At 40.7% G+C, this 72,089-nt stretch overlaps 3 protein-coding genes across 5 annotated transcripts; all 3 read left to right on the top strand.

Annotated features, from left to right (window-relative positions):
- Positions 1–19,001: 19,001 nt before the first annotated feature.
- On the top strand, positions 19,002–21,028 carry atp5mc3a (ATP synthase membrane subunit c locus 3a). Its single transcript, XM_085764995.1, has 4 exons — positions 19,002–19,096; positions 19,917–19,991; positions 20,386–20,576; positions 20,709–21,028. The coding sequence occupies exons 1-4, from the start codon at positions 19,058–19,060 to the stop codon at positions 20,821–20,823; spliced, it is 420 nt and encodes a 139-aa protein (XP_085621121.1). The 5' UTR covers positions 19,002–19,057; the 3' UTR covers positions 20,824–21,028.
- A 1,389-nt stretch (positions 21,029–22,417) lies between these two features.
- Positions 22,418–40,120, top strand: atf2 (activating transcription factor 2). Of its 3 annotated transcripts, none has more exons than XM_085764177.1 (12): positions 22,418–22,458; positions 23,131–23,203; positions 24,744–24,840; positions 24,929–25,047; positions 25,166–25,294; positions 26,113–26,291; positions 26,904–27,018; positions 28,788–28,886; positions 31,527–31,775; positions 32,440–32,646; positions 35,309–35,414; positions 38,060–40,120. In XM_085764177.1, exons 2-12 carry the CDS (start codon positions 23,156–23,158, stop codon positions 38,314–38,316), a joined length of 1,605 nt encoding a protein of 534 aa, XP_085620303.1. In that variant the 5' UTR covers positions 22,418–22,458; positions 23,131–23,155; the 3' UTR covers positions 38,317–40,120. The 3 variants fall into 3 exon arrangements, with proteins under 3 accessions (XP_085620303.1, XP_085620302.1, XP_085620304.1); XM_085764176.1 differs by having other exon boundaries at positions 24,929–25,071; XM_085764178.1 differs by lacking the exons at positions 22,418–22,458; positions 24,929–25,047 and having other exon boundaries at positions 23,125–23,203.
- Positions 40,121–58,784: 18,664 nt separating this feature from the next.
- On the top strand, positions 58,785–71,845 carry chn1 (chimerin 1). The gene is made up of 7 exons (XM_085764384.1): positions 58,785–62,981; positions 64,267–64,351; positions 67,362–67,535; positions 69,058–69,135; positions 69,867–70,004; positions 70,505–70,610; positions 71,002–71,845. Exons 1-7 carry the CDS (start codon positions 62,730–62,732, stop codon positions 71,171–71,173), a joined length of 1,005 nt encoding a protein of 334 aa, XP_085620510.1. The 5' UTR covers positions 58,785–62,729; the 3' UTR covers positions 71,174–71,845.
- The last annotated feature ends 244 nt before the right edge of the window (positions 71,846–72,089 follow it).

Genomic DNA, 72,089 nt, shown 5'->3' with positions numbered 1-72,089 from the left:
CCATGAGTCCCAATTACACCTAATGATGGCGAAAGGATGGAGCACATGCAGATTGTGCCGCAGTTCCTTTGTCACGACAGGCACACAAGGCACGATCATTTATCACACCAGTCATATCCTGCGCTCCTCCCTGAGCACAGACAATGAATCCCAGCACATCATCCATGCTGTTATTTGTGTTTAACTGCCAGGAAAAGGAAAATAAAAGCCCAGTTACAAGGCGATGCAAGAGCACGGCTGTTTCCTGTAAGCAAACGTGAGAGTCTTCACCTTCAGGGAGGAAATGTTGCCATCCTCCAGTCCTTAGCAAAGATCTGTCCTGACAAAGTCTACACACACACACACACACACACACACACACACACACACACACACACGACCAACCGCCTTTACCCCTTGTGTTTGGATGATTCAATTTGTAATCAATTTTGTCTTTGAAATCCAAATGAGATGACTGTAAGGTCTGTGTGTTACATGTGTAGAGGCGGGGGAGAGCTTAGTGTGAGATTTGGGAGGTGCTGTGCGAATGCGTGTGCTGCTGCAGCAGAGAGGCGGCTCGGCGCTTGTCAGTGGCTTTCTCCTAATCCTGGCCTGATCTTTGTGTTTGATCCGCAGCATGGTCCTGAGACAGCATGAGCAGCAGCTATTGCTGTAATTTAAAGTCAATATTGTACTCATGATCCCTCTCCCCGGGCTAACCGAACAGCCTCTCACCGCGATGGAGAAAGTCGTCTCTGCTGCTTAGAGGGAATCCTCAGCTTGAGTAGTTCTCTTCTGTCGGATTCGCAAAAGAAACCTGGCCAGTGAGTTGTGTTTGCTCCTGCAAAAAAAAAGAGAGAGAAAGATTTGGGATTATATTTGCTGTTTTCCTCTTTGCTGGTATCTCATCTCTCTCCTGACTGCTGACATGCCATCTAAACCTTGTGCTATGAATTGTCCAACTCCTCAAAAACAGAAAAAGATACTGAACTGGACCTGAATCACTTCAGCATTTCACATTTCATAGCTTTACTTACTGCATGAATTAAAAAGAATAACATGTAAATACAAATAGCATACATTCACTTTATATATATTTTTCAATAGATGATATTACAATTGTTCATAAAAAGTTAGTGTTTGTGACCATTCCTACAAACCCCATCAGAAATTGTTATTGACTCCAGGATTCAGCTAACAAGCCCACAGTGACATCAATAGCTTTGATGATTCATTCAGAAGCACTTTAATAGATCTAAGATTAGAAATGGAGGCCTCATCCACAAATCTCTTCCCATGTTATTACACCAAGAGCTAAGATATTTATCCTGTGTGAATGACAACAGATATATAAGAGTGGCTCAAGGGCCCATTAAATCCATACATGTCATGATCTGCAGTGTGTTACACTAAAACTTTCGACAAAACGCGCTGCTGACAAACACTTTGATTGAGGTTGCACAGAGCTGTAAATTTAAAAGCCAGGGTCACTGAACTCTCTGTAGATAGAGGTGAAATGTCAAAAATTGATTCCTTTAGCGGCCACAATTTGTTTTGATATAGTGTGAACCTTTTATTATGGTACAATCGCACCGTTTAGTGCAGTATTTCTGCAGTGGGTTTTGGTTTCAACAGAGACAGCTGCTGACTTCACTGATTACCATGTGCAACCAGAAGAGAGGAAGTTACCAATCATGTTTTGGTTTTTGTGGCAGTCTGCATTTATTTTAGTGAGGTCAAAGGGCCTCGTCCTGTAGGAATACACCGACTTGTTGGGAGATGGGTTCGTTGATGAGACCGTGCGTTCTTGTGCTACGTGATAACACATTAGCTTACACTGTGGCGGGTAACAGTGACTAGCATTAGCTGGAAATGCAGCCCTAAGGTTAAATATTGACCACAGTTGGCAGCATTAGCACTCTTGACTTTATTGCCTTGAGTTTAGAAGATATATATATATATATATGAATTCTTATCTCATTAACAACACAAACCTTTTGAAAACCAGACTATTGTGCTACCCATGAGAGTTAGCATGGAGCAAACCCTGGAAAGAGGTGGACAATTCTCATGTCTTTGTTCCCATCATTCACACAAGTTCGATTTAACACAACCCCAAGCCTGTTGTGTTGCTTTACTAAGCTAATTTTCATATGCATGCTAGTGTGTAGTGTAATAACGTCGAGTCATTTAAACATCCAGAAGGACTAACAAAAGAAAAATGCACAAATGCCAAAATAATGAAAATGTTTCCGTGAATAGAAACGAGAGCAAAATCAACCAAAGCTTTTAAGTCAATTCTCTGACATTATTTTGCATCTACCAACATGACAATCATTATTTAAATACTGCTCAACTAGTCAGACTGTACAAATTACACAATGAGCTACCAGGTAGTTTTGAAGCAGTGTTGGTAGTTTCTGTTTCTGATCTTGTATCATGGCATTTACATTCAATGACTACACATGGAGCATCTTGAGCTAACACCGCTGACACCCTTGGGTACACACAATCCCGCAAAATATCCTCATACTCCCCTATGAAACCCTACAGAGTATTGTCAGTGTTGATGACACATGCAAAATGTCTGCAAAACTTGGGTGTGTTAAAAAAAAAGCGGGGTAACACTGTGCAGCAGTTTATACTTCAAAATGTTTCTGTCACTGACCTGACATTCAACACTTTATATCATGATTTCTGAGATCAGTTCCTTTGCTCTTTTATCGTATATGGACAGTTTCAATTATTTTGTCCAGCTTCAGCACAAGAGTAACCTTTAACTCGCCCTCAGTGGTGATTAAGCTTTGTCCCCTACGGAGCATATCCTTCTACCTCACATTAAATTATTTAAATCAACACCAGGCTAAATCTAGGACCGTGTGCCTGTGAAAACCGAGCCGAGTTACTGCACCACAAAGCGTAATCCATATCTGTGATCGCAGACGTACGCCAGTGGCCCACTTATAACTTAAATGACTAGTTTAGTTAACCTTCCTGTTTAAGTCTAACATATTGTTATGACAGCGATAGTGCACTGCATAATTTCCGTGGCATTAGCATCAGTCATGGGCCCGCCTGCTATAAATACACCTGACAGCAGAACAGTTTCAGAAGTGTTGTTCGCGGGATAGTGCACAGGACTCCAGAGGTGAGGTACTTTGATAGTACAGCTCATGAAATATTTGCTGACTTCTATCACCTATGGGACTACTGTTCTGATGGAGCCAATGATATGTGCCCCTATTAGTCTCTAAGGAGTTTTCCTAGCCCACTTTCACCCGATCCGTGCCAATTAAGCAGCAGAATTATGTATATTAGTTGGAGTCACTTGCACTTCCATGCAAAGGAATGCATATAGGGAAGGATGACAGAGGGGTACCGTTGAATAATTAGAGTGGATTTTCAGAGCCCAGGAAACTCAATCATATGCTGCCATATGCTAACTATTTTTAACCTATTCTTTCCTCCTCTTTTCCTCCTCTTTTTCTTCATATATTCCACTGCAGAAACGAAGAACAAACGCGGTCCTCACTGCTGCAACTTTGCCCGAAATCATCGTTTAATGTCCGCTGGTGGGGTGTGAGAGCAGTCACTCCAACAAACCCCCTCCCACATTGAAATTAAAAAGAAATCATTGTGCTAAACTTCCTTTACATGAGCTTGTTTGGATGATTTGTGGGTTATGAAAACAACTTTCCTTCTCATGTCTAATTCTCATTTTCCCCCCATCAATGATAAACAAGTAAATGGATCCCAAAAGCTACGCATGAAAAAACATTAATTGAGCTCCTCAGAGTTTCTGTAAACTCATTACGTCATGCTTGGCTTGTCATCCATACAATGCTCACAGCAATTGCTCTTTAGTCTTCTTTATGGTGCCGGCTGGTTTGTGGAAATATGGAGTGTCGCAGGCAGACCTCTCATCCTCACAGACACTTCCCACAGTCATCAGTATTCTAATGACTCACCACCGCCGTCCCAGGATGTTTATTTTTAGAGATAGGGAGATTGATGAGATGCTCATATCATCCTTAACCACCAACTAATTAACTAATTAGGACATTCAAATGAAGACTTGCTCTGGATAATGCAGCGTGGCTTTGGCATGGGCAAACAGCTCTTGATTCTAACTGCTTGACTCAGCTGAGACGAGGTTCAGCATCATGGCGTCTCGCTCATGGTTCATGTTTGGCCCATTGGTGCCAAACTGTTCTGTTGCGCTGTTGATGAGCGCAAGGTATTGATTAGACAAAATGACGTCGCATCAGGTGACAACGGCAAAGCCTGATGGGATCGATTTCATATTCATGTATTCATGCACTAATCATAGCATGTGTTTCTTTTTACCATTTCTCACACTTATGTAGATCAATGAGGTGTTGTCAAACCCGGGCCACACAAATTCTCCTCCCCCTTCGTTGTCCGAAAAACACTCTTGTTTTTCATGATCTTCAACGATTTTCAATCACACTCCACTTAGGCTGACTTTGAACTCTGAACTCACCTGCAGCAGAGGTGAAAGGCCTTGATGTCTCGCCATGGTGAACATCTCACTCTCTGTATCATAATTAGTTTTTTTTTTTTTACCATTGACTCATTCACCCCTTCACCTTGTTTTCACCATATTTAGACTCTCTCTGGCCAGAGCTGCATCATTATCCATCTATTTGCACTGATTGTTATCCCAGCAGGTACAAGTCGTCAGCATTCTGCAGACTTTAATTGGAAGGAGATATGGATAATGGCTTATTGCTGTTGTAAGACAGCTCCTTGTAAAAGCTAACATATATTGCAGCCTTATGAGCCATCTGACCAGCCATAGAGTCTCCTGATTGTGGTGGAAATGCATCTCGTTCTCAGCTTGTTTTGGATAAAAATGCATTTGACACTAACATTCAAGGGTTTAATCCCACATGGCTCGATTTTAAAGGTTAATAATCCCTTTAATTAAAGGATAAGTCTGGTATTGAACACAAAATGTAATCACCAAAGGATTACCAGAGAGATGAATATAGCCACAGCAATTAGTTCAATAATTAAGGTTTTAGTGCTGGACAGAGATGAGAGAGCTCTGGTGAGGTGTCATAAAATTCATAGAGTTGTTAGGACGCTGTGAAAATGTTGGTTGCAGCTTTACAGCAGCGCGCCTGCATGTGCGCTCAGGGTGGTGGTGAAACATGGCGTCCCAGTGGACGGAGCTGCAACAGCTGTTCTTGCCTGGGCCTGGTGTTTCGCACAATATGATCGCTCCATCAGCAAGCCCGCTCTCCAAACAGCCGCATCTGCATTCATCAAACACACTTATCAATAAACGGGGCCGCGCAACAATAAATGATCTCTGAGAGGGAACAAAACAGCGAGCCGGGAAAAAAATGTCAGCCGTTCACTTTAATCACTGATGTTGTTAATCAATAAAACAGCTTCATATCTTTTAATTAAAGTTTTATTTGCAGCAAATGTTTGCCGAATCTGTCTGCAAGTCTTTTGATTTTTTTTGTTTTGTTTTCATTAATGGAGCCGGTTGGAGCTTGGGAATGGAGGTGGCAGCTGCTGATGACCAGTCACGATGGGGCACTTGTGTTTGTAATTGCATTTTGTCACCTACAGAGGGTGTTAAGAATCCTTGTTAAAAGCTGGGGGAAATCTCACAGTAACAATTATTGTAGAGCAAATTACCAGGTAGGCAATATCTAAGCTGTCAGGAAAGGTTAGGAGAAATGAGGGGAAGAAGATGGACTATTCAGACATTCATCATGGCCATAGTTGCCACTTCCAAATTGAAAATTGGAGGAAATGCATCCTTCATTTTCTCAAAATTTGAATGAGTTACTTCTGATTATTGCTGTGATTGACAGAAAGGCCCGGATAAATAAATGGGATGGTAATTCTCTGCTTGTGGCTTAGATCCTTCCCCACATGCAACTTCACAGTGTTTTGTCGTTAACAATAAATGATGAACGAGATGTGGCCGCGCGTGGATCAGGATCCGACGGGTTCACACGGACGTGGATGTGAACGGACACGTGGTAGATGCACATGAACGTGTATTAATAGATCTAATCTGGCCTCGGGATGGTGTTGGGAGGATTTCTTCTTTGGCACTGGCTGCAGTGGTACCATCGCACAGTGTTGCCACATGAGACTTTCACTCTACCATCTGTCTCTTTTAACTCTGTATATTACATTTACACCACGCGCTTGGAAATGTAGCTTCCTCGTTTTAATGGGAATGTGAGGCAACCGTAAAATAAATATTCTCTCTTTCCTCTGGCAACCGGGGTGATGCCGGAGCCAAAAGCGGTGTCTGTGTTCATTTGCAACAGCATTGTCCTTTGAATTCCATTCATGGCGAGCTATAAATTGAATTATTGAAAAGCTATTGTTTGTTGCATGAAATCAGTGGAGCAGTAAAGGGGTTAAAGTCAAAGAGTCATAAAAACAATAAGCAAGGGTGTGAAAAAAATCTACTCCAATCAGGATTGGGTCAATATTTAGCCCCTCACCATATCACAGGATTTAATAGGACATGCTCCATGTGTATTTATAGATTGCAGACATCTGCTGAAAATGGGCTTAGGTTTAGGCAGTATTGATTCTGGATTTGAAAAGTTTTGTTCAGTAACACATAGGTAACTTTAAGTTTTGGGGGTGATATATTTTTGGGACATGATCTAGTTTGGTTGAAAAAGTAGGCCTGAGTCTGAAAACAACTTCTGCTAGTCCTGTGGGTGCAGTGGACAGGCCGAGTTTTACCTGCTGCATGTCACCTTGAAGTGCAACTTATTACATGCCTTTCTCAGTTTTTTTTAAAACACATTTTTATCATATTGTTTTAAATACAGAATGTACTACATAATAAGGCTGAAATGATTAGTTGCATGACAGAAGATTAATGGGCAACTACTTTAATGAGCATTAAGCCAAGGTAACACTTAGAGTAGTTACTGAGGAACTAATGTGGAACTGAAAAGGAACTAATGAGGAACAAATGAGTAGTTACTGAGGAACTAAGGTACTGTACATAAAATTAGAGTAGTCACTGAGGAACTAATGATGAACTAACTGTTAGTTAATGGTCAGTTCTTCAGTAACTCCTCATCAGATTACCGAGGAGGAACTAACTATTACTTAATCATTAGTTACCCTTTTTGTGTACCCTAAAGTAAAGTGAGACATCAAAATGAGTAACTAATTTTGTCCACCTTAGTTCCTCAGTAACTACTCACTTATTCCTTATTAGTTCCTTATTGGTTCCTCAGTAACTACTCTAATATTGTGTGCCTCAGTTCCTCACTAAGTACTCATTGGTTCTTCATTAGTTCCTCCGTAACTACTCTAATTGTGTGTACTTTATTTCCAAGTGTTACCTTAAGCCAAGAATTATCAGGTTTTCAATCATGAATATCTGCATGTTTTCTTTGTCTTCTGTGATACTGATACCGATTTGGCGATCAGACAAAACAGGAAATTTGGGCTTTTAGAAACTTTATAGATTTTTCATTTTATGAACCAAATTATTAACTGATTTATTGAGAAAATAATCACCAGGGTAATTGACAATGAAACTAATAGATAGTTGCAGGACTGGCACAGTAGAGTACATTCATATCTCAAGCTGCTAAGGAACATGTCACATTGGCTGCACTGTCGCTGCTCCTATCACACTCTCTGTTTAGCCATTTGCAAGCTGTGACCATTGTTGATTCAAGGTGAGACCTGATATTATTGCCATATAGGCTTGTATTTTTATTGTTGTTATTTTCAAGAATGGGCCCATTTTGTCATTTAATTGAGGCTCATGGGCTTGGCTGTGAAACGGCACTCAGGGGAATAAGACGTCAAGCGGCTGAATTTCCACAGCCATTAACTGTTCCACACTCAATTAGAATGCATAGGATCCTGACATTTCATAACTTATGGGTCTCCAGGCTGATATAACCCGGCGCTATAAAAGAAGCCACGTTCTTAAGACACAGAGCCAGATACTTACATCCTCTTGAAGATTTAAGCGATCGCTTTGTGATTTTTTTTTCTTTTTTTTGCAGTGCAAAATTAAGGCTGGACAAAAGAACATGCATGATGTGATGTGATGAAACCCTTCCAGGGGCTCTGTGTTATTGCTACACTTTCTACGGTGGTACTGTATGGTGTAAATGTATCGTGCTGCTCTGCACGGAGGATGATACGGATACTACCATGCTACGTCTTCTCTAACTATCAATTAAATTCGGCTTGTTGGCAGAATTCTCATATTTCCATGTCTAATAAATCATGGTGCACGGCAGAAATAACAGCAATGTGAAATACATGTATGACGCTGTTGGAATGCAACATAAATATGAAATATGAAGAGCAGCAAATTGAGCCACTTAATAAAAACTAGGATTTGTTGTGCTGTTATGAGCCATCCTGGGAAAGGTGATCCTGACAATCAGAATTATGATGATAGAAATGTACTTTGATTGCTGTTTAATTTTCTTTGGTGATCTCTCGCCACCACTATAATTCAGTTTCAAAACAGACAGGTCCTATTTGCCAGGTAATTAATAACAGGCCGCTGAGGCAAGATTTAGCTATTATTCCTAATATGTTGTGTGATTGTGAAAAGCACCTTTTCCAACAGTACGATTGCATTCATTTATATCTTGTTATTTTGTAAATGCTTTTCCAGAGCTTTAATTTATACAAAGTGAAGGCGAATTTTCAGCAACAACCATCAGCAATCTAATTTAAAGAGAGCCTGCTGCTATCTGAAGGGTTACCAATTAATTCAGATTGATTCCTTGTATAATTTGGTATATTACAAAGAGTAGTATTAAGCTTTCATTATGCTGTGCATGACTGTTGGCTCCTTTTGAGTTTTTCATCTTATTTTTCATCATAACACTTTTAAATAAGAAGTCTAGTCTGATGCTTAATCACTCAAATCACGAATACTAAAATGCAGCGTGGAGGTGATGAGTTTTAAGAGAGTCACTCCTAATCATGGAGTAGCTAACATGGATTAGGAACAGAGCAGAGAAATTGAAGTCAGAGGTTGGGCAATAGATCACACTTTCTTTGGGTTCTCCGTTGGTGGCAAACCAATAAACTTAAAATAGGTGAGGCCCTCTGCCATGAACAACAAAGCACCATCAGCCGTGCCTCCAAGGTGGAGCCTCCTATGGGTCACTGCTGCTGTGACTCTCGACAATATGACAGATTAACGACAACAGGTTGAGCCCTGCACTTTCGGCCGCCCACAATCTCACTTATGTCTGTCGTAATGTACACTGAACAGCCACAATCGCAGGGCCATGGACAGGGTAAACACACTTGCAGGAAGCAGACTAGTGACAGGATAATAAAGTGCCATGATTGATTCAGCTTGCTGTATGCCAGATCGGTTTATTGTGTGGGAGGAGTGGTACCAGATTGTGTAGGTTTCTGTGGTGAACTATCTGTTGTCTTGGTTCAAGACAAGCTGAGACTGAGGGAATTACTCTATGTAAATGATCTGGCTTCCTATAACTGTTGTGTTGTACTGTGTGTGTGATGTGTCTCTATTATTCTTTCACAAGATTTATATGTATAAATACTCCTTTGTATTTTAAGATACATATCATTCCAATGGTATACAGTCTCCTTTAAGTAATTATTCAAAAGAAAAAAATATATATAAATGTTATGTTGTTATACAGTTTGGTTAAATTAGCGATTTTGAACATTTTTTGATGCACTTTTTGTTCTATGCCTTTGGATCCTTGTTCTCATTCAGTTGTCAGATCATAATGAGAATAATAATCAATAATTTAACTTATTTAAGTTGAAGGTCTTTAGTTTGGCACGTAAAGCAGACTGCAAGGACTTTTGCTAGACTAGCTCAAGTTTGTTTTTAGCCTGGTAGCTAGTCTAACTGCTCAATTTCTGCTCTTTTTGTTTACTGGGGTTAAGGGTATCAAGAAGTAGGCTAATCAGCAGAAAGCAACGTAGAAAATTGCTACCTCTGAGATTTATAGTTTCAAATGTCAAATCATTGTATTACGTATTATTTTTTAGGCACTATGTATAAAAAGCATTTTTCTATTGCAGCTGGTTAAGATGTTGCTAGTTTTATTTACAGGCTGTTAGGTGGTTTAATCTGTGACTGTTCATCATATTTTGCATGATCATCATATTTTGTTTAAACAAAACCTTGATTTGCAATACAACTTATCACTATAGCTAGCCACTGTGGCTGCAGCTAACAATCATTTCCACTGATGATTAATCGCCTGAATATTTTCTTGACCTTTTAATCTACGACATGTCAAATTAAAAGAAAGGAAACATGCTCATCACAATTCAGATGTGTTTTGATGGTTTACGTCTTAAACCACCAAGTAGGGCAGTTCTTGATTACATTCTACCACTACATGTCTGTGATTGTATTTCCATTCTGTTTTTTTTTTTTCTACAGTAAATGTTTATGATGCCAACATTATTTACTTTCTACAAAGGGTTAAAAAAGAATGTCAGTGTTACCTGGCTGATGTGTCGGCAGCAGCGACTGTTTGTCTGTGCCCGTACATTGGAAAGAGAGTTAATGCATATTAATGGGGCCTATAAAAGCAACTAATTGAGCATTCCGGATCTTGCTGAGTTGGGCATCTGTGAGTGACATTGTGCAGCTCCAGGACCTCCACCAGACTGCCTCTCTGAACTGGGATGTAGGTCAGGCCATTAAAAACAGGAAGGGCTCTTTCACTAAACATGGTTGTGACAGCCTCATATATGACACCCCGCTCTGCGAGCAGCGCTTAGGAGACGTTTGCAGCAGCCGCACAACAAACAGCTCTAAGTAAGAAAAAGTGATATAATTGATTGCCGCTCCAAAAAGTTAATCCTAGTTTAAAGCGATTTAATTGAGCACAATAAAATGCAGCCATATGCGTCCCATAAAAATCAACAGCGTTCCATATGAGTGCTAAATAAACATGCCTTGAATATCAGCTTATGTGTAACAAGTCCCATATCCAGTGGTGGTAATGTAATTTTGCTAACCTGCACTCATTATTTGCTTATATGGTGCTTTTTGGGGATATTCACATTATTTCAAAGGTGACATGTTGATGGTAAACAAGTTCAGAGGGTAAGGATTATGTAGCCATCATTATTTTAAGATATACATTTGTTTTAACTGAAGAACAAAGCTTTGACAGTCTCCATATTTAGGCGTACACCTATTCAGCACTTAAATAGTCTTTAAATCAAAACTCACTCATTAAATTTCAGCGCGACGACTGAAATAAACTAAACACGACAGAACACCACACTAAATCACCATCTAAAACAGTAAGTAGCAGGGCAATAATATTTCAATAGGGGGCAGCACACTGCCATTACAGATTGGCCTTTAAATCATATTTAATTGCTCTTTTGTGTAGTAGACTGTAACTGCAGTTTGACTGGAGCTTGAAACGCACCATTCTTCTAATCTACTATACTGTGTGCACCATACAGTATACTGTCTGTCTATCAAACCCTTTCTCCATATGCCATCCTTAAGAACCTTCTGTCTGCTAAAACTAACGTGCATATCTTTGTTTGGTGTTGTAATAAAAGCAGACAACAGCACATCTCAGTAATGGAGCACAGCGTGAGGTCAAGCAGATCCCCCTAAAGTGGCCGACTCCTTTTCTTTTTCCTGTCATCAGCTGTGGGTGGCTTTTACTAAAGTGTCATAAGCCATTTGATTGTAAATCTTAGTGACCTTGAAGTCACTAGAGAAAGCACAGATCCGTAAACCAATCATCGCACGGCTGCCCCTGTCAGCCACGCTCCTGTTCACACAGTCACTGCCTGAATTTCCTGATGTTAAACAGAGGAAGGAATAAAGCTCAGTTCACGCCCGTGTCTGTGAGAACCCAATGTCAGTTTTAAACTTTATTGAAAATCCAGCCTATATCGGCATTATGGTATTTCTGTTAAGGAATTATTTAATAAAATCTCTCTGTTCAGTTGAACACTCGTAAGCACGGGGCATCTGGTGGATATAGAGGTGTTACAGACTTCAGTCAGGATAAAGACTGATACTGCCAGCCTCAGCATTTCTTACACCACTTTCCAACTGCTCTGCTCACCAGCTGCACAAAGATCAGTGTTATTATGGATTCGTTGAAAAATCAATTTTGCAAATGCTAATGTCCTTTAAATCTTTCAGAGATGAAGAGTGCGTTTCTGTGGGATGATTTCCAGTGGTATCAGAGATTTTGCCCGTGTGCTCCTACTGTGGATTATTGGACCAGCTGCTTGAAGGCTGTCTGCACTCTCAGTGAAAACAGTTATCAGCTTCTCTGCGTGACCTACACAGGTTAAAGAATCTTGTTCGTCAAAGCCGAGACTTTGCCAAGCTGTGGTTTTTCAGGAGGGTCTTTGAAAACATGTGACCTGGATTCAGTTTCCACCCGATTTTCCACCTGTTCTCCTCCAGTTTGCTCTGGGAATAAAACTACAAGCACCATCACGGTGTATGATCATCACTGCTGTAATTATAAACTGTCCCACCCAGGAGATGTGGCAGCATCGTACTATATCTTTACAGCACCGCTGGTTATTTAGAAAAGCTTCCTTGTGATCATTTAATTATCACCTCAACTGAATCTACTCCTCCTGCTACATGCTGCTTACCTGGCTTGTTTCAACCTACCTCTGTGTCTGAAAATCTTGAATTTGTCCAATAATGTAGAAGCAGAATATGTAACACAACTTATCATACAGCAGCAAAAAGGAAAACAAGTTCCTCTCAAACTGTAAAGACTGAAACTCTTTCAGGGATGTCGTCTTTATGCCATTTAAGAAAGTGATGCAAATTGCACCGACAGTTTTCTAAACCTTAGATTTTGGGCCCTTTCTGATCAGAGTCAGTCTTGCATTAAACAGCAGTGTACCTGTTCATGCTTCCATGCACCAAACCCTACAGAGCGTACTGGTACGTACCCTCTGATTCTGTTTTAGTATTTCTTTTTATTGTTTGGGGTCAGACCTTTGACTCCTCGTGTGTCTGTGTGAACTACCACCAGTTCAACAGACAAGTCTTTCTTGTGTTTACCATCCATGAAACAAAATGTCACAGATCTCTGGAGACACAGAAATCGGACTGTACCAAGTTCAAACCAGTCGTTTTACTTCTCTGAACTGGGGACAACTGGTGTCGACATTTGTGCAGCTCACTACAGTGATAACTAACTGCAACATCTCAACTTTTCACAAGCTGATGAAAGCAGTCGTTTTCAGACAGCTTCATGATAGTATGTTATGATGATTTCTCAAGACCAGGGATGACTTCCTTTTCATCACTTCATCTAGGTAGATAGGTAGATACATGGTTTTCTTGGGACAGTGTGCATGTAGTTTGTCCTGTGGTTTGATCTCAGATGAACCTGAGTAAATAAACCTGGAGTCGTGAGTGCAGATAGATGTTCAGTGTATTTCCTGTGGCTTATATCAGTCAGCAGCACGCTGATCTCATCTTGCCATCTAACCCTAACCCATAGACTCTTCTCTGCTTTTTATCCTCAAACATATTCAGGAAGGTCCGAATACCTTTTGCTTGCGATTAAATCCAAGCCAGATGTTTCCTTAAGAGGCAGTCTGGTTTAATCTCTTCTTGGGTCTGGTCAGTTACTTCTAAAGGAATAAACCGCCTCAGTTAATGTAGCAGAGAGTAAGAAATCAGAGGTAGAACATGCGGGCGAACTGCAGCTGCACAGGCTACAGTATGTATCCTTGGTCTTGACAAAGGAGCCTCCATAGTTCTGTGCGGCGGCATCCAGAGATGGAGATTAGCATGGAGCCATCAGCAGCGCTGCAGTCCCTCCCTACCCTGCTTCTGCTGTCAGACCGCCTCCTCCCTGCTTGTCAGGAGCTCCGACGAGGAGCTGTAAAAACCTTTTCCCCTCTCCTTAACAACTGCAAAACAACACGCACACACCCCGGCTGAGGTGCCTGCTTTTCTGAGGCCTCTGACAGGACGTGCTGCAGGCACAAATTGTAATTCATAAAGGTTAAGGGGGTCAATGCCTTTTATTACCAGTCTGAGTGCATCCAGCTTGATGGGGCGGGCATGCAAATGGAATGTCTCAGAGTGTTCTATGCAAGAAGTCAGACAGCGAGTGCGTGCGTGCCGCTGAATGGGAGGAAGTAAAAGGTGGGTAAAGGGTGTCGGGAAGGGGTGGGGTGTGTGTGTGTGTGTGGGGTGGGTGGGTGCGTGAGATCGGCTGCTCTCTCCACCTTCCACAGCCATGTAGGACCACACAGCCGCTGCCCGGTTAATTAGACAGTATGACATTGACCTCAGGTAGTTAACGGCCACTTTGATATGTGCTGTCTTGCAATTAATATATTGTAAATCTTCATGTTTTATCATAGGGTTTGCTCCGACCTATAAGTGACTCCATTACACTCGGGCCCCTATGATACATTCTTACATTTTACATTTGCATTAACAGAAATACAATATGAGCAGTGTGAAGTGAAAGATATGTCATGTTGTATTTTTTTTCCTGAAAGCTCTCTCTCTCTCTCTGCTCTGTCGTCATTACTGAGGGTGATGAAGAAATTAAAACCAAACCTGGTAGAGTGTCAGATATGGGATTAAATCTATGTGATATTTTAGTAAGGCCTGGGTAGTTAGATCATTTAGGTGCATACAAAGCACATAAAAAATATACTGTTTGGATTCATCCTTGATTGTAGAGCAGTGTTGAAAAGCAAAATCTGTTTCTCTTCCCTTTTGTGCCGCCACCATGACCCCCCACCCCACCCCCCACCCCCCTGCAACAAAGGCTATGATCACATTAGACCCTATTGCACCCTCTGCTGGACCTTTGTAAGAATGACCTTGTTGTTGGTTTGTCATGATCCCGCTCCTCAGTCTCAGGCTGCACTCTGCATGTAATAGTGCATTAACGGTGACAGTGAGAATAACCGCACACAACAAACAGCTTTACCACATTAGAGTTTGTTTATTTTATGAAATTTGGTTTGTTCAAAACATTTATTATCATTTAGACATGATGATAAATGCAGTCATTCAAAATAGCCTTTTGAAACATAACTAACTGCAATTCTGAACAAGTGGATAAACTCAAAATAAACATATATTACTACAGAAAGGAACTGAATATAATTGTAAAAGAGAAAAGTAACAAAATAGAAATTAAAAGAAGAGAAATAATGGTAAATAAACCAGAATAAATTGGACCAGAACAGAATAGTCTGCACTGTTTTATGTCAATATCATCTGTTGTGAAACAGAATGAACTAGTCTCTAAAGATCAGAGTAGAGTACAGCCGAACAGAGCACATACAGTATGATCTACTGACTGTTTCTAGTCAGTGCTCACGAGGTCAGGAATCTGTGGCTTCATATTCGCTGTAAAACTGAAAAGATCATACCTGAGGAGCCATCGGGACATTCCTCCCTTGAAGCCAACATTCAGCAAAGGCAGACTCCCTGTGCTCATTACCTTTCCATCACAGACCAGCTGCTGTGGAGTCATTCATCACGATTACAAATCCACCCGGTGCTGGTAGCCTACAGCTCCACCAGCAGCCTATGAGATGCACAGACAGGGCCCCGAGCCGTCGGTCCCTCTGGGCAGAGTGTTACATTCACACCACAACAGGTGATAGAAGTGGACAGCAGCAGGCACGTTTTGTTTTCAGAGAAAAAATAATGTTGAAATACTATTTGAATTCTGCCTTGTCTGAACCGGCAGCCAGAAGATGAAGATAATGAGTCAAAAATAGGGTCTGTTATGTCAGATTGTCACTGAAAACAAGAACATCTTCTTTTTCCAGCTACATTTTTGATCCATCTGTTAATAAATTCTAACGACAACTGCATCACTGTCTGTGTAAGGAAATCTCCAGGAAAGGGAAGTGTATGGTCTTCAAGAATCCAGTGAGAACCAGGCTAATTTCATCTAAATTGTCATTTCCTGGCTTGATGGGACCCACAGGATTGAAACAGTCAAAAACGTCCAGCCTTGGAACTGACTCTTGTTCCCACAGTTAAGCCAAGGCCAAAAGTTGGTGTGTCACAATACTTTAGAATAGGTATGGAACATACATCCCAAAAGAAAAAAAAACCTAAATATATAGAATGACATATTCTTAGTTAAAAATGTTCGGTTATATGTACTTGTCATGGTGAACGCAGCTTTAAATAAATCAAATAACCTCTTAAAATACTCGATAAATTGGAGGAGTTATTTTAGTCACACAATGATATGGTCCTCATCACTGCACTCTATATTGCAGCCATATGTTTGTATAAGATATAAATATAAGACTACATGTTTTTATTAATGCACCATTACATTAAATTTAAAAAAAAGATGGAAATCCTTTTTTCTTTTTTTAATAAAGTTTTCCGACATCATCCCAACATCTGAGATGGGAAACACGGGGGATGGAGTTTCTGTTCCCAATTTAGTCATGAGACATTTTAACTCAGTGGAGCCAGAAAAGTTGATGCATGTCAATGCACTGTTTATTTAAAACACAGCAGCAGCATCAGTGGAAGGGCTTAAACCTGAGAGGACAACTTAAACTTTATTGAGCATTACTAACACATTCATTATTTAGTCAGATTCCTCAGTGGATGATAAAGCTGGAATCCTAATGTTTGTTGGATTGAAATTTTGAAAATATTTATTCAGCTGTAACCTGATGGAGACAAAGTGCTGCTGGCAACAGAAGATGAAATAAAATAAACCAAAAATTTAAAGTATGTATTATATGTGAAAGTCTTTCTGCATTTAATGACAATATTTCAACATGCTGTAAATTCAAACAGCAGATGCTTTTAGACCTTAGAAAGTCTGATAGAGTCTGATAATAAAAAACTAGTTTTTAAAATTACTTTTAGTTCAGTTTAGTCTGAAAGGAGTAGTCACACAATATCCAATATGAGGTATGTATAATAAGAAATGGATGTGCCATCAGTGCAACCAGTAACAACAAGCTCCATTATTATATTTATGGATGTCACCATTGTATGGCTCATTGTCTATTCTAAATCATTATGTAGAGTGATCACTAAAGTATTGTGTGTTAATTAAATGGAAGGACCGATTGGTCATAAGAGATGTCCTGATAGTGAAAGTTAGACCATGGGAAACAACAATCTCCTCCGAATGTAAACCTCTGTAAATATACGCACCCTTATATAATTTGACATCAACTGTATGACTGAGAAAATGAAGTGACATGACAGACAGCTCCCTCAGACCCACCAGGAGGAAACAGACAGAGAGTCTGAGTTTATTTAAGAGAAGCTGTCAGCAAACAGGTGAGGTTCACAGTGCAAGTAACTAAAGTAACTGACTCAGAGTTTAAAGATTGCTCTTTCTGGATCTGCAGACTCCGTGGTTCCCTCAGCACGGGGTGAACAAATGAAGCCTGATTTCTGGAGCACATACCTCAGGCAAAGTGAGCAGCAAAGTGAGCAGCTGCCCCAGAGCCCCAGACCTTTACAGACCCAACCAGTCCCAGATCCAGTGTGTCTGTATTTAGAAATATGCACCATGAAAACACAATGTCAGATACAATGATTGTGGTCTTAAAGACGGGGAATGGGGATTTTATATATTTTTGCTATCACCAAAGGACACAAATGTATATTGTCATTCAAAAATAACACTTTCCTAAAACTACTGGGACCATCTATTTCAGCAAATGTTAAGTCCAACTGGGGAAAATGGTGTAGCTACTGTAGTTTGCAGAGACTATTTTCAGCTCTAGTGAGTATGTATGGCAGCAGGATGGTGTTTATGGGATGAGTGACTTAAAATAAAGTACAACAAAGTTTTTGTTGATAAAGCCTATTTTAAACTGGGTCCACAGACCCTCAGAGGAATCATTTTATCAAGCTTTGGTTGCATGGTATACTTAGTAGGTTGAATTCACTGTTGATTTGGGGCTTTTTATGCAATTGGTTGACAATAAGAAAATACCTCCAGACTTCTTTAAGGGTTGGTCCTGTATTTTTTACCTGTCCTGTCCACATTTGTTAAAATCTACATTATCCATTTTCTTACAAAAAAGAAAGAAGAAGAAAAGCTTCAACTTTAATTTCTGTATTTGATGATATAAGTAGGCTATTCTGTGCAAATACCCTATGTTGTATCATTACTTAAAAGCTAAATCCTGTTGACCTTACTATATGCTTTATCGCTAATGACAAATTTTTAAAATGAATAACGTAAAGATTAAATCCGTTTTTGCATATTACCCCACATTTCTTTTGAAATGCAAATCTTGTAAGTACAGTAGGCTACAAACTTCTGCAGCTATAGGCTACTATGTATCCTTATTGACCCTCTAACATTGGCAAAACGTCCTGTAGGTACATTGCACTTTTTAAATAGAATGAACTGCAAAGTCATACTCTTTTTTGTACTTTTACAGTTTATGATACTTTTTTATGACACCTGTGATTGCATTAATTCGTCGTTTCTCATTTATTTATTAATTGCGTGTCTAATGATGAATTAATCTTTCTCTTTTTCACATCTCTCTGTGTCATTGATTAAGTTAATAATATTAAATAAAATACCTTTTGTCAGCATTACAAGCTCAAGCTGTCGATTTAAATCAGTATAGCTGTACATTTTTTTTTAACCACGGCTCAACGCCCTGTCTTTGTGAATGAACATTGCTGCTGTGTTCATGTGTAAATAAAGTTTCTATGAAATGACCTTCCACTGTCATCATCCGGGTCTCCTACATACTTCACACCGCGCATGCGCACTCTCCCACTGTGGTTCGACCTCTGCAGTCGGTAAGTGTGATGGCACTTTGAATGAGAAGGAAATCTGTGACAAATCCCTCTTCATCCTCTCTCCTAACTCCCCATTGCAGCGCGAAAGTGAGGATATCGTGGAGAACGGGCGTGAATGTGCATATGCGTGTGTTTATTTCGTCCGTGGGTTGTTTTTTCATCTATTTGACCTTACTTCTCTTCTCCTGCTCCTCCTTTCCCTCCACAGAGAGACCCGGGCTTCAACCAGATTTCAACCAGAACCGGTTAAAGAACAACCCAAATTAGAAAATGTACGCCTGTGCAAAGTTCGTCTCCACGCCGGCACTGGTGAGTTCGAGTCCGTCCGTGTCTTGTCCGGTGCTGTGAGTGTGTCGGTAATGTCCCCGTTAAATCCGGCAGGGCCTCCGGATGAACTTGACTGCAGCTAGCTGGCAAGGGTATCTGCAGACTAGGCCGGCTAGGAGGCTAAAGCTAAAGCTCAGAGAGACACACAGACATTTAACACCGGTGGCTTTATAACTATGACTTGTATGGACAGTGTGCATGTGTGTGTGTGTGTTGGCTTCCCCAAACTGTGTGTGTATGTGTGTGTTACTGCTGGAGCTGCTGGCGGACATGTTCAATCATGGCTGTATGTGTAGCTAAGGTCATTATGAGCCTGTGTTAGCTGCGTTTAGTGTCAGAGTCCAGCTGAAAAATCAAACACAACCCGGTGCACAAATGTTCATTTTGTGCATTTGGATATTGTCTGCTTTAAAACGTCTGTATCTGCGGCTATTAAGTCAGTCTCCAAGGTCATATTTCATGTTACTAGTTGAAAATACAAGAGGTTATGCTTGTGAGTAAGTTCACTCTGCAGGATTTATGGTGGTTTTACATCAGTGCAGGTTCATAATAGTCATAATACTCACCACAAGTGACTCTGATAGCCGATATTTATCATATTCACAAAGCCAATACTGTGCTACAGGTCATACGCTGTGTTCACTGCACTGAATGACAATGACACTAAAAGTGACACTCAAGGTGCCTTCCACCTGCTCGTGTGCTTGACAGTGAAAGCAACAATGTGCATTGTGCCTTTTTGATTTTATGTGTTTTGTGCAACTGAACTCATTATGTTTTTGTGTCGGTGCTGTTGCTGCAGGTCCGCGCTGGTTCCCGGGCTCTTTACAGACCCCTGTCTGCCTCTGTCCTGTCCAGGCCTGAGACCATGTCAGAGGTAAGAAGGAAATGCAGCTGTCCTTGAATGTTACAACTAATCTGATGGGTTGATTTTGGTCTTTTACTCAAAATATGTCAGTGATTATGCCAAATACTCCAAGACAACTTGAAATTAGTTCGACCTACAACCAAAGACCTCAAACGTGTTAAACGTGTGTTTTTCATAGCACAGTGTTCTCAATCTGAAACGAAGAAGAGTGTCAAACCAATTGCATTGTGGATGTTAAACATGACCATGGCTGAGTTTTGATACAAGACAAAGGGATCAAAGATTTCTTGTTAGCTGGAATTTAGTTTTCTTTTTACACTAAGACTGATTTTAGGACAGATGTCTTCCATTCATTTATTCTTCTGAGGTGAAGGTTTACAGTTTTTGACTTCTCTTCCTCCAGAGCAATGTTGCTGTGATGCCACAGAGCCCCCTCACCCAGGTCTCACTGAGGAGCATCCAGACCAGCGCCGTCAGCAGGGACATTGACACCGCTGCCAAGTTTATTGGTGCTGGAGCTGCCACAGTCGGAGTAGCTGGATCTGGTGCTGGAATTGGGACAGTCTTCGGCAGTCTCATCATCGGCTATGCTAGGTTTGTTTCAATTTTCCCCACAATATACGAAAATATCCATAGAAAAGAAGATTAAAATTGGCTTTGATTTATAGATTTCTGGTGTTTTTTGTTTGTTTTATGGATCCACTGACAGTTTGTTCTTCTTTACAGGAACCCATCTCTGAAGCAGCAGCTGTTCTCATATGCCATCCTGGGATTTGCCCTGTCTGAAGCTATGGGACTGTTCTGTTTGATGGTCGCTTTCCTTATCCTGTTTGCTATGTAAAAAAAAAAAAAAAAGATCTGCTGTCATATGACACTTTCATTACAGATGTGACTACATATTTTATTGTGGCTACCAAAATTGTTCCGTGTTGGTGTCATGGAAATGTACATTTTCAAGTCTTTCAGACACTGTCAAAATAAGCAAAACATGTATTGTACGAATGTAAGAAATTACGTGATTAAAATACATGTTTTTGACTATTTAACGATGGCAGTAACTTTTATGCCTGGAATATCATGTTAGCACAACACATGGTCTGCTTTCATGAATGTCATCTTCTCTGAAGCAGCTTAGACTTGCCATGCATCAGCCTTGTTTTTCTCAGCATCACATGCAAAGCTTTTTGGGGTCCACCTTAATGAGTACTTGGTTCAGCTGAAGTTAAATAGTTATGTAATTAGGCAGCAAGTGAGTGCTTGCTTTTGTAAATGGCATTTAATAAATCTAGACAGTTAAGTTAAATAACGGGTTTTGACTTTTTTGAATGTCATGAATGAAAGTCCTTGCTTGGGTAGTTTCAAAAACTGACACTTAGACATTTAAGCTGATTGGACTGAGCTTAGTTTCAACCTGAATTGGTTGAGTTGATCGATTTAAGATGTCAGTTCAAGGCATTTACTGTATCAAGCACAAAAAATCCTAACCTTTATGGTTCCAGTTTCTCTAAAGTATTTAATTTCTCCTTTTTCTATAGTGAAATTGAATATCTGTAAGGTTAAAGATCTTAAGACTTTATCTTGTTAATTGGGAACTGATAATTGGCTTATTATATTATCTTAGTTTATACTTATGATGAAAATTTGTGGTTTTGGCCCTGAACTTTACTTTTACGTCATTTCTGCACTTCCTGGAAGTTCTTGGATACTAATTCGAACTTGAAAGCAAACATTTATACACTTGTACACATTTAAATGGTAAATGCATGTTAGTCTTGTCGAACAAACCCTTATATTAAACACTTGTATCACTAACAGCTGCTTATAAATCACCCTGAACCAAGCTGATACTCAAAGTAAACACAGGTTAATGCAATGCAAATCTCCAAATAAAGCAGATATTCAGCAGCTTCATGCTACAACAACCAAATTATCAGTCAACATATTTTGAAATTTACTGAATAAAATGAGGAACATTTCCCAGCAAAAATATTTTTGTTATCTTTAACTGAATTTTATGAGAGTACATTTTCCCCCCTAATGATTAGGGGATATGATATACAATTGGTGACCTGAGGAATAACCTGTCATAATGAAAACATGTCATTTATGCCCTTACTTTGTGGTTAATTGTCATAAATTATATCAAAAAGTCATTTTTAATTGGGCAAAACAAATATCAAAATGTTTAACCTTTATGAGTGAGATTAACATTGAAGCAGAAAGAGTTAATGTTTCATTTCAATGTAGTTGAGTCTGTCAACACAGGTAAGAAAGACTAATTTTGTATCATTTCAATCGCTCGGGTCAATCCCAGCTGTAAATAAAAAAAAAAAACAACTGTAACAAGGGTCTTTCGTGACGACATCGCGGCGGGAGCGCGTGCTGTGACGTTTACGGAAAAACCTGGAGCAAGCGGTTCTCGCGGTGTTTTGACAACAGACGTGGGATTTTGGAAGTCGAGGGTTGTGGCTGAGGGGTAAGTGACCACAGAAAGTGACAGCGACTCTTCACAAAGCTGCCGATAAACACTGAATTTCTTCCAACCGAGCGGGACTCGAGCTCCGGTACAACGAAACGTGCTGGAAATAGCCGCTGACAGCTGCTGTGTTTACTCTGCTGTTTAGGTCCAAACATGGCGACGGGCTGTATGTTAACGCAGGGCTCAGGCTATTTCATGGAAGCGACTGGAACAGATGATCGCTCCTCTCTGTAATAATAACAATATTATTACAGGGGTTTCCGTGTGTTGTCTTTTAGTCATGTTAATGACACAGAAAACGCTACGACAGGTCCATTACGTCCTCCTCTGTCGCGTATTCGGACCAAAAAATAAACAACCCGAGAATTGAACGTCTTTTGTGGAGACACTGAGGTGTAAACAACCAAAGCAGCCGCCCTTCATCCCCAGGCTTTGTCCGTATTTCTCAGCACCTTGAGCCGCTTAGTGCAGCAGAAATGCTCCGTTAGTCACACGTGGTCTGATATCAGCCCTGTGTATCTGATTAAATTAATTTTAACCTTTCCCACGGCGTTTAGCTACCTGACATGCTGAAGAAGCCAAAACCTTATATGTGACACAACTTAACGCACATCTTTCTGATATACCGCTCTACTCTGTTTTTCCTCTTCTTGTCTTTCTTATTTTCAGGCTAATATAACAGGAACTCCTTAATATGAGTGATGATAAACCTTTTCAATGTACTGCTCCTGGGTGTGGACAGGTAAGTCATCTCTGTTATATCTGTGTATAGAGAGGCCTGTGGTTTGATTTAAACTTTGTTTAAGGTGCATGCTACCCACAATGTTCACATCAAATCCACAGCATCTGACATAACTATACATAGCATCTTTATTACACTGTGTACAGCATATAGACTACCTGGCACAAGGTTATCTGTCTGTGTGTAAAGTGTTATGGAAATTGCTGAGTGGATTAAACAACTTTATTATAAAAAATGCAACATGAAGGGTGTCCAGTGGCAAATTGTAAATGTGCATGCCACATATCTGCATATCGTTTTTCTCTGCCCTTGTTTTCTAACTAACATTAAAAGGGGGGGGGGGGGGCAGTTTGAATAGAAATAATATAGGTGGACAGGAAGTTGATGTAAAAAACAAAACAAAACAAACAAACATTAAAATCCTGAACCCAGTTGATTTTGCACTTGACAAACAAATTTGCAAGTGATCATATTACTACAGAGTAATCCTGTGGCTGTTGAGGCTCATGGAAGTGCAGTGGGCTCTCAGATACTGTAGTTGCTTGCAAGGTCATTCAACTTACACAGTAGCCAGCTTTCAATATCCCAAAGTCCCAAGTCCAGCAGCCACCACTGAACCCTCCTTAAAAAGATAGGAAAGATATCTCTGAAATATAATGTATTTAATATGTCTACGTCAAAGGAATAAAATAAACAAAGATGGAGCATGAAACCCTTTTTTGTACCTGGATGTCATGTTTTTTTGTTCTGTGAAGTTGGATTTTTCAACATAGGAGTTGATCAGGGTCGACTCACTTTTGAAGCCAGACAGAAGCTGCCAAGTGCAGTTTTTTACTCTCCAGTGTTGCCTTCATTTTCTAGCCTCAGGAGGTTGCTGCTTGGTAGTAGTTCAACAGTTTTATTAAATTTTGTACAGCATTTTTTTCTTTATATCATTTTAAAACCTCTGTATATCCAAGAATATGGTTTCATATTCATATATTATTAATTGTATAATTTTCTTGGGCAGGAAGCTTTAAATGAAAGCATGGAGAAGCTTAAATGTGTTGGTACAGATGTAATTTGTACCAACTATTTGTACCAGACGTAGTACTTTTTTTTTTCTCGTTGTTTGTTTGTACTCTCCATTGTTGCATATTGTCAATTACCCTGTATTGTACTGTTTTCTAACTGCCTGGTGCTAATTATCCACAACATGGACAATGAAGGTCCTAACTAACCAACTAAAACTGCACATCAGCACATCATCCCCAAAGCCCCAGAAAAAAAACAAAAAAACACGGAGGACATGACCTCTGTGCTGCCGACGATAACAACAGACCTGCAACTGAAATTCTGCATTCATGAAAATTAAAATGTTAATTTTGTTGAATCTGTTTTAGAGGAGTTTTGACTCAATGTAATTAGAGGCTACAGTTTGTTGCGATGTGGTTTTGGATTTTGTTGAACTGGCAAAGAGTTTTCACCAATATATATATAACGACAGTGTCTTTATTTCTGCTCTTTTACATTTCATTTTCATTTTTCAACCTCACCATAGAGATTTACAAATGAAGACCACTTGGCTGTCCACAAACACAAACATGAGATGACCCTGAAGTTCGGCCCAGCAAGGAATGACAGTGTCATTATTGCTGGTGAGTCCTTTTCTTTTTTTTACATTGATATATTCTGATGTCACTGATCGTGTAACAACAGTGTACTGACAGTCGTCCTCCGCTGCAGACCAAACCCCTACACCCACTCGCTTCCTGAAGAACTGCGAGGAGGTCGGGCTCTTCAATGAGCTTGCAAGTCCATTTGACCATGACTTCAAAAAAGCCGCTGAAGATGACATTAAAAAGGTTGTTGTCATGCAGCAGATTACGGTACACACGTTTGTTTTCTACCCTTCGTATTTCCCAATTTTTGCCGTGTGTCAAAAGGCTGACCTGCTCCTCTGTGCCTCTCGCTCCTCTGTAGCTGCCACTGGATTTGTCACCCCTGGCGACGCCCATCATCCGCAACAACAAAATAGAGGAACCCACAGCAATGGAGGCACATCGAGACAGCCCTCTGCCTCACCCCGAGTCCACAACAAGCGATGACAAGGTAAGGACCTTCGCTGAGAGGCCTCTGGAAAAAGTTGAAGAATGTTATGTAGGATGTTCTTGTAATTTTGTGATCAGTAATTTATTCTGGAATTTGCAGATCCACCGGTATGACCGTTCATCTAATAAATGTTTGGACCTTTTGGTAATCTTTAATTTAAAGAGACCCCGAGGAGTTTGCTTTTGGTTATAAAAGAGTCTCATATTAATGTGGATGAATCTAAGTTACCCACACATGTTAATGGGTCCATTTTCAATAAATATATCATTTTGTCTTTATAGTTATTTTGATATTATTATTTAGTGGTCGACTCGCCCAGCATTTCCTAGTTTCTGTTTCCCGGATGCTGCCCGCTGATCGCTAGTTGGCATCGTTTATGGTCGGATCTAGGAGGGTATCCGATCGTTGTCGAACCTCCTACTTTCATTCTTGATTAATGAAAACATTCTTGGCAAATGTTTTCGCTTTTGTCCGTCTTTCACCGTGCGCGCAGAGGCTCATGGGAAATGTAGTGTGAAAACACTTCAGAAACTCCTCGTAGTCCCTTTAACTTTAACCTGACTAAAGTAATCCTCGTGTCGTATACTGTTGTGTAAACACTGAAAAAACACAGTGCTTCTCAAAAGATTATTCACGAAAAAAACCATGGGCATTATTATTAGGTGGATTTGAACAACTGGTTCTGATTTTACTCCTCACATTTATTTACCTATTTGTTTTATTCCTAAAATATCAGCGTCATATAAAAGGAGCTAATTAAAACAATCTGGTTTTCATGAAACACTTCCTGCAGCTAAGGTGTTGTATGATGTTTCCAGGACTTATCTTTGCAGCCAGCCTCACTGCCAACATCCACTATAGTCCATCCTGCATCCCTCCAAGTTCCCAATGTACTTCTAGCAACCTCAGAGGCTAATGTTGTAATACAGCAAGCTCTCCCATCGCCAACATCTAGCTCTGTTATTACCCAAGTCCCATCCACTAATAGGCCTATAGTGTAAGTAACACAAAACGTCAATTTTTAAGAATCATAGTTTTTTTTTTTTAATTATCATTAATTCATCCTTTTTTTTAAATAGTTTTTGTGCAGTTTTGTCTTGGTGAGCTCATATTTCATGAGGCATGTGCTTGTTTGTTTTCGATTCATTTGCAGGAATGTTTGTTTGTTTTTTTCTGCTGTAGACTTTATAAGGTCCCGTCTTCATCAGTGATGCTCAGATATTGACAAACAGCTTCACTTTAATCTCTGAGTAGTGGAGAAGAAAATAACAGGGTTTTCACATAATCATCACTGTCACAGGTGTTTTCATTCTTTGGCCTGACACCGATGATTTGGTTGAAAATCTGTTGTTTTTTTTAAAGACAGCAAAACCAAAACCAAAGTCCATATATGGGCAGAACTGATGTAACCTACTGGATCTAATGTGGCAGTGAAACCAGGTGTATTATTCACTTTTAAGTCTTTGAGTTGGATTGTGTGTTTAGTTTGATTTTCTTTCCCATCAGTTGTTGCCTGAATATGACTTCATGTTAGTATGTTAGTAGCTGCTCTGCTGTTTGATTTGCTCTGTGTTTTCCTCACTAGGCTTTGCTCTCTCTCCTCCCTCAGCCCGGTGTCTGGCACCTTCCCTGTGCTCTTACAGCTGCCTAACGGCCAGACCATGCCAGTCGCTATACCTGCGTCTATTACAAACTCAAGTGTACATATCCCAACTACAATCCCTGTGAGTGTGCCCTTGGTTAAATTATGTCATGACTGTGTCACAGTGTGTGTTTAAAACTGAATTTCCGTGCACTGCGAAATGTAAAACTATTTAATTGAAATGAATTAAGACTGCATGCACTAACCTGAACTTATGAAATCCACAGTGATGTCACTAACAAAAAAAATTGTGACCAAACATTTACTAACCAAACATTACCACCAACTGTGCTGGAGCTCTTGGTCATATCACATGATGATCGGTGGATACAGAGTTCACCCATTTGTTACCGACTGCAAATGTTTGTTATGTGTTGTTTTGTTCAGTGAGCACTTTAAGGACATTTAAGTTTGGGTTCCTTCTTGTCCTTGGACATCAGTAGTTGTTGAAATATTCACCTCGGTCTCCATTTAGTAGCGTTCATGAGCTTTCCATCGTATCACAGAGCTCCAGAACTACGTCTAGATCTGTTAGGGATGAGACTGTTGTTGTTGACGGCTGTTTCCCAGGAACTATGAACAAACTAATGAACTAAAGCATTTGTTTTCTCCAGCCACGTAACTTTGGGTTATTATTGTGGTCCAGTGCGTAGACGAACAAAATCACTGGACTGTGTCGAATAACACGCTTTGCTGGGCACAAGTTTGCTTGTGAAACGCTGTCTTTGTGCGCCAAGGAGATTTAACGTAAAACACATCAATCACACCGGAATAAAATTACTGCTGTTTATTACTCACATTTTAAATTGGAAACTGTGCACAGGCAGTTGTTTACATCAGCAGAAACTGAAGTCCTTGTCAGATGACATTCAAATTAGACTTTTCACCGTGGCGGTGCTTTAACACCACATATCTCCTTTTTGCTCTACTTGGAGTATTTACAGCTTTGGCACCTCAGATTTGGCAGTCAATTCAAAGCAATTGAGGTTGAGTGAAATAATGGACTTAAGCGCACAACTGTGCATCACTGTGGCAAAGACATGGGAATTGGCTGAGGCACAGCAGGCGCCAGTCCAGGATACTTCACTATTTGTCCTTGTACAATTAGAATCAGCGCTCTTGATTCCTGGCAGAGCAGATAGATGATGCTGCTAATGCGTTTTGCAAACCAATTATAACTGCAACCCGTGACAGTGTCTCATATAGCAAAATTTGTTGCAAATAAAGGTCTTGTTGGTGTTTCTTTTCTTTTTCTTTTTTTTTTAACTCCCTCATGTGGAAGCTTGTCTTGTTCACTGTAGTCCTGATTGTCTGTGTGGAACACTGAGCAGCAGATGATTATCTCCTGATAGCGGCACAGCAGGGAAAAAACCTGTATCTTTCCAGTCTGTGGGGACTGGGAAAGCCGTTGACAAGCAAAGGAGGGCAAAAGTAAATGGAGAACATGAGCCACCAGTGGGCCTCCCTTTCACTCGATCATCCCACCCCCCAGCCCCCCTCTTATTTCTTCCCGTCTCCAGCTCTCCCCACCTCCCTCTGTCTCATTGTCAGCGGCTGTGAGCGGAGGCCTGGCGCTGCCCTTCCGCCTCGCGTCTCTCCATCCTCCCTTCAGCTTCCCTGTCCATATGCTCTCACGCAGGCAGGCAGAGGTTCATTAGCGTGCACACTGCATCTCCATGTGGCGCTGCCTCCACAAAATAACAGGCCATCCAACCTAATGAGGCTGAGATATGAGGAAACTCTGAGAGCCTGCCGCGACTGCATGTGTGTTTGTGTTGTGGGGCAGCGCCGCCTGCCTTTTTACTGCCGAAGACTAATTTTCTCCGTGCTGATCTGTGTCTCTGCTGTCAGCTTGTCAGACCTGTCACCGTAGTGCCTAACGTCCCCGGGATCCCAGGACCTCCCTCGCCACAGCCACAGGCACAGCCCGCCCAATCAGAAGCAAAACTGGTATTTATTATCTCTTCTTTTACATCAATTGTAATATACATGTTGCATCTGTTATTTCCTGTCTCAACGACATAATGACAACCAGAGTAATGAGACAGTTTGATGAGGAGGAAATAGTTGCTGTCCTTGACCTGAGGGGGGCGCTATAGTAAACCTGGGTGAGCGCCATCCAAATATTTGGATTATAAAAGGACTCCCACTGGATTTCTACCATCTTATATATCTTTGAATTTTGATTTTAAAGATTTATGGAGCTGCAATGATGCGTCAATCAATGGACAGAAAATGAAGTGGTAACTAGTTACAACAAAAAAACATAAATATAGAGTATTAAAACATAACCAGTGGTTTCTCCAATTTTTCCCTGTTAAAAGGGTTTTCCATGGAGTTTTTCCTCAGTCAATGTGAGGGTCTAAGGGCAGAGGATGTTGTTATGATGCCATGTAAAGCCCTTTGACACAAATTGTAAAAACGGGCTATACAAATAAAATTGCCTTGCCTTGCCTAAAAGCAGCTATAAGAATATGCTCTTTGCGGAACATGATGATAAAGTGAATATCTCTGGGCTTTAGTTATCAGTCAGACAGAACAGGACATGTGAAGGCGTCATCACAGATACCTGGCATTGGATAAAAAGCTGAATGGAACAATTGAGAAAATAATCACAGATGATAAAACAACCCAGCTATTAAAAGGAAGGCAAACAGAAATACTCCAGCTGTTTCTCCGTTGGGAGAGGATGGTCATTTGGTCACAGCGGTCTGGTAACCGAGTCCTCGTATGTGAAAGTGATAGTTGAAGGGCAGGGATATGAAGTGTTGTGAGGGAGATCAGTGGCAATGTGATGAAGCACGGATCACAGAACCTGTAAGTGTTCGCAGCATGCTCCGCCTGTGGAAATTAACAGATAAACTATGGAGAGGTGTGAGTGTGTGTGTGTGTGTGTGTGTGTGTGTGTGTGTGTGTGTGTGTGTGTGTGTGTGTGTGTTGGGAGGGAAGGATTGATCCTGACTGGCGAGCAGGAGCAGGAGGAGGGTTGGGGTAGGGGTTGTCGGGGATCATGGGGTACGGAGATGACAAACGCAGAGACAGCGTTGTGCTCAGCACGCCGTCGTCGGGGCCAACCGGAGGGGGGCTACCAGCGAAAGCCAGCTGGGGGCATCCTGGCACACGCTCAGCGAGGCACATTAAGTCGGCCTCACCCTGCATGGAACCTTTTGTTCAGCAGAATCCAGCCTGACCTGCACACACACACACACACACACCTCCTCCACCCCCTCTCTTACCGCCGGCGCCTCCCACCGCACTCGGCTCATCAGCAAACACCTAATGAGCCCGCGTCAAGAAAACAGACCCCCGCTCAACCTGCCTGCTCCCCGCCCCCACCTGGCTCTCAGGGGGCGTGGAGACGGCACTTTACAAGGACTGATGATGCTGCAAAGACCACAATAATGATAATTAACTTGCTGAATTTAGAAGATTATGCTGTTAATTAGTTGCAAAATAAAGATAAGTAATATAGTAGCAGATGGTTGAATAACACCCATGAGATGGAGGGTTATTACACTGATGAGGTTTCCATGGCAGAGATGAAATATGAATCTGACTGGCTTTTCCCTCTTTCTATGGGCCATTCCAAGAGAATAATATCTTGTTTCTGCCAGAAGAGCTTCTGGAAGGGTATTACACGATAAACTAATTTGGTAGATAGATTGCTCTGGCAAAGGTAGTTGTTAGAATAATGTGGTCCTCTGTTTTCTCATGTAAATGTATTCGCTCTCACTTTGTTATTCTTCGAAAGGCTCATTCACTTTCACCTTGTTTGCTGAGTGTTTGATGCTGGAGGAATTGGCCTGTGAATCATGGGCACCAATCTGTGGAGAGCCCGTTTCTGTTAATGGGGCTCTGTTTGCATGTGTCCCATGTAGTCGATACTCTAAAGTACATTTTTTTTGTGAGCGCTCCGGTAACATGTTGTGCTCCACCCTGTGTATCCAGACGAGTGCGTTTCATGCTTGAATTGGTTCATTTTTTTTGTCTTTTTCTCATCGCAAGGTTATTTTGATTCTACTTTTTAACTATCTTTACTATTACAGGATTATTTTTAAGCTTTTTCACTTATTTGATCTCATTTTTTCACCAAACATACCAAAATTAACAATTTATTTATGTCATGATTACATGTTCTCTGCTGCTCTAAACTCAGTAGCTTCATTGAAGCAAGATGTTACAGTCTGTTCATTTTGCGGAACTTTTCTCTTTACTCACTTAAAGCGCCGCACATTATTGTAAGCAAATGCTCAAATGCAGCTATCAAGAGACACTTAGTATGTTTTTGACTGAGCGTTTTGGATTTAATATAATCCCACACACTGCTCTGATCTGTATTCAGTGGTGCTGGTCCACAGTCTGAAATGTTATAGACTGCTGAATGTGTAAGAGGGAAGTCTGAGTTGTCCTGTGCCACTGAACATGGTTGTATAGAGTAACAGACGGTGAAAATAAACCTTGACATGTTTTAAATGACAGTCGAAATCCTCTCCCTGCAACACGTCCTCTATCTGTTCTCCACATTTACTTGTATATCTCCTTCCTCTCATGGGTTATGACTGTTCCCTTTGTGCTGAATCCTCTTCACAGAAACTGAAAGCCACATTAAGCCAGCAGCTTCCTCAGGTAACTAACGGAGATGGCGGTGAAGTTCAGAGCAGCGCCGTCACCCACACTGCTGCTCCCGCCTCTCCCGCCCCGACCACCACCCCGATCCCGACCCCGACTCCAGCCCCGACCGCAGTCCTAACGCCCGCTCCGGCTCCTCACCTGCCCACAGCGGAGGAACCTTCTGCCCACTCCCTCCAGCAGCCGGCCACCTCCACCACAGAGACACCTGTGAGTTTTCACAACTACACTGTATGGAGATGAGTTTTCCCTCATGTCTGTGTATGTATGTGTGTGTACTTAAAGGACAATTCCAGGCAAATTCAGCCTGGGGCTACAGTTTCCTAATATTTTAGGTCTAAAAGAATGAATGTGTAGGTTTTCTTTTTCATTGCTCCTGTTATGCAGTGGTTCTGTCTGTCCCCACATCGCCACAGCAGCGTATAATGGGAGCGGACGGATCTTTTACATCCCACAAAACCAAAAATTTTTTCACAGACAACGTCAGATCGCCATTTAAACATGCACCGAGGGGTTTGTTTACTTCAAGGAAGCCGACATGTTTGTAAACTGAGCTGTAATACAAAGTGTTGCGCGATCTCGTGAAGTCTCCCGCGAGAGTCAAGATGACGGCTCAATTTGTTTACAGGTAGTCTGGTAGCAATTAAAAAGAAAATTCTTTTAGACCTAAAATATTAGGAAACTATAGCCCCGGATTGAATTTGCCTGGAATTGTCCTTTAACGTGATGAGGAGCAGTAGTGTTAGTATTTAGTTTGTGTAACCGCACTGGTCCTGTTGCTGCTGCACAGTGATGTCATCAGTGCATTACAGATGTGGTGGTGATTTCACCGTGATTGTTGTTGTTCTGTATCATTATTCCTGTTATTGCACAGGCTTCCCCGGTGCCTCCTGCACCAAACCCTCCGAGCACAGGGGGTCGGCGGCGCAGAACCACAAGTGAAGACCCCGACGAGAAGCGCCGCAAGTTCCTGGAGCGTAACAGGGCTGCGGCTTCTCGCTGCAGGCAGAAGAGGAAAGTGTGGGTCCAGTCTCTGGAGAAGAAGGCCGAGGACCTGAACTCCATGAACGGACAGCTACAGGTGCGCTTTACCTCTGACCCTCACTTGCTGCATGTCAGTTTGTGTACATATGCACGGCCCCCGTTTGTTTATTGCTGTCTGCTGCCAGCATAAGCGCCTGTACGCAGACTTTTCCCTTCGGCGGTGATGAAGTCATTAAAGCCGATTAAGAAGAGCTGTCATGTGACAGCAGCAGTGTGTGAGCCCTTTACATCGATATGTCCCTGTCAATAAAGATGTATCCTCCAGATGTCAGCTGCACACAAGCGTGTCTTCGCTTCTGTCTCAGCAGTTTACTGAATGGCCTCAAAAATCTCCTAGGGAAAGGTGTCTTTTTGAACCTTCATTTCGCTGGAAGCAATTAGGATCTGATGCTGACAAGTTCGAAACAGTTCATGTATCTGCTGTCTCTGTTGATAAGTGTGAGCCGGGGGTGCAGCACATCGGTGTTCCAGACAATTAAATGAGATGTGGTGTTTATTTGCTCACTGTCTTATTTTTCCATGAAAGCAGAGTAAGATGTGGAAGGTGGAGGAGGGAACAGGCAGCAGTGATAAAGAAATGGGTTCATGTCTTTTAATATGTGGTTCACAAAACAAGTTATCACCACTTGTCATGGGTGCACTAGCTGAGAATTTCCATAAATATAGGTAGATGAAAGGAGAAGAAGAGGTGAGTGAATGGGGTTATAAACAGTAAGAGCATTGCTGTTAACTACAAAGAAGGGAACAACATGTGGCAGAGAATAAAAGGGCGTTTTATATGAAGGCATTAATCAGCGGTGCAGTTTTTGTAAAAACCCCCATGCTGACATGGCCCAGCTGATCAGTGAAACTGCCTCTAATGATGCACAATTATTTTAACATCATCCTTAACTGGCTTTTTAATGAGGTGTCAGACCAGGCAGCTCACAGGGCTCCCAGCATTACCCAAGGCCCATTTGCTCAATTTTGATTTAATTCACAAACTTAGAAACAAGTTTATCTCTCAGAAGTCCATCTTCATCAGTGTTTACATGTCTTTTATGAAGTGGTTTGATGATACTGTAGCTGGAGTGACAGGTCTACTGTGTGTATATACAGTATATCTATATGTATGTCTTCATACATATTCCCTTAAGTGAGCTGGAGGAAGAGCGGGACAGTGAATATGGTGCTGGCTACATGTGATACATACACTCTTTCCAGCTGTGTTTAAATCTGTCTCACAATAACTCAGCCCTGCCAACACCAGCAAGACTAAACAGATGGAATCAAATAAATTGGCTGCTTTTAGACTAATAGATTAAGCTACCCATAGTCCTTTAAAGGAGAAGGGAAGGAGCTTAAATCTGCCATTGGGTGTTCTGCGGGCCCCGGGCCGCTCTAAATCCAGTTAAAGTCACCTTCAGCGTAATGTGGCTCTCTTTTACGACATGCAGAAATCCTCAGTTCCCCTGAGAGCCGTAACGACACGAGAGTGTAAATCTCAGCAGCATCTACAAAGTTGCAGTGACAATCTGAGCAGCTCACCTCTGACAAATGTGCTGGCCGGTAGCCAGCGAAGGGCCATAATTATTGTGTAGGAAAAACATAAATGAAGAAGTACATCATACTTTATTCTGAATTCATTCACTGTGCCGTTACCGTTCCCCGTATTTGTTTTTCTTGTTGGACAAAATATGAATGTATCTGCACATTGATGCTGTGGTCATGTGTGCTCACTGTCCACAGGAGATCATGGAAATTTGACCCTGGGATCCCATTCATAATTGGCATTAGATGTAAAACACAGCTATTCATACAGGGAACCAAGCCTCACACACTGTGGCTTAGGAGGAAGAGTCGGTCTGTGTGATGGTTCAGTCCCCGGCTCTTCCTGTCCACATGTGGGCAAGATACTGAACCCAAAATTGTGTGTATGCTAGAAAAAGCTGTGTGCATAGGAATGAGTTGTATGCATGTGTGTGAATAGTGTAAAGCACATGGATGGATGGATAACATGGATGTTATGACTAGAAAAGCAATATATAAATACAGTCATTTACACACAGGCTGTGATTTTGTTTATATGCTATATTGAGCATTTACTGTGCAGAGTCTTAATCATTTTGAGTTCAGACAAGAACTTTTTTTTTTAATCTGTCCAGTGGACACATTAACTTACATTTTGCTTTTTGGAGATATGTAAGAATTAGTTTAAATGTAGGCAAAAAACTAACAAGAACAAAAGTCACATTTCAGATGGGGTTGAATTAGTGTCATCATTACAAAGTTTGTCCACCAGAGAGCACTGACACATTTGTTGTTAAAGTTTCCACTCAGTGCACACACAGCTCATCACAGCTCTTTAAAAACATACACTGTATATGTACATTATGAGTTGATGTTAAAAATAATAGTATTGCCTAAAACATTATTGGATTTTTATAATTCCGACATAACAGTATCGCTCTAAATTAAAGTGCTTCAATCAAAAGGTTAATACCTTATGAATATGTAGCAAAAGGTTCTGAATGTTTTAATTATCACATCATATCATGCAGCTGGACTCTGACCTCGGTCTAATGTGGGAAATACATGTAGGAAAAGTTGATCCCAGTGCACACGCTGTCTGTCTGTCTTCATTTTTTAAATGTGACGTACCGTATGATCCAGGGAGACAATTTTATTGAGAGCTGTTGTGTGTCTCCTCTCTCCCAAAGAATGAAGTCACCCTGCTGAGAAACGAAGTGGCTCAGCTGAAGCAGCTTCTTCTGGCTCATAAAGATTGCCCTGTAACCGCCATGCAGAAGAAATCTGGCTATCACAGTGAGTAATGCTCCATTATTCTCAGCCCGAGGCTTCCAGTGAAACGCTTCTAAAATGAGCTCCAGATAACCACAAGAAGGACACGTCTTACTCATGGCCCAATGGAAAGAGCTATTGACATATTAAATCTCCTTTTTTTGAAAAAAAAAAACTTTGCAGAAGTTGAGATATTTATGGACAATGTGGTTTGAGACAGATTCTTGAGGCCACAGGTGGTCACCACAACAACGCAATAGTTTTCCCTTCATTTGACACCAGTATAAACATTTGTCAGATGGAACTTAATATCCACTGTGAATGAATATGAAAGCAAAACTCACACAAGGTAGCTGAAATGTACCTTTTGCTCAAAAGGAGGATCTTTATGTAAAAAAAAAACATGTACATGAATATTGTGCCATTAACAGGCTCTTCATTTAAATTTCCTGTTGTCAGCCGGCACCATGCGGTCTCATTTAGAGTTATATCACCTATATTTCTCTGTTTCCCGTGGCTGTGGGTCTGTCATTCTGATTTCCTGGTCATAATTCACCCCCCACACTCGAGCCAGTATGCAACGAGAGCGAGCCACTTCTCCGCCGTGCTCTCACCACCAACACTGACTTCTATTGACAATGATTGCCTCTGAAATGAGTCCATTAAAGCAGCAAGCTTGACAAGACTGCAGAGCGCACTCTCGTTTTGGGATGTCCACCAAGCTGGACTGTTCATGATGCATCCCTTACTGCTAACCATCCCACTGACACACGTCATGCGCATTATGGGACTGATGGTGTACAGGCTAGAGTGAGCTGTCAGAGCCAAGTCTCATTTAGTGTTGTCTGGATTGTTTGTTGGTTTTTTATCGGGATCCACAGATGAATTGGGTCATCTTTCTCATGTGTTTGCCGAGGGCGTCTGTCCTGTGTTTGCAGACCTGTTTGAGAGATGACATTTGGAGCGCTTTTTGTGCAGTTTTTTGGGAGAGAAAAAAACATAACCACATGCACATAGCTCAGTTCATCAGTTTGGTTCCTGATGACGACCAAGAAGCAAAGGCAGAGGGAAAATAAAAGTCTGGTTGAAAGAATGAAACGAACCAGACGTCCCCCCATGGCCTTATCAGAAGAGCTCAACCCCCCCCCATGAACACCACCTATCATTCACAATGTGTGCATTCAAATTGATTTTAAACAGGGTGCTGTTTAACACTATTGATAAGGCTGAAGTGGATATTTTTACAATAACTGCATCACAGTTTAACTGTTTGGGCATTTTTGTCATAACGACACTCGTGATCCGACTGATTCAACATCGGCATCAATATATATTTCTTAATTATATTTTCAATTTTTTCATATTACTGGAACTACTCCACCATCTTTGCACTTACCCCCCCTCTCGGTTGTGGAAGCCCCCCCTGGAATACAAGTGCCCCTGGTTGGGAATCACTGAAATAATCGATCTCACTAATTAGTAAAACACATTATTTAATTCTGACTGATCCATGGCTCCCGCTCATGTTAAGGCCTCATGAAGCTCTCAGTTTTTCCGAGAGTTACACATCCCATAAGGCTTTTGCTGCCCCCCCAGACCCAGTAATACCCTTCATCGTCCTGACCAGGCGTAACCGTGGCAGGTGGGAGGAAATTACCCAGACTGCCCCGCAAACAAGCCAGGACATGCTTTCAGTTGGCACACCGAGCCGTCCATCTGCTTAGAGCGAAGCCCACTTCAGAAACCAAGAGAGCAGAAAGAAGCTCGGGCTGCCCGGGGAACCAGAATTTCTGAGTATTATTATACATCAGCCAGCCAGCCCTTAATGTCGTTAGGAGTAATAATGCTCACTTGAACATGGAACAAAACCACAACGCTGATTTATTCTGAGGTTGACCTTCTGCATAATAAAACAGCAAGGGAGTTTATAGCGCTTTGACATTCACTTGCTCTAAATCACACGGTCAAAGTCCAGTCAAGAGGCCAGATGAAGCTGCTAATGCAAAGACATTTGTATGCGTTTTAATTGCTCCTTCTTGCTATGGAATCTGTATTTTACAATCTCAAAAACGAGTCTCAGTCATTAATTACAAAGTGCCATAACAAGTGACTTCATATCATTAGCAATATTAATTATCATTGTGCTCCTTATTCCTTTATGAAACAGAGCATGAGAGTAGAGTCTCTTTTTTTTTCTTTCCATCCGGATCCAATTAATTCAATGCAACTGCCTAACAGCTGGTGGCATTTCAACTCCAAGTCTTCCCTACTCTCCAGTGTGAGCATCATTAAAATCAGGTGCTGTAATCATCTGTCGCTGCAGTAGTTGGCAAGGTAACAAAAAACAAATGAGAATGCAGTTAGGGATGGGAAACAGTGCCACATGCCCCAGAATGTAATACACCCTTATGATGTGGGTTTAAATTGACATTGGAGCTTTAATTAAAGGAAGGGGTGCAGAAGTAGCATTATGGGGATTAATGAAATGGTTTGCATACACCACATGCAAATAGCTCTTTTACATCTGGTTAGGCCTACATGACAACAATTTCCGGAGCCTTTCTGGATCGTATCAGGTAAATGCTGTTAATTAAAACGGAGCGAAACGGCAGTGTAAGAAAATGAAGACATTATCGTGATAAACGGTCATTCTCTGTCCCCGTCTTCAGTCTCCGACAAAGACGAAAGCTGCGAGGAGATGTCCGTCCCCAGCAGCCCCCAGAACGAGGCCATCCAGCACAGCTCCGTCAGCACCTCCAACGGGGTCAGCTCCTCCTCCACGACCCCGGCCGTCTCCGCCCCGTCCATCGCCGCCGCCGCCGCCGCCGCCACGGCCACGGCCACCATCACCATCACGTCGAACCAGAGCACAGAGGAGAGCCAGTCGAGGCCGGGCGCCGCCCAGTCTCAGCCTTCAGGGAGTTGATCGTCCCAAACTCTGCCCGAGCGTCAGCACTGGAGCTCCGTTGCCTCTTCTATCTCTGTGACAAACAGAGGAAAAGCGAGTCTCTCTCAGCTTCAGTTTGGACTTTACAGTTTTTAATTTATTCTAAATTGATTAGTTTTATGTTTGTTGGTCCATTTTGTCCTCCATAGGCAATGCTTTTTGAAAATGCAATGTTTTCTCTGGAACTGACGAAGACGAAAGAACAGGCACTTTAGGTGTAAGATGTAAAACACGTGGTTCTCAAATGTTTTTGTATTTGTCTGATTCCTTTATTAATCTTATATATTTTTTTATTTGAAAGCGATCTGCCTTAATGGTTGATCAGTGAATTGTTAGAGACCTTACCAAAGTGTGTCGAGGCTCATTCATGATTTGTTTGTTTTCATGACTTTTATAAGCACTATCTTTATGACATAGTTGCATAAAGTGCAGTCACTTTCTTTTGTTAAAGTTTTTTTTTTTTTTTTTCCATTTTGCACATTTTTGAGAGATGACGGGTTTACCTTTTTGGAGTTTGACAGTCCACACACATTAACGTACTGGCAGCTTTTTAGAAGTAGATTTGAATACTGTCACATTACACAAATGTAAATGCCAGAATCAGATTTTTAAATTTGACAAGGTTTCTGTTGAGTGAGATCAGCTGTAGTCACATTGTGCAGTTAGGATGTCTGAGCTCACCTCTGCTTGTAAAATAGTCTTAACGGGGTGGGCGGCTTAGAGACGTTTGTTATTTCATTGACATTCCATCTGTAGTCGGATTGTTCCTGAAGCAGTGATTGTAGGATTGCAGTACCTTTTCCATTACTCAATCATGGTGATGTTGACTTCATTCAGTGCCATTAATGTTTTGTATAAATTACTTCTGTACCTTTTTAATGCAGATTAGCTTCAGTTGATTGCCGTTCTCTCATATTAAGGGTCTCAAGAACATACCTGCTCAGTGCAGGTGATGTATTGCTTTTATATACTGTCTTTGCTTTACAAGTGACTGTCTCTGGCTCTAGTGTCTAATGCAGAACACTTAAGGACATGATGCTGTTTTCATGATTGCAATTCTTGATGACGTTTTTAGACAACATTGTAAATAACCATCAATGATACATTGTACGTGATCTTCCAAGGTGTTATGTACTCTGTTTATTTTTTCTTTTATATATAGGATAGTCTGAATTCAGTAGCTGAGCTGTGGATCACAGCAGTCAAAAAACTGACCTTTAAAATCTTCCAATCATTAGGATAGGCCTCTCCCTGACTCGATAATGTTGTCATGTAAAACTACAGCATTCAGATGTGAACTGGAATCACATCATGTATATTAGAGTAACACTACTACTGCTTTGTAAGAATTGTGAGCATTTCATCATTGAAATAATCGTAGGAAACAAATCACACCATGAAGTCAATTTCCCTTGCTCTTAGTCTGTACCGGCTTACTACTGTGTAGTTTTAAGAGAAGCTAACACAATGTTTTCTGAAAGTATGATTTATTTATTTATTTATTTTTTACTGTTATGTGCTATCTGCATGAGATAATAATTCTCTACGAGAATTTTAATTGTTTGTTCAATAATGTCTCAGTCAGATAAATATCATTAAACAAGTTCTCTCAACTTGAGTTGTGGCTCTAAGCTTATGGAAACTTTGGTTATTTGTTTTACCTTGGCTTAAAAAAGGGGTGTGATACTGTGTTCAAAGTGTACTTGTAACTTGTGAAAGTTCTGTATAAAATTTGAATTGATAAGTTGTTGTAATAAATCTTTTAATATCTCTTTAAAATCCAGCTCTGCGTTCATTTGATTCACCGAGTTCATGTTTATTAAATACCCATTAAATAAAATGTAATTTTCTAAGTGTCTTCAACAATGTGATGATAACGTCAGTAATGCATGATGGCATTATCTTCACCACATCCAATCAGAGCAGTTTCATTGTCATTTACTCATGAAACAGAACAGATGAGGTGAAGAGTCAGAATTAAAACCAGCAACAGATCGAACATGTTGCTGGTGAGGAAGAAATATTTCTTGTGGTGTATTCTGCCACCTTGTGGAAAATCTAGAGACTTCTGATGAGATATACAGTATGTCAGCACAGCCAGACCACGGTAGATAGTTACTGTAATAACTTTTATTTGTTCTTCATAATAATATGAAACATCATTAAAAAAAAATACTTTACATACTTTACAACAGCTTGGTGAACTTTTCCCGTCATGGACAATCTCCACAGCGTCCCCTGGGCTCGAATCAGTGGAGTTGTGAGGCCCTTGGCAAACCAGGCACCTGACCTTTGTTATGGTGTATCTCATTCTTTGACTAATTGTGAATTTCAGTAGTGGCACTGTAGGAATAAGACATTCATGTAGTTTTTGTATTGTTGGATATATTAGTAGACAATAAGATTATTGGTATTTGGTAATACTGCATCAGTGCATCTACTTTATAAGATTGTTCATATGGTCATAATCAAAGTTTATTCAGGAGAGGCTCATACATGTAAAAATATGACTGATTGTTTAATCAAGTTTCTAATTAACCATACAAAACGAGCTTTTATTGTTTATTGTCTACTGGGCTAATGTGCAGCACACACAGATGCAGTAGCCTACAACACCTCTGGTGACCACAATACAAAACAACTTTGTCTCTGTCAGGGTAGATGAGGTTCACTGTTATGACATAACATGTAAAAAAAAATGTGACGCTTGTGTGCTCTGTGTTTTTTTCAGTTAAATATTGTCACTGGCACCAATATGCTGGTTGCTGTTGATTAAAACGCACATAGCCCCCCACTGCCTTCACTAATTGCCTCTGTATGCCTGAGCACATTAGACTGCAGGCCCCTGTTTTCATTCAGTCTGACTGAAAGCTGGGCCCTGCATCCAAATCATCTATGGATGAAAACGTTAGTATCAGTTTTACAGGAGTGTATGTGGCCAGCTCTGGTTCTGCTGCATGAGGTAAAAGAGGGTAAAAATTGTGTTGGATCATTTATCGGATTAAATAAAGAGAGAAAACACTGTGATGTCTATGTAAATGTGTCACAATCACAGACGTGGTGATATTCCTATTGCTCTCTCTGGTGTGATCTTGCTTTTATAACCTAGGCGAGTTAGTCCATGTTAGTCATCAGTAATAACAACAGATTAGTAATTGTTCAACAAAATGTCTGTGAAGGAGCATTTACGGGACTCAGACATACACGTTTACTTTTTATATCATATCATGTGAGCTGCTGGACGATCTGAATTTCCCTCCTAATGATTAATAAAGTAATAAATAATCAATAAAGTATTTTCTATTCTATTCTATTCTATTCTATTCTATGTGTCTCCTGTTGTGGAACGCCTCTCGTCCAATCAAATGACTTGGTTGGAACTAACGATTGCATAAACATGAACTGGTGGCGGAAAAATATACTGCTCCAGTTAAATATCGACCATTGTACGAAATATAATAAGGAAGCTGTTTGACAGCATCGACAGTGAACATAAACAAAAAGAAACAAATAGGACACCCCACCAAAAATATGTAATTTAGAGCTGAACGTTTTCTTAAATGAATCCACCAGCACCAGCTTCCAACTTCCAGCAGGTGGCGCTACATCCAAACCTAAACCTTACAGTCAAATCTCTGGCTCGCATCTATTAGTAACACAGTTCAAATTAATGATGAATCCAAAGATATCACTCAAAGTGATTCCTTTGGGTTCATCGAGGAAAACAAATCTAATTTAAAAATGTAGGCTACTCTAAAATAGGACTTCACAAATTCAACGTGTCAACATTTCAAATGTCTGACATGACATGTGATCATTAGTCAGTGACAGTGATAGTTTATAGATTCAGCCGTGTGTTTTTCATCTTACTTTCAACACACTGACTCCCTAACAGTAGCTAACTGGGGCAGCCTTGATTAGCCGCTGATCACAGAGGGGAGAATTGTAAATGTTACTATGTAGGTCACAGTGTTGGTGGATAACAACACTTCTGGCTTGATGCAACGTATTTACAAAGCTGCAGCCCAATGATGCTACAGTAGGGCTCTGCATCTTTGAAGTTAAATCAAAGGGGAGGGGAGGGATGTGCGGGAGAGGGGGGGAGAGGAGCGTCAGTGCTATTTTTCATTGGTTTTCACCTCCACATGCAGGCTATTCATTTTAATTGTTGGATTAATTGAATTCCCCCTGGCAAACAGCACTGTGTTATTCATTATTCATTCCATAATGATTTTAATGTTAATTTCATGAGGTTTTCATTAATGAATGCAGAGCGTTTAGAGGTTTCCCCATTTCCTGGCTAATGCAGCAAGAAAGAGAGGCTTTCAAACAGACAGCAGTCAGACAGTCCTGGTGCTGAGCTGAACATGATCCACAAGCTGCTTTGTGGAATGAAAAAGCATTGTTTATGAATTTGCTGTTTTCCCCATCAGCGGACTCCATATTTCACAAAATGATGAGCCCCCCACCCTCACTCTCTCTCACACACACACACACACACACACATGGAGCCTTCACATGCAGCCACATACAGGGTTTAATTGGGAGAGAATGTAAAACAGAAATAAAGATGGCCAACATACCACTGGAGCTGCAGCCTCCCTGTTTTCAGCCTCTCGATAAATGAGCAGGATAATAATGTGGAGCTGATCTGCTGACAGACAGGCTGCTCCAGCTGTTCCCATAATTCGACAGGTATTACGCTTTGGCCCTTAGCAGTCTGTCTCAGCAGACTGGCACTTAATTAGGCAAAGATTAAGGCCAAACAGCCTCATTTACGTGAATTGTATCATAAATACAAAGTGGCTGCCCTCTTTCCTTCAGGGGGCATCAGGGGTAAATGTGAAAAACGCAGAGGTTTGCTGAAAAGATGGTGCCCCGGGCCTTGCACTCCAGATTTCTCAACAATGAAGACTCTTTCCCCCTGCTGAGGGGTGCTGTTTTTGAGCACACGCTTTAACCCCTCAAATCCAGGGAGACAGAGATGAAACAGCTTGATTTACATTTAATTCAGATTATGTAAATACACTGGTTGTGTCCCAAACCAAACATGGGACACAATACAAGCTGCCTGCAGCACCGAGCAAAGATGGCTTCCATTGTTATTCAAATTTAAGGGATAAGATATTTCTTTTATATGTGGTCGCTGCTTTTAATTGAACGCCTGATGAGATGTAATATGTTCCCCTCACAAATACTGATAACTGCTTATTATTTTTCAGTTGGCAACCTCCACAGACTATCATGCTAAGTCTGTTTGCTTTTGCTCTTATTTGGAGGGCGACTGAACAGGGCATCTGGTTTTTGCCACCAGGGATGTGCATCTATTTAATAGCATTATAGGAGTGTATCAGCTATCACCCAGTGCACGGGTGGAGGCAAATCCCCAGTGGGCATGTGCACGGGGATGGAGTGAGCCCAACTCTGCCAGTCTTTCCCCTGGGCACAGTGGCCTCCTCCTGCGTCTGGAGGCTCCAGGACGTCTCCCCCTCTATTATTCTTTGCTGACATTAGTATGCATGAGGGTCTATGGTTTACCTATTACTGTATGTGTGGGTCCTGCTCCATTACCCAGTCCTGCTTCCCACATGAGTGTGCTGATTTTGTTATCAATATTTTATGGCGGTCTCTCCACTCACGTTGTTCTGATGGTACGAGGGTGAAACCACAGAGGCAGTGGTGCCGCCAGAGTCTTGTCAGGCTTCAATTTGCTGCAAAAATGCAAAAGTTATTCAGATTTTTCCTTTATGTTTTCTTTACATTCAGATTTTACTGCAAAATATACTGAAAGAACTGATCTCTGGGTTTTTTTTTCTCTCTCCAGTAGCAGTGGATGGTTGTTTGTCTCTATGTGTCATCCCGTGACAGACTGGCAGCCTGCCCCACTTCTCACCTAACGTCAGCTGGGATCAGCTCCATCTGCCACCAGCTGTTTACTCAGCCAACCCTCTTTTCTCTTCAGCTCCAAATACAAACTTTTTCCTTTAGTTTTGCCATAGCTGCTCCCTTTGGACTGACTCAGTGGACTTATACTATTCTATATTATTATCTTGACATTGTTGAGTAGAAAGATCCCTGATCTTTAACTTTAACAATGAAAAAACATCCTACAGGTCCCTTCACCACTTCACAGTGGGTAAATTATTTTAAATGTGAGTTATATATGTATCAATCGTCTCATCACAACAAATTGATTAGCACGATAGGCACTGATGTATTATGATACTCTTCTACTGCTGCATATCTCACTGGAGCACTGGTGCCTAACCTCTCCACCTATAACCTGAAGCATGAAGCATGAATTTCTTATTTACATGTTTATGAACTGTGAGCAGTTGAATTTAGAAGTTGAAGCTGAAATTGGCATAAGCTATATAGCATGTAGAAGGGGGCTTTTTGAAAATATTATAAATGACTCATGTCACATGATTTTGATCCCTTTTGAAAATGTCTCATACCCCCAAAATAGGATGTTCACACCAATAAATGCACAATTGGCTAGACTAGAGTTTGCAAAGTTGCAATATTTGCAGAAAATTATAGGCCATCCCCTTTTAGCAAGTTATTAAGTCTTTTTGAATAATTATACTTGATGTTTTGACCCAATTTACATCTTCAGAGGGAGAAGATAGTCTTGGTACTGAGGGGCAGGATGATCAGACAGAACTGAGAGGATGGACTGATAAATTAGTGGTTTTGGTTTTTTCATGGCATTTATTTACTGAAACACCAACCTTACTTAAACCTACACTATTCTCACAACCTGTGCTTTTGTTCCTTTTCCTTTGTTCGAGATGAGAGACAAAAGCTGCTGTCTTCTCCACTGGCATCTCACTCTCTTTGTTCGTGACAGAATCTGAAGGCGAAACTGTCTTGATGTTTGTTTCTAATTCATAATTCATAAACATTGATTCACTGAAGAGACAACAGCAGTGGAATTGTCTTCTGATCTCACCGTGAGGACAATTTATTTTTTAATGATTTCAAAATGTGCTGTCAGCGTGCCTCCTGAGGTGTCTCTTTACTGGAGTGTTGATTGACCTTTTGCTTGAACATGCTCACACGAGGGAATCTTCTTCACTAACTGCTGATCAGGGCAAAGCCGTATTGATTGGCCAGGCACTTCAGCGGGAATCTGAGGATTGATTTTATCCAGAGAGATGTCAACAGGAATTCATATTAATTGCAAGAATTACCATATTCATATGAATTCATCAGGAGGCTGTGTGCTTAATTATTTCATGCTTAAGACAAAGTCCTCATTTCATCCTGTGCAGAGAAAATGAAGCTGTGCTCTTTTTAAAAGCCATAAAACATCATCACTGTGCTCTTGACATTGACTTGCTTTACACTGTCGACCCCTGTATGTGTCCCCTCCCCCTCTCCCCAGTCCTCCCCTCCACTGACCAGTGTTACTGATTGCTCCTGTATCATTGCAGGCACAGTTGTGTTGATTTATTGGCTATGCAGCGATCTTGATCCCCCTCATTAGCTCCTTCATTACGCCGTCGATCATTTCACGGTGGGCCATATTGTACAGATTGTAGTCACTTTTATTGAGCTGGCTCTCTGCACAGTCTTGTGGTCGGTGGTTATTGTGATAGATTCCTTATTTTCTCACATTCGATCTTCAGCTTCTGTTCACTTTGTTGTCAAAAATAAGTAAGACGAGTTCAAGCACCAAAAGGTTTCCCACTGTTAACATGAAAAGATTTTTATTTGTCTGGTAAACGATCAGATTTTTGATAAATCAGACAAAAGCCAACAACTACACTGCAACTCAGTCACATTATTCACCTGTAAACCTTCTGTATTATGAGATGTATCCTCCATACACTTTATTTTTTACTGATGAAAGTTGCAGCTATTTTCTTTCTCATTTGACTGCCAATGATTTAACCTATAAAATGTTAGAAATAGTAAGTAAAAATTCTCCATCACAGGCTCCTGAAGCCAGAGGTGATGTCTTCAGATGTCAAAAACCTAAGATAAAACAAAATATTCAGTTTACAAGGATATAAAACACAGAAAAGCGCAAAGTCCTCACAGCTGCTGTTAATGCCGTCGTCTGCAGAAACACGACACTTACTGCTTATATGCTCTGTTCCCTGGTGTGAAGATTCTGTTCAAGTGGAATTTTTACATTTAGGTTTTTTTTTGTTTTTTTTATTACAACATTCATCTCTGTCACTCATTTGAAATTATATTTATCTTATGACACTTTGAAGTGCAGATGTTTCGTGTATGTGATATTTTTATGCTTTGTTTTGTATAAACTGGTAACTAAGAGATTCAGAGATTCATCCTCTGGAGAACATGACATCTCATTTAGGTTTTGATTCTTTTTTATTGTCTATAAAAAGAACCAAAAACAGCAGACATAATAACTTTTACAATATATGTTCTCATTGATTTTATTTTAGTGACACTTCCTGATTGTCTGGCATTTCCTCTTGTGCCATCATGATGTTTTCATTCAGGTCAATAACTAATGGATGGATTGCTGTGATCGTTGGTGGTGCACACATTCATGGTCTTAAGAAGATGAACTGTTATAACTGCACTCCCTTGATCTTTCATGTTGCATCATCATCTGATTCACATTTCGTTTTGTTCAATACTTTATAACTACTCTGTGTTCAGTGACAGTCCTGCTATCCATCAACATGCTAGCATTACCACTGTAGCCTGTTCACATGCAGATGTTCGCATTCATCTCAAGCAGCTACAACCTCACAGACTTGACAACATGGCTTAGTCGTGTTTCAGTTCTTCTGCCGTGGCATTTTAATCCTCTTTTGAGTGATCAATATATTTATTTGTATCTAAGAATCTAAGATCTTCCTTCATTTTGGTTTTTGTGTTGACTCTACTAACCCACTTTACAGAACCATCACACTAAATCAGTGAGTGTTCAAGTACATCCTGCATTGTACTAATCGTTGGGGCCTCACGTGAAGTGGGGGAAGGTTTTAGTTTCTAATTTGATGTGATGAACAAAGTAAGCAGCTTTAAAACATCTGTGCCTGCTGCTCTATTCAGTCATTCATTCATTCATTCATTCATTCATTATCAAAGCAACATTACTATGAATGGCAAATTCAAGGTTACATGCAAGATCACACTTTCCTGTTGTAAAATGGACAAACTGTTGTGCTCTCTGCTTTGCAGTATTCAATAAAAAAAGATTTTGATTTATTGCAGTTATCTAGAAGAAACTCATTGACTTCTAAATGCTGCTTGGCTCCACTGCCCCTGAATGCATGAAGCAGTTGTCTCAGGTTTGACTCACCGTCATGCTTGGAGGCTGCAGCTCCACTGAAATGACCTTGTGGGATAAAGGCTAGGTGAGGATTTCACATGTGACTCAAGATGATACAGTATGCAAAGAGGCCATTTTCTACTGTCACTCACAATTATATCGATCGAGAAACTATCTGCTGTTTTATTTTCCACTGAATTGTTTTTTATGAAGTTAATAAATCTTCTTATTTCCATCAATAACCATAATGGGTATAATGAACAGGCATCTATCTATACATCCTGACGTACAGTGCTGCTGCATTTTTATATTCATTATGCGACAAGAAAGATGAGCTAAGTCCATTTTTGTCGCAACAGCTGTATTTTCCAATTTCTACAGCACTAACTCAAGTCAGTCACCCTTTAATGGGATTTCCATAAATCTACTAAATGGGTCTGGGGTGGATTTCAGAAATCCTTATGTGGACTTTAAAAATATGTTCAAGATGCACACAATTTGACAGAATTAGTTCTGTCTCAGCGAAGTCCCACATGGTCTCACACACAGATTTTCTCCAACAGTTGAATAGGGGTTGAGCTTGATGAAGTTAATGGGATTACAGAAGAGGCTGCTAACCCAGGATTTAACTATCAAATGTTTAAGAGCAGCGCTGCACTAATGGGGGCGCACATGAAGGGGAGTGTGATTACAGTGGTTTATCAGATGGCACCAGGGACTGTGAGGTCATTGCTTTTATTGGCGGTATTAAAGTCTGTCTTATGCTTCTAAAGCTCATAAACTGTGTTATCGAGGTGAAACGAGGATCGGGTCTGTCTGACAGGTCTACAGAGACTGAATAAACTCCTCAGCTTTGGCTGTCGCAGCTGTTGACAAAGCTGTTTGGCCAAAAACTGAGCTGTGAGAGGGACATGATGTCAGTTTTCTTCTGATATAGGACAATTATCTGCTGTTTACATATTCAGTTATTTTGAAGGACAAGTAATGTGACTTTCTAAAGACTAACGTTTTCAAGAAATCCCATGAAAAGTATAAAAGCAACATCAAAGTACCAACAATTTTTGATGATCGAAAACATGATGTTTTCAATTGGCTGGTGGTGACATTATCCCACATGTCTGCATGATATGCATGATGACTTAATTCTACCATTCCACTGAAATTAATTTGATCTTTGTCTCTGGTGTCATGATTTGGAAATCTGTCTTTAAATAGCAGGAATTCTCTCAACCAAATTGTTAAATGGTCCAGTGAGCAAATTGGTGAGTCACAGCTTAATTTAGCATCACTGTGCACCAGTTACAGTTACAGTGGATAGCTTGCTAGATCTTAAATGATGACTTGTGTCACAACCTTTGAATGATGAACTCATCTTCTTTCTTCTGGACAAAAGTTCATTGTTCCAAAGTGCAGAAATGAATACTATGAAAGGACCATATAACCTACCTACCCACCCACATGGTATTTCACCAAATGTGTATTAATCTGCAGATGACAATAGTCCCCAACAAATACACTGTTTATTGCTGTACCCTGCTGTGCTGAGCTGTGGTGCTGGTTCTGAGGAGCACTGAGATCTGCGTATGACTCATGACTACAAAGAAAAAATGTTGAATACTATAGTATAATAGTTTTATTATTCAGCGTCAAGGATATTTTCATTCTGTCAACACTCTGTTCCTGCTGTAGACCAGACCGTGATGTCTGTATTGTTGCCCTATTAAGCCAAAACAATGACTCAAGTCCCCCTCTGTGTTTGAACTGTGAACTGTGAAGTCTGTGAGTTATGCTGCAGTAACTGGGACATTGTGCAGCTAACAGCATTAACTGTGGCTTTGTTCTCACCGTCAGCGGCAGGAGAAGCACAGGTGAAGCCTATTCTGTAAATGATGGCTCGGCCGCTGCATCAGGTGGAACAGGAAGTGGTGAATCAGCAGCCAGAGCTGGACCCCAGTCAGAGCTGGACCGTCTGAATGTAAGCAGTCTATACTTGATTGAAAGAAATCAGTTTATTCTCGTGTTTCTAATTTCTATTCCTTGCACGTCCTCTGTTTTCCTTCCCTCCTTTCACGTACAATTCAGTGTTGAACTGGACTAATTCAACCCATTATCCATCTGTGTGCGGCTCATAATGTACTCTATATAAAAACAACACTGTATGCAGCCCAGTCCATGGCACAAAGCCCGCAATTAACAATTTGAAAGCAACAAAGAGATGATTACCTTGACTACCATATGGAAAAATATATTAAATCAAGGTATTTCCTATAATTAGATATAAAAAATCACAACTTGCTTCTGCACTCACATAAGCTCTGTTTAATGGGTCAATGTTTCGGTCTACTGACTTTCATCAGGACCAACATTTTACACTTGTTGTGTGGCTTCCTTTTAACACAGCAGCACACTTATGCAATAAGTTGATTACAGGTGTGTGTGGTTATCAGAGGAAGTGACATCATCACAGAAAAGGAGAGGAAGTCATGGCTTAAAGCAGGGGTACTCAAATACATTTGTCGAAGGGCCAGAATTTTTCTTAACAGACACCTTGGGGGCCGCACATTCAAATAGGCATAGATTGAAATTAAATTCACCTATTTCGTCTGATAATTTAAAAATTTTTATTTTACTTGTAAGCACATAATTTTTATTTATACACTTCATGGTGTTTTGTATGATATGAAAAATCTTGACATTATCATATCATCATTTACATATCATGCTGGAGCTTTACACTGCTGACTTGTATCCTCAGACATGCCCTGTGATTTTCAACTTAAATATGACCTGACCATCACAGGACATGTCTGTGTTCTGAGGATACAAATCATTGGTCTTGAAATGTGTTTCTCTTCTATAACACACATTCTACATCTCGGAGGCGACGTCTTTCCACATACGGGCTTCCTTCACCTGTCAAACGAGGCAGAGCTCAGTGGGAAACAGTAGGAGAGACACAGGCCGAGGGCACCGGGACACAACACCGGGGGAGAAGCAGGTCGTGCAGCTGTGCACCGCTGACGTGCACGAAAAAACAATTGCGTCTCATCAAATGCGCGCGGCTACGGCTTTGAGTTGTGAGCGTGCATGACGCGCGGCTATATTGAATGGGTTTGAGCTCGCGCAAAAGACGCTTCATCTGAACGGCCCCCATGCATGATGCACACACAGTTGAACCAAGACGGTGGTGAAAATCACCCACGGTCTCTGCAGACAGGCAGGGAAAACCCTGCAGTCCAGCCCGCTCCCCAAACACTCGCGCATGGTGATTTGGGTTCGTCGGCGTTTCTGTATCCCAGTGCAGCGCCTCACAGGCACACACAAACGCTCCGCACGTGTTTCCATGTCCCAGCGCATTGACTTACAGGCGCACGGAGCCCGGGAAATACAGTATACAGTAATATGTAAACTAGAACTCAGTCGCGGGCCTGATTGGAAGGTTCGGCGGGCCGGATGCGGCCCGCGGGCCGCCTATTGAGTACCGCTGGCTTAAAGCATTCAATTAAATAACAATACATTCTGGACTGCAGTAGAAAATGTGTAGCAATCTAGAAAAGAAGAGAAAAAAGGGATCAAATATAAATATTATTGTCACCAACATCTTATATATAAGGGGGAAAAAAATGCTATAATTAACCCTTAAAACAATGTGGGTTTGATATGTTCCTGTTCTGAAGTCATGACGGATGGTTTGTGCACCATAATATCTTTTCCTCACACCAGACAGTCATGGAGATTGCCGTGTTGTGATGATTGCTGCCACTGATTAGCAGACTTGCAGCTGCTTGCTTTCACACCACTGAATGAATTAATCAAGACAACAAAGACAAGCTAATCACTGTTTTAACATTTGCCTATTAAATGAAGTGACGGCTAATTACTGTTTGTGCTTTAAGACAGGCTTTCAGGAATTTTTAAATTGCTTTGAAGTCAAATATCATCTCTGATTGATTTTTAAAAGCTCTCTTATTCTAACCTTACACTGATGGTGGCAGGGGTTCGCTCTGTTTGTGTGCACAGAGACACAAAATCCTCAAACTTTGTTTCATCTATGTATGTGATATATACACTGACAAAACTAAATATTTTCATTTTGTCACAGCATTTAACATTTTAAACGGTTAGTTCTCAGATATTAAAAGAACATGAGCAGGAAATGTGAACATCAACAATTCCCCTCAAACCTCCTGAGGAAGGTTGTGTGATATGAGTGAAAGCTCCACAGCAGCCACTTAATGGACCATGTGGTAAATTAACTGTTTTGTGAGCTAAGGTCAGGAGGTCAGGAGTGAACTTTAGTCTTAACCTGACATTCTGAATATACTTCTTTTTGTTTCTTTTGTACCTTGTAATTAGGGTCAACCCTTTTAATCAATAAAAATAGTAACTTAAAAGAACTTCTCACTGGAATTACTCACTAAACAAGAAACCATCCCCATGAAAAATGTTAGTAATGCATTTAACTATTTACAGTTATCAGGAACAACACACTATCATATATTTGATTTATTTTGTAGTATTTGATATTTTAATTTTCTTATGCAGCTAAAATCCATACACCACCATGTATTTGATCAGAATATCACAGATGTGATGGCTCCAAATGGGCAACCAGGGGTAACTGAAGACATAGACTATGTTTTATATTGTTGGTAAACATTTAAAATCTGATTACTATCAGTGGATCTAATGGCCATTAGATGACAGTGAAAGTTAATCTGGTGATGATTTTGATTTACTGTTTTATTATTTTTGAAAAAGAAATTAGTCATCACGCGCTATAATTCCCCGTAATAACCCTTTCAACACTCAAATCATTAGACTTAATCTTACCAGAGAGCAAATATACCCTCACAAAAATTGCAGCATTATTATGTTTTGACAAAACTGTTACACCATTTCTGGTATTATCAATTCCTGTCAAGGCTGTCCAGTGTAAACACGCAGGTCTGGTACATGTAAGTCATGACAGATATTGATCATTCCAGACACACAGTGATATTTTCACCCTTTCATTACATTTATGTCTCAGTGCAAACACACCTAATGCCTCTCCACAGTGTGTCAAATCTAAAATTGCAGTTCTCCACTATTCCCCGGTCAGGAAAGCAATAATAGGGAATTAGGGCGACTTCAACCACAATCACTCTGTCCACCTCATAAGCCTCGCTTTGTGAAGACTGCTGGTGGACCGTGCACTCTGTGGGCCACAGCTCTCTCTGCTGTTATAGGCTGGTATTTGGTCTGAGGAGAACACAGAATAACAGGGGAATGCTGAAGGAAAAGAAAAATACACAGACTTTATTTTGCATGCTTTTATTCACTGTATTTATTTGACTCATTTATGTATGATCAGTTCAGCTCCTGAGCTTCTGACCAACTGGTTGGTTAATAATCATTGTGCTATCAGTGGCAGTCGGTTGTGTTCATCATGAGGAGAAGCTTGAATGAATAATCAGAAAGAGGGCCCCATAATCAAAATGAAAAACGGTTTCCACATCAGTGCTTCAAGTTCATATCCATATATCCATTTAGTTCTGATGAAAAAAAAGAAAAAGGTGGTTTTTACATATAGAAAGATTACCTTGTAAACGGAGAGGAATCTCAACCTAAGATCCATTTAGTAGCTTTTCTGGAGCTTTTAGTCATATTATAGGATTTTCATCCTGAGTCAGTGGCTACGAGAGACAATAACACTATGCTTCTGTTTGGCTGAACATATTTTAAGCTTTTAGCCAACACAACTATGCTGTTATAGCAGAGGTGAAGAAGTGTCATTAAGACAACAAATTGGCTCAGTATAAGCATTATACAAAAACACTTACTCAAGCTGTCAAAATTAACACAATAACAACGTGTTAAATTCCAATTCCTTCTAATGCCACTATGATTCTTAATGTTGGTTTGTCACATTGTTTGAATCAGTTGCTGGAAATGAATCAGTTAACAGTTGCAAGCTCAATCATTATTGCTAACAGTAACCAATGGTTACCACTTGGACGGTGCCATCATTTGAGTGTATTTTTTATCCTAAACACAGTGAGGACATTTGAGCTTTTCTGGAAAACATTTTTCACTGTTGAAACAGCATTTGTTTATTACTAAATGTCCTTTTGAGGTGCATACATTTTCAAAAAAGTGTGATTAATAGGAAATTAATCACACTTTTTTGAAATTACAGTAATGCGCTAATGAGCTCATTCGTGATCATGATTAAAAAATATTTTATTATTGTTCATTTATATAAAGTTTGCTGACATTAGGCATGACTGTAGCAACAACTATTTGTGACATGAGCACCATGAACAATGATATTTCTTCTTGTAGAAAGTAACTTTATCCTGCTATCAGTGCTCAGAGGAAATGGACAAGATCCACCTGCTAGTGAAGGTCATGTAATGTGATGGAAAGCTCCAGAACAGCTACCTAATGGATTGTAAAGTGTAAGTGCCCATAGCCAAGTTAACTGCAGACACATAATTACAACTACTTTTGGAAATGGTGTAACTGTGGCAGCCAGCTATCATTAATCTACTTGATGGTATTGCATTGTAAAGAGTAAACACTGATCCATCATGAGTTACTCATCTGATGAATACAGAAGACGGGAGATGAACTCTGACTCCAGAGAGACAGGCCTCTGGAGGAAAACGCAGCCCCCTGAAAACAGACAACCAGCCTGGAGCAAGTGAGGTAGCGTGTCAACAATGAGCGAGATTGTCTTTGCTTAACGGTGCAGGAGGAGATGACGTATTTGACAATTTCACATTGCTTTGAAATGTATTCAGGGGAAGGAAGAACGGTACATGGTGATCTCTGCTGCTGAATTATGTCTGTGGCCAATTTTCCTTTTTTCTGCAGTGTGTGCTGTGTGTCTCACTGTGCAGGGAGCTCATAAACAAGGTTGGATAATAGTGGGTGGTGGGGGTGTGTGTGGGGGTGTTCAACCTCAGCGCTTAAAAACAAAGAGCAACCCTGTCTAAATCCTGGCAGATTACACTCATTAGCCCACTGCTTGTGTAACGTCTTATTCTGGATATTATGTAAATTAAAGATGCTTTTCTATGGACTAAACCATCCAGACAAAATGACATTTTTACTCCTGTGTCTATTTTTCAGTCTCTCCTCAAAAACAGAAAGAAAAAAAATCTGCTCTCTTTTCTCTTTCGGTCTGAAAATACATTTCTGTCTTTGATATGCTAAGAAGCAGGCAGCATGGGGAGAGCATCATCAGCAGACACCGGTTGACCAGATGTCCACCAGTCGCTCTGCTCTGTGTAATTTTGAATGATTTGATATTCATGGCCTGCTGATTTGAAAACCGCCTCGAGCCAAACGCCTTGTTTTCAAGAAACATAAATTCATATACATTTCAGTCTGCTGGCTTGTTGTTTATGCAGCAATCAGTGTCAATCATTTTGTCTTTGCCACCTGCCACGACTACAGTTAGTTTGACATTGGCAGTGCTGTTTTTTATATATAAAGGATAACTCCAGGTAATTACAAATTGGGTCTTATTTTGAAAGCTCTGTTTGATTATGAAAACATTGTAGGCTACTCTCTGAAAACCGGGGACTGCAACATTACTAAAATGTCCAACAAAGACAACAGTAATGACAACAAATGACGAATTACAGTAACAATATCAAGTAAAATGGGGGAAAACACTAGACAATAGCCAGATTATTGAATTAAAACTGGAAGTAAAATCCAAATTAGTAATCACACTTTACTGTGCAAAACTAAGACAGGTGCGGTGGTACAAGGTGTCTGTAAACACAGACAATGTAACTATTTAACAGTTGACCTTTTTGTATCTTCCAAATAGGTTTGACTAGGGGTTTGCATACAACTTCAATGATTGTGTAACTGCTTGTTTTTCTTGCCCCATTTATCTAGTGCTGGTGTCACCATTTTCCCAGGATCTCACAGTTGAGAGTTGGAGCATCCAGAGCACAATCAACTCTCTGTATGTGAAAAGCCAGAAGCTGTTTTGATAGAGATTTGCAATGGAAAGAACATATTCTAATTGGTTTTCACAGCTTTTCCAAATGGCATATACTTGTGAGGTGTGAACAATCAACACAAACAAAAGACAGATTATTAGAAGGATCACACATATGGGCGTCAATTTACAGCTGATATGACAGGAGGTACAAAAGGTGACTGATCTGATGTGTGAATGTAACACAATGTAGCTGTTACATCAAAAATTACATCATGCTCCCGGTGGAACATGCACAAAGAGAACAGGAGCGGTCCCAGAACAGATCCCTGTGGTACGCCATAGGTCGTTTTCACAGAGGAGGATTGAAACCTGCTAATGGCTATGCCACAAAAAAAACTTTCACCATCAGAAGTGATCACACTGCTGTTTATAAACTGTCAGGCATTTTAATAAGCTGAGCCCTGAACGTTTCCAGGGATGATTAGAGCTGCAGGCTACCGTTCTGGAGAGCGCCGTGCTGCAACGTTACATAATTACCGGGTATGTCTACTTTTTTTTCGATTAGTCATGATTTTTATTCTCTCTCCTCTCCGCATTACTTAGAAATGAGAGTGAGATGCATTTGGACATACATTTCTTTAACCATAAAACTACACTCAGTTCCTCAGAAAGCAGCATGCTTTCAGTTTAAAGTGCACTAATCGAATTATTCATACATCAGCACTTCTAAAATATCTATTAACACCGCCCCCGGGACTAGTAGGATCACTTCAGCCAGTAAGATAGGCGATGGTGTATAAAAGAAGTCTATCGACTCAGAAACACTGTTCTCATGGGAACGGGGTACAAAACAGATGCTATTCTTCTACAGTGAGTGAAACACAATATGGTCAGCAGTCCACAGGTTGTTGTCCTCTCCAGCCGGAGCAGGCAGCGAACAGATTACTGATCAGAGAGTCAAGCCCTGCTGCTTAGATGTGACTCTTGGCCACCTGTCCACAAACACTGAAAAACGGAGCCACAGGATTGTGCAGCTTTATTCTGAAACACACATTTTCTTTCCATTGCTTATGTACTGTAACAAGCACGTACTCATACATGTATTTTCTTGTCTTGTCTATATTATGTCTATAGCCTACCCACAGAGAGCTGAAGATTACATTTTCTTTCATTTCTACAGCACAATTTTTTTCTATCATTTTCTTTCTTCTTTTATTTTTTTTCTAATTTAACCTCTGTGTTATTATTATAGCACTGATTAAATGTGTGTTATGCCAATATTCACCATAGAGTCAAGCACTATGTTAGTATGTTGCTACAACAGCCTCTACTCTTGTGTGACACTGGTTGCAGGAATTGGTGTAATTTAGTTCTGCTTGTAATTTCCAGAAGAATTTCCTTGAAATTAAATCTTAAAAGTTTGATTTACAAGATTAGTTATTAATTAATTTAATTTATTTATTGGACGTGTTGAACAACAGTTCTATTATGCCTCTAATAATCATAATTCTTTTTTTTAGGAAATTAATGGGCAATTATTTCTTTTTGGACAAAACTCTATATAAATATACTGTATATATATATATATATATATATATATATATATATATATATATATATATATATATATATATATATATATATATCGAAGGACGTGTTTTGACATATATTTGATCTATATACGTTGAAATCTTTTAATCTGCTGTCAGTATTTTTGAAAGAGGACCATAATGCTTTTATTATAACCAACATGACGCTTGACATGACTAAAACACATAATGTAATTGGTATGGTTCAGCTTGCTTTGAGGATTTCTGTCATTTGTGGGTCCTTTGGGTCCAGCTCCAGCTGTGCACCCAGCTGCTTAATCTAGATATTTTCAGGAAGTGTAAATGTTCCTTTGTACATCACTTTCTCATCACTTGAGTCTTATGATTTCTGTGTGATGAGAACAGAGACGACCTTTGACCTGGTGTCTCTTATTGATAAGACCAAAGCTGGTTGTGTAAGAGCTGCATGAAACCTCTCTGTCCTCCAGGAAGCTGCAGGGACTGGCCTTTGTCTCTCCGGGGATGCGGAGGAGGAAGGTACAGTTACATAAGTGTGAAAAAAAATATATGTACTGGAGCTTCTCTAGCCATCAGTGATTATGAGAGCAGCGTGTGATGTTCTGCACCAGATTATTCCCACTGTGGATGCTCACAGGGAGTTTTTCATGAATATGTGAAGCATTAGAATTTAACTTTTTCCTTTTCTCCTTAATTTGATATCTCTCTTTACTTGCAATAAATACAAAAAGAAAATCTGAAATCTGAAAGTGTGGAAACATTTAACAAGCTTCTATCTGAACCTAGTGAAGTGTCAGGTGAGTGGGGGGAGACTTAAAAGGACAAGTTCAACACTCGAGAGAAATATGCTTCTCTTTCTTTGATATAAATTAAATGTAATGTTTGCACAGAGCCGAAGCCAGCATGTGGTTTACATAGCTTAGGTTAACACTGCTAGCCTGGCTCCTCTTCTAATTAACATGTTGAATCTGTTTAACATCAAAATTTAATATCATCATTGATATAAATCTGGATTTTAAAAATGTGAAATACAGTTTTCAAAATGTCATCACTCTTCCTCACTTTCTCTGAATAGTGCATAAACACAAAAACACCACCAACATATTATTGACTGTGTTTATGTTTTATGGGAGTTATGATGATTACAGGTTGTGACTCCAACATCAAAATCCTAAATACGACTGTAAACCTCTGAAAGTTTAGACGTACATTCAGCCTGAAACCACCAAACATTGTTGCTTAATGTCAACCAAGTTCTGCTATTCACGGTAAGACAAAAATATTGTATTGTCAGTGTGTAACTTTTTTTTTTTTAGCAACAACGCTGTAAAACTCTTTAATTACAGAGACATCTTGAGTCTGAAAGTATGCTGTAGTGTAAACACAGAGATGTTTCCCATGACTATCCATGCTACGACATGCAAGTGCAGCATGATGCACAAATATTGGGTTGATGTAGATTTACTCATTTTAGTCTTCGAAAGAAAGGAACTAGTTACTCAAACTGTTGGACTAATCCTTTAAGAATATAGGTAAAGCATTTCAGGCATTAACTAAATCATTCTATCCTGTTATCATCACCCTGTTGCCAAAATAGCTGATGCACAATGAGGCATTCATCAAGCTCCAAACACTGGCATTCACACTGTTGTTGAGGGGGTGAGTGCTCCACACAGAGATAAAGAACCACTCAAGCTTTTTAATTATTCCTCACAACCATTTGTCATTCCATGTAAGACCCAGTCGTTCTTCATAAAAGCAGGTGATTCCCAAGTAGATGGCTGCGTGAAGACCAAATTGTTTCTCAAGATTGGATTAATGGCGGTGTTTACAATCGACTGACTGTAGCCTTATTGGCTTGGATCGTCATTCCACCACTATTTCGTGATTAAAAGTATGCATATGGATTCTTATATTTAAAAGTTAGGTTAGATTTTGTGCAACACTGTTTTATCTACAACACCAGAATTTGATAAAAGTGTAAAGGCTTTCTATCAAAGTCATGTTGTTTACTGTGAACGCAGAGTCTGACAGCAGTAATGTGATCACTGATTTGCTTCCATGTCATTGAAGCACTGAGTCACTGCTACATTGGGCACTGTGTATCTGGCATGTTCAGACTGCACTGGTTAAGTCATCCCATGCATCCATTGGGATTCAGGTTCAGTGATGAAATATTCCTCTTTTAAAAGGATTTCAAAGAGCAGACAGGTGGCACTGATTTAACCATGTTCATGCGGGTTTTTATCCCTCTGGAGGAAAAAAAAAGGACAAGCTGGGATAAATCCACGCTTAAAATGCTGCTGTGACTATACCTTCACACTGTGCATTGTGTCCCACGCATGCTCTGACCTTGCTGCCTGAATAGCAAACAGTGATAGCAACCAACCATACATCACTGTCAAAGCACAGGCTGTTCTGGCCACATCCAGGTAATCTATCCGTTCCAGTGACTGTGGTGCAATTTGCTCTGTGTTTCCTGCAAGCCAAGCAAAACAGCAACAATTTGCGCCGCATCCTCTGCATATGTGGTATTTCCTGGCAGTGGCGGCTCAACCATATGGAGCCTTTGTCTATCTCTGATTCACTTTGGACTGGGCTTTTGGCTGCCAGGTCCTTAATGAATGATTATGTAATGAAAAAGTATTTTATTACAATATGCTGCATTTCAAATAGCTACAAAATGTAAATGAAACACTTTAAGTGCTATCACAGTACCAACATGCAGGGCAGGATTCAGATTTGTTGTGGTCATTTCACACACTTGACGGCACGTAGCTCTCCTGAAAGTGACCAGTGAGCAGACATCCCACTGACTGACATCACTACTCTATACTCTTGGTGTTTATCATGAATTACTCACTCTCGCTCTCGTCATCATGCTGTAGTTTCCGCTTACGTAACATTATGTAACGACATGTTTTGCAGCTTTGCTAAAGGATGAGTTTGGTTCATGAGGAGCGCTTGGCATTAATTCGAAGCCCTTTAGTTGTTGCGCATAGCACTTCAACTGCAGGTCGTTGCTTTCGCTGTGAATCGTGAATTGGATTATGAGGTTATTTATTTAGCTCAAGTGAAGTGTGTTATGTGAGAGGCTGGGATGGAAGATAGAAATCATAGCCCTGAGAGTTTGCGATCAGATCACAGGATGTTCTCTTAATGGCTCTTATGTCTGTGCTGGGTCAGCTGTGCATTAGAAGAACATTTCATAACGTAACAACCACCCCTCAGAAATAGTCGCCAGAGTCTTCAGCGGCTTAATGGCTTAAAAGGAGGTGGGTGGGAGAGAGGACATAAAGTTTAACCAACGAATGTGAAAGTTTGTGATTGTACTGGTTTCTGGGTCAAAGCAGAATCAAATTGTTTTATAGCAGAAGCAAATGACTGCATAAATCTTACAATGTGGCAGGATCCAGACACTCAGATAAGCTCAGATTTCCAGGCTGGACACAGAAGGACATTACAGAGATGGAGAAGATACAGCATTGTATACATCCATCCTCAAGAGTCCCGTCTCTGGACATGTTTGGGGGAAACAAGCAAATCAATCAGTGTCAATTAGAGCTGCGTTCAAAGTAAACCACATCCTGGGAGTCAGACGCTCATTCTGCACTTAACAGCGGGAAACTCAGTTACGCTGCAAAAAAACCCTCTAAAGTGCTCAGGGGTCTGAGAGGATGAACCGGTGCATATAAAAGGCTCTTACAGACTTTTATCTCTACCACTCTCAGGTACCCTCCTGAGTAGAGACTTTCACTGAGCACGGGAGAGGAGAGCTTCACTGGAAACCTTCATGTCTTTCATGTTTCTGTCAGACACCACAGTTTGGGATGCCATTCTACATAAGTACACTGATCTTCAAAGCCCTTCTCCCGCTCCCCGCCACCGCTCCTGCTCTCATTTTCCATCTACCCCTCTGCTGAGGATGGAGCGAGCAAGAGCTACAACAGTCACTCATTGATTTCCGAAGGAGAGTGCGTGCAGTCACTTCCTCTCTCCCAGCTGTCTCCCACAGAGGTGAGAACGTCGCACTTTAGCAGCTGAGTCTGAATTATAGGCTCTGAGACGTGGGAGCGTAATCACATTTGACGTGCAGTGTGAATTGCAGGAGCAGGTTGCGGATCCTTTCTCCCACATCACTGTTGCGATGCTATATTTGATACTTCATTTGCATACACACAACACTGTGCTTGCATCAGTCTGAACCTCAAGGAAAATGAACATTCAGACAAAGACTGTAAAGACAACGACAACATCCCAGCCTCCCAATCACACGCCAGCCACAGACACAAGTCGTTTAATTCTTTATTGCATATTTTACCATAAAGGATGGAATAAATTGCAGAGGATGGTGAATATTGATTTATAGCACAAATTATTAAACTACTTTGTTATTGCGTGACATTTAAAATGATTTGAAAATTGATTCACTTGGGGTGTTTACATTATTTACTGATAAGATGTAGAGTCTGTCTCATAAACAAAGGCAATTCAGAGCGTTTCATTTAACCCAGAAAAAAAAAAACAAGGGCACAAATACACAAACGTCCTCCTCTCAAACAGAGCATTGGGATTTTAATCTGAGTGTCACATTAGAAATTTCAAAGCTGTTTCTTCATCAATGGTTTGATGAAACACAATCTGCCCTCTTTAATTAACAGAGCTCTTCATGTTTCTATTTCTTTCTTCGTTTTATGTTTTGTTTTTCTTACTTTTTTTTATCCAAATGCTGCTGAATATGAAATGTATTTGATCTTTATGACAGCCAGAGTATCACTATGTGTAATCGGTGATGTCATATATTGCCTTCATGCTTTTGTGCTCTTGCTCTTTGTGGTCCCAGTCATGACCAGTTTCTGTGGCAACACGATTTTGAAAATAGCTCCTCTCTCCAACGGCCCACTGCTGTCGCAAGTTGTGCAGCCTACTCTTGATGCATGACTCATTCATTGCTCATTATCATCCCACTCTCATTGCATACTATCCAGACTCCCTCCCCTCCCTTGCCTGGGTATCTCATGGAGATGGTTGTGTTGTGTGGGGGGCGGGGGAGGTGGCTATACTACAAAGCTGGTGTATCCATGCTGCGATTGGCTGGTGGGGTCCATTTAATCTGCTGTGGCTGCTCCAGGATCCGCCCCCTGTTCCTCCTCCCCCTCGCTCTGACCGCCCTGACAGCATCCGTACACAACACTGTGCTTGCTGTCTCTGTTCCAGGGAGAATATCAGCTCCACACAGGGAGGAGAGGATTAGCGCAGCCACTCAGCTCATCTGCATACACGTTCCCAGAGAACCACATGAGCACCCAGGGCTGCACCTCTTTTGTATAAAACCTGGCACTCCTATCACAGAGGCTCCACTTGATCTACTGTCACTGCTGTGAGAGGATTTAATCAGGACCACTATTTTTTTTCTTCTTTTGGACTCTTTTAGATGACTTCTATGATTTTTGTTGTCTGTGATGTCTCTGTTCAACTGGGACGATGCAATTAATATCATTTGATAGAGACTTGCTCTGAGCATCAAGGACTTTTTTTTACCCTTGTTTATTTCTTTTGTACTTTTCTTCTGGGTTTGTTCCTTCATCTTGTTTTGGGAAACAGCAGCACCAGCATGCCATCTAGAGAGTCCTACGAGGTTCACAAGGAAGAGAAGTCCCTGGTGCAAAAGGCCAAGAGAGAGGCCAATCAGGAGGATATTCTGGCGGCCGCTCTGGGGATGAGGATGGGGCCACAGAAACCTCCAGCCACTTTCTGGCAGCCACTTAAACTATTCGCCTATTCACAGCTCACCTCACTGGTACGCAGAGCCACGCTGAAGGAGAGCGACCGCACACCAAAATCTGAGAAAGTCCACAACTTCAAGGTGAGACAGAGTCAACTCCAGGAAGTCTTGTCAGCTGTTGCAACTCCAAATTGTTTCTTTTAATTTCATCATGATGTGTGGCCAGAGGGCTGCTTCCAGTGCTTCCCTTGTGGGAGATGGAAGAAGGGGTGGGGTGGGGTGTGTGTAACTGAGTGGGAGAGAGGGGATGAAAAACAGAACTGTTTTGGTCTGTCCAGTGAGCTTCTATCAAAAGAAAATCTGTCGGGTGGTCTGTGGACCACTGCTGTTAGTTTGAGCACCAGATGGACAGATTAGGCCAGTGGAGAGGGGAAACAGTGGAGGAGTGTATCCCTGTTTGGCTCAGGCTCTCTCTCCTAGTTTGGCTGGTTAATGGGATGGAGAGCAGGGGGTGAAATATTGCCTTCGAGGCTTTCAAACTGCTGATGCTCACTGGTCTATTTCTGTTGCTTTGTTCCCTTGTATTGCTGAATGTTGCATTTCAACATTATAAGAGCCTTCACGATCAAGCAGGAGTGTAGAATAATGAAATATTTTGATGTATAAATGTACCAAACAGTAATATCTTTGTGCGAAAACATATCTTTTAAATTTAAAACTTTACAAATCAAGCGCTTGGATGGTTTTATCTTAACATTTATGTTCTTCTCTGTAACAATATGTTTGGGCTAAATGGTTTTGTCTTTTTTGTGTGAATTATTTTATATGATGGGGGCTGCTGCTGTTGTACACCAGTACAATTATCAGTTTGATATCTTCATATCAAAACCCTTTTGAATTACCCAAATTAATTTCTTTTAGTCAGTGCAGGTAGCACAGACTGAAGAGATACTGTATGTGCTACATTATAATCTCTCCATGCTGTACACATTAAAAGAAATGGCACATGACAACAACACTGCAGGTGATGAGAGCAGGAACTGGAAGAGGTGTGGAGAGCTTGTTCCCAGAGGCCTCCCTGATTGGCTGTGCTATTGTTAGCTGGTTAAAAGTTGGGGGGTTCCCTGACAACCTGCACCTTCACTCAGGTGAAGTGTCAAATCCTGCTGTGCTATGATGGCAAACCCTCCCCTGGTTGCAGTCGCTGCTGCGCCCACCTCAGTATTGTCAGTTTGAGGGCCTGTTTGAACAACAACCCATAATCCTCCTCCTCTGCCTCCTCTAGGGTAGCAGCAGCACCCATGGGCCTGCTGTGGGAGAGGATGGGTTGTTTATGGCGGGAATGGGCGCTGCCACCCGCTGCTCTCCCTGCGTTGGGTCATCGCTCTTCATCACTAATATCTGTCTGTCTCTCTTTCTGTTGTAGGTCCATACGTTTCGAGGGCCTCACTGGTGTGAACACTGTGCCAACTTCATGTGGGGACTGATGGCACAGGGAGTCAAATGTGCAGGTACATCTTGTTCTAATTTACACAGTGTTATATAAACTGTCCCGATCACATCACAGCATCTTGTTACATTCATGGCGCGCAAAGTGGGCATTACTCTATATGGGTTACTTGGTTTTTAGTGCATCTGGAGCTGGATTATTCAATTTTAATCTAAAATCCCAACAGTAGTTTGTGGATTATGAGTTGTATAACAGAGTGACATTATGGGTCTATAGCCATGATGTAACAGGTACGTATGTTTCTCGATGCTGGGGGTCTTAGTTTTGACCTACTTTTGTCTTCACTGGGGTTGTGGATGTGCTGACAGATCTTTTCAACCAACTCAGTTCAAATGTTTATTCTTTCCTTTTTATTATTCGATTTACAAATGCTGACAAGTTCTTCTCAGCTAATGGTCATACACTGCCTGGCATCATCATGTCATTATTACATTAACATAGGCTGACAGTGTACTTCCACGATTTTGATGGGTAAAACACGAGGTAGCCTACTATAAACGGAAAAAACACAAAAGCAACAAAACGGTAACTATATTCTCATGCATATGAAAATCTGTGTTGTACTTCTCGGCACTTTGATGAATGCATTATGTCAATATGAGCTACACATTTGAAAAAAAGAAATATTCACAGCCACTCTGTCTAGATATGTATTTACTTTGTGTGATAGATTTAACATACAGGCACTCAGTCCTGTCACTGTTAGGGAAATGGTTCAGCTATATTTACCCATTTGCTTGTCAGATACTGTGATGAGATTTCTGCTCCACTGTAGCTGTTTCTGGATTTCCTCTCCCATCCCAGAATAGTGCGATAATACACTCTGAAGTGTGTCTTCAATGTTTTATTGATGAAACAAAGTGTGTCATAGAAATCTGTGGGAGCTTCGATATCAATTATTTATGTTTTTGATTTTGAAAGCTTACAGAGATTGAAATAAAGGCACATATGATCGGAGCGGGTCTTCATCCACTCATATACATCCTCATTCCTTCACATTCAGACACAGCTACCAGAATCTAGGGCAGCGAAGTCTCACATGATGCTCAAATTTGCATACCAAAAAAATGTTCTTCCACCCCCTTTTTCCTTTTTGTATGTGTGAACTGTTTTTGGCCGAGTGCCAGAAATCCAGCCTCTGCTTGTGCTTGTTGTACCACATTTCCTCATCAGAGTACGCCCCCCCCCCAGCCTCATCCCATCATGCCCATGAAGGAAAACAAAGCTGGCATGTCTCTTTAATGAGGAGCAGGGGCTCGGAGCGTGGGGAAGGAGCTCTGTTTCCACACACATTAAAATTCAGCGGCTTCAACTAAAGAGCTAGGTCACGCAGCTCAACCCCTATTTAACTTAAACACTTGGTAGAAAAACCCAAAACATCTAACACATAAGAGCGGTGGTTTTTGTTTTTCGAACCAGTCGGAGAGAGAGACCGGTTTCAACTGGTAACTCGACTTGGTTAGACACGGTGATAATGTGCTGATTAGAAATTAGCAGCCAGCCACCATTAAACCACTTCCCAAAGCCCTTTGGCCAAAACTGATCTGCAGCCTCCTCGCCATAGCAACACAGACAGAGCTGACGGTGCAGTAAAGCAGCATCCCCTGTCTCCCGGTGTCCCTTGGGCCTATATGCCTCACCCTCACCCACCCCACCTGGGACCCCGGGCCATCAGTGTGCTCCCATGGACACCAGGAGCTCAGCAGACCTGTGTCTGATGACAGGACCGCCTCTATTATACTGCCTGTCTCATATCCTTAAGAGAATCATCTCTTAAGGTAATTACATTTCTGCATCAATGCATATAAATGCAGACTGCATGAATTTCTCAAGGGACCCATATTAATCTAAATATTGTCTGAGGTCCCGCTAAGGCTTAGATTCTTGGCTTTCAATGAGAGATTTTTTCAGATTAAAAAGTAGTTAATCTTCTGAGGAAACAAAAACGTTACTTTTTATGTTTTAGAAATCAAAAAAGCACATGGCGTTTATCAGAAAAAAAAAAAACCCTTTCAGAACTTGGAAGCAGCTCAAAAGATCTAAGAGCTTGAAGAGCTGCCCCATTTTAGTCTGGGAAACTAGGTCTAGTGTAGCCCGCAGCGCCTCAATTGCTGCTTCCACATCCATTGTGTGTGAGCTTGGATATGGAAAAGAATAGAGTGCAGCAGCAGCAGCGGCGCTGATTGTCCCTCCTCCAGGCCACAGTGTTTTCACTGTTCCTCTAATTCCCTCCATGCATCTCCCTTACATCAGAGCTGCAGATTCTCTCTCCCTCTCTCTGTGTGTGCTCTGCTCTCCACGGGCTCCTCTGTTCCCGACAAGGTGAATCCTGCCCTGAAACAGCTGTGCCTCAGGCCCCGGCCACTGTGTCTGAAGACAACACACAATGTGGGGATACTTCCACTGACATCATGACTAATGTGCTATTTAAACACCTAAAGAGACTAATTTAATGTCTGAAAATAAAGAAAAAACGGTCAAATTGGGATTTCCTCACATGGTTACCGCAAAATTATCAAATAATTTTAGCCTGTTATTTAAATAAGAAACAACAAGATTAACATCCTGCCTTCTGGTTCTGGTTCATTGTTGTTTTATTTATAATATATCTGATATTAGTGATAAATAAATGGCTCTCTGGAGGTGACTCTGGGGCTCAAGGTGACTCCAATGCCATGTGTGGTAGAGAGAAAGGAGCTCTCCAGTGGTCTCATGACATTATAGGCAGCAAATATTGATCAAGGGAATTAACACTGCAGTGCAAGCCAAAACACACACAGAAACCATCCAACCAAACTGAAATTAACCTGGTGCCGAATGTGAATTTCCATAATAGCCGTCAGTTGAGAGATAAAACGACTGAACCGTACGAAATCATTCAGTTGACTTTGTTTGCTGGTTGACAAATTTTATAGCGTAAATATGAACTCCGCCTCTCCATTATGACTACTGTTTTTTTTTTTATCCTGCAAAAATTCATGAGCTACACCTGCTGCTTCTCTCTTTTGTAGACTGCGGTCTGAACGTCCACAAACAATGCTCATCACTGGTACCCAACGACTGCAAACCAGACCTGAGACACATCCGAAAAGTCTACAGCTGTGACCTCACGACCCTGGTGCAGGCTTATAACACAGCGCGACCCATGGTGGTGGACATGTGCATACGAGAGATCGAGTCCAGAGGTTAGTTCAGGACATGTGTGTGTGTGTGTGTGTGTTTGTGTGTATGTTTGTGTCAAACACCTAGTGAGAAAAATAATCCCCAAGATGAACATGTGATAAATGAAGTTTAAATACCAGCTGAATCAATTTTAAGCTCCAACAACTTTAAAGTTAGACAGTAATTGGCTGAGTGGAGAATTTCCACTGAGGAATGAAATGCTGCAAAGTGGGGAGGGAGGATTATGGAAGTGAAGAAAGGCCATAATACTTTAAGCAACCAAATACCTGAACACTGAAATTCAAATGTCACTTCTTTCTGTCTCTGGTTGCTCATCAAGTCTCGAAATTCTCGACATTTTGCTCTATAGCTTCAATTTCAACTTCAAATTTATTTTGAACATTTGGGTGTTACTACTGTAACTCTCTCTTTTATAATTCCTTTTCATTTAACTGACAAAATGCAACCTAATGACCTGATAAAGGTCTGATCAATTTGCTCAAGATGGATTGATTATCTATAATTCTGAAGTTTAAAATGGTGTTGGACTTAACCCAATCCAATTTTGGCACTTATTTTACATTACATAAATTTGAAATCTGAAAATGACCAATTAAACAACTGAATATTGATTGAATACTAATTTGATAAAATCTACAAAATAATGCTAAATAACGTTTTTTCTTTGACTTTCACAATTTTAAAGTTTCTAGAAATTTTGCAGAAGGTCATTTAAACGTCATAAAATCCGAAAATTGTGAAAGGAAAGCATTTTAAACTATTAATAAAGTAGAATTTAAATACCAATTATTGATTACATGTAATTTAAACCAATTTAAACCAAAACATTACTGCCTTTGCTTCCATAATTACATTACATACTCAGTTTTATTATGACTCCTTGAAAACCATTCATTATCAACATTTTTAGCTGGAGAAAGAAAGCCTTTCATACGATGCCTTTAAAATGCAAGTTAATGGCTCTTGGTTATAGCTGATGACCCTTGTTGTAAAACATCTTTCCTTTGATTTTACAGTCAGTGATCTACATTAGAAACTACAGACGTTGAGATTGAGGTGTTAAAAGTCAGACTGCATTACTAACTAACTAATGTATTATTTTTTTCTTGGGGTGGTGGGGGGTGTACTGTTGACTGGGAGGACTGATGAGTGTGGTGGTAATTGTAAACCTGTAATGAGGAATACATTACTCCGTTTCCTGCTGCCTTTGTTGATTGTGTTTCGGTTAAATCATTCAACTATGTAGGAAACTCATTGCTCCCTTATTGTCTCCCCTCTAACGTACATCTGTAGCTAAGTTTGATTTATGTCTTTATTATTTTACCCAGTGATGCAGAAAACTGTTTGCATCTGCCCATGTCGTTCCATTGTGTGACACTGTGGACATTAATTTCTTATGCATATTTAAGAGTGTTTAATGGTGTTTCCTAAATTACCCACGGCGACATGTGCAGGTGAATTTTTCCACATTACTTGTGACAGCCGTGACAACGTCTGAAAGGTTGTTTATGTTTGTTCCTGAAGGGCTGAAGTCTGAAGGCCTCTACAGAGTGTCGGGATTCAGTGATTCAGTGGAAGAAGTCAAGACGACATTTGACAAAGGTACTCCTTCCTTGTTTTATGGATTTCTGTCAACGTACAACATGACAATTGACGTTGCGTGCTTACATATGTTTGCATAAGACGCACAGAACATTTCAGATTAATGAGAAAGTGACACATTAGTGAAGGATTAGTGTCCATCTGGGAGAGCAGATCCTATGCTGACATGTCCCTCTCACGCAGGGCTTCACAGTGTGGGCAGAGACGGGGGGACCTGAGGGGATACTAACCATGGATTGTACTCTCTCTGCTTTAAACAAAGCTGTAAAAAAAACTCTTCTGCTGTGTTGGGATTCAGTAGTATAGACTTAGTGAGAATGAGCCTGTCTTGGTCCAGCGCAGTGTGAATTTTAACTGTAAGAAAAACCCTGCAGCAGTCAGCTGAACTCTTAGCCAGATCCGCATGTGGGGGATCATCCATGACAGAGTGTCATTCCAGCTCACAGCACTGTGATGTTCAGTCTGCCAGCACAAGTAGGCCATGGCCCGCTCTGGAACGCATGCATAACCGAGGGAAAGTCAGAATAAAACAGGCCAGGCGGATGATAGCAGCTACTTTGCAAAAAAATAGAGCGAGAGTAGTTTTTTTCCCCACTCACTGTAACACAATCTCTTTATTCTTCAATTCACACTGTGATGTGAAAGTGCTGATGTGAGACATTTTTTTTTTTTTTACAGTATGGCTATTTTTCTTCTTCTTGTCTCTTTTATTCCATCACGCGTCCTCACAGATGGCGAGAAGGCAGACATCTCAGTGAACGCCTATGAAGACATCAATATCATCACGGGTGCGCTGAAACTGTACCTCAGGGATTTGCCCGTTCCCATCATCTCGTATGACGCTTACCCCAGGTTCATCGAGGCTGCAAGTACGTCACAACTACACAGATTAGTTCACAACAAACCTCAGTCACCATTAAACTTTATGTCAAACTTTATAGTCATACTGGATCACTGTACGTGGCTGGTTGTTGTGATTGTGTTTTTCCTCCTGGAGCTATCCACCACAACCTCAATAATTAAGAGCTACCGTTTTATGGTATATTGAGTGAAAAGAGACAAAGCATTATTTACAAAACACAGTCAATGAATTTCTAAACTCAGTAAAGTGTTCAACTCTCATTGTGCAACTAATTTGTGTCCCAAACTTGGATAAAAGAAAAAGACAAAAGAGAAAACTGTACATTAAACAGCACAGGGTTAATTTGCATAAACTATATCAAACTGCATGCCCTCCTCAGACTTCCTCTCAGAGACTAATGGCTTTTATTACCCCACAGGAAATAAGTACATTGATTCCTGTTTGTGTCCTACTGAGGTCAGACAGTTTTCTGGCCACTCTAACAGCACAATCCTCTCTGTTTCCCAGAGCTAACAGACCCAGAAAAGAAACTGGAAGCTTTCCGCGAGGCCCTGGCTCTGCTGCCGCCATCGCACTGCGAAACTCTCAAGTACCTCATGGCACACTTGAAAAGGTAAGCAGTCTGGTCAGACGCTTTAAGAACAAAGGGACTGTGTGAAAGTTATTACAAGGAGGGATTTCAGAAGAAGTGGTTGTTCGTGTGTTTTCTGCTAGCACAGAAGACCTTAGTGGTACTCAAAGTATTGAATATGCAGGAAACAGGGCCCATCAATTATTTATCTTACCAATGAGTGAACTGCTGTGCAATTTGGTGGTTCAAATTATAACTATAGTGTTGACTTTGAGATATGATCAGGAGTGAGGTATGAGTGACTATGTTACAATGTTTCTCTTTGAGCAAATAAAACAGGACTTCTCAACAATAACTTTCCCTGCAGTCTCTAAAACACTTTCATTTTCAGAGTGTAGCCTACCTCTAATCTAACTCTAACACCTATTTGCAGGGTAACACAGAATGAAAAATTCAACCTCATGAACGCAGAGAACCTCGCCATTGTTTTTGGACCCACCCTCATGCGTGCACCAAACCTGGACGCCATAACAGCGCTCAATGACATCCGCTACCAGAGACAAGTGGTGGAGGTGCTCATTAAAAAGGAAGATGTGCTCTTCTGAACACAGATCAGGACTTCTCTACAGTTCTCTAGTCATTCTTTTGTGTAAAGACTCGATTGACTGTTTGTATTACCTTTATTGATACATTTTTTTAAATGCCCTGTGTATGGACTAGTGCTGACCTAACATCTGTCCTCCCCTGTAGTGGGTGTGGATGATGAACCTGACACTTGTGCGTACTCTATGTCTCCCCATTTTTGTCGGGGGATTTTCGGAAACTGACAGGCCAGCATGCATGGTGCGAGGTCTTTGTTGCTTTGTAGTCGTAACCCAGCATGTGTTAAACATTGTGTAACGCTGTGATTTTGCTTTGGTCTGTTCTTTAGAAGTTATAGTCCACATTCCCAGCTGCCTGCTGCGCAGTTATTACCGTGAAACATTGTATAGCTGGATGTAAAAAAAATAATAATAAGCTACTGATTTTTCGGGGGTAATTTTTATGATGCTGTATTTTTTTATCTTCTCAACAGTTTTTATGTAACCTGCAGTTCTTAGTTGAATGAGCCTCTCCTGTTAAAGTGTACACACTGGTGCATTTGCCTGACCGTAACATTTTTATTGTGTTATAAAACAGCAGCATTATTTGTGAATTTAATTTTTTACCGTAATGTTTTTGTACACAACTTGTGCATGATCACTTTAATTTATTAAACCTTACTCTGAGAAATCAAATGCTTTATGACTCTTGTGAATTGCCATAATTATAAAAAAAAAACTATTTCTAATAAAAGCAGGAACCATGTTACAGCCATTAAGGTTAGGCTACGATTCCAATTTTCATTTTCGTTTACTCCTGTTTTTGGTCTCCACCGACTCCTGAGGAAGATTCCTGGATCTTCAGCACCACCATGATCCCCAGACGGATTATTGCTTCAGCTAATGCTATCAGTGGCGAAAGCAGTTATCTTCACATCCC

The sequence above is a fragment of the Trachurus japonicus genome, chromosome 21 (assembly GCF_045865225.1).
Source record: "Trachurus japonicus isolate A0001 chromosome 21, Traja_1.0".
In the NCBI taxonomy this organism is placed as follows: domain Eukaryota; kingdom Metazoa; phylum Chordata; class Actinopteri; order Carangiformes; family Carangidae; genus Trachurus; species Trachurus japonicus.
Note: the sequence above shows the minus strand (reverse complement) of the source record. Positions and strands in the feature narration are given on the sequence as shown.

Bases quoted from the DNA above. Each gene is read 5' to 3' on its own strand.
- atp5mc3a (XM_085764995.1), top strand. From the start codon at position 19,058: ATGTACGCCTGTGCAAAGTTCGTCTCCACGCCGGCACTG. The intron at 19,097-19,916 runs GTGAGTTCGAGT...CTGTTGCTGCAG, and splicing joins TCGTCTCCACGCCGGCACTG to GTCCGCGCTGGTTCCCGGGC. The intron at 20,577-20,708 runs GTTTGTTTCAAT...TCTTCTTTACAG, and splicing joins CTCATCATCGGCTATGCTAG to GAACCCATCTCTGAAGCAGC.
- chn1 (XM_085764384.1), top strand. From the start codon at position 62,730: ATGCCATCTAGAGAGTCCTACGAGGTTCACAAGGAAGAGAAGTCCCTG. The intron at 64,352-67,361 runs GTACATCTTGTT...TCTCTTTTGTAG, and splicing joins ACAGGGAGTCAAATGTGCAG to ACTGCGGTCTGAACGTCCAC. The intron at 69,136-69,866 runs GTACTCCTTCCT...GCGTCCTCACAG, and splicing joins CAAGACGACATTTGACAAAG to ATGGCGAGAAGGCAGACATC.
- atf2 (XM_085764176.1), top strand. From the start codon at position 23,156: ATGAGTGATGATAAACCTTTTCAATGTACTGCTCCTGGGTGTGGACAG. The intron at 23,204-24,743 runs GTAAGTCATCTC...ACCTCACCATAG, and splicing joins CTGCTCCTGGGTGTGGACAG to AGATTTACAAATGAAGACCA. The intron at 28,887-31,526 runs GTATTTATTATC...TCCTCTTCACAG, and splicing joins CCCAATCAGAAGCAAAACTG to AAACTGAAAGCCACATTAAG.